At 44.1% G+C, this 69,742-nt stretch overlaps 1 protein-coding gene across 2 annotated transcripts; it reads left to right on the forward strand.

The window, feature by feature from the left end:
• The first annotated feature begins 5,662 nt into the window (after positions 1–5,662).
• Positions 5,663–48,209, forward strand: INPP5E (inositol polyphosphate-5-phosphatase E). 2 transcript variants are annotated; one of them, XM_029612486.1, is made up of 12 exons: positions 5,663–5,950; positions 12,626–12,804; positions 13,111–14,148; positions 22,005–22,128; positions 32,150–32,247; positions 32,450–32,574; positions 33,288–33,407; positions 41,193–41,300; positions 42,471–42,632; positions 42,972–43,087; positions 43,491–43,627; positions 45,884–48,209. In XM_029612486.1, the coding sequence occupies exons 3-12, from the start codon at positions 13,358–13,360 to the stop codon at positions 46,014–46,016; spliced, it is 1,914 nt and encodes a 637-aa protein (XP_029468346.1). In that variant the 5' UTR covers positions 5,663–5,950; positions 12,626–12,804; positions 13,111–13,357; the 3' UTR covers positions 46,017–48,209. The 2 variants fall into 2 exon arrangements, with proteins under 2 accessions (XP_029468346.1, XP_029468344.1); XM_029612484.1 differs by lacking the exon at positions 12,626–12,804.
• Positions 48,210–69,742: the final 21,533 nt, after the last annotated feature.

Consider the following 69,742-nt stretch of genomic DNA (forward strand, 5'->3'; position numbering starts at 1 on the left):
CAGCATCTTGGTTTCCATCCAGGACACTGCCTGGGCTCTAGTGGAATGGGCCTTGACTTGTAAAGGCGGCAGCTTGCCTGCTTCTACATAGGCCACCTTAATGATTTCTTTGATCCAGCAGGCTATGGTTGCTCGAGAGGCCGCTTCCCCTTACTTCTTCCCGCTGTGAAGGATGAATAGATGGTCCGTCTTTCGTACGGATTCCGACCTTTCCAGGTATCGGACTAGGAGTCTGCCGACGTTGAGGTGGCGCAGACTGCGAGAGACTCTTCCGAATTCTTATGCTCATCTGGTGATGGTAGCGAGATGGTTTGGTTGAGATGGAAGTGAGAAGCCACTTTGGGGAGGAAGGATGGGACCGTGCATAACTAGATGGTTCCCGGAGTGAGTCTGAGGAACGGCTCCCGGCAGGACAGTGCTTGTAGCTCGGAGATACGACGGGCTGAACAGACTGCCACCAGGAAGGCTGTTTCAATGTTAATAGTCTGAGAAACAGGCCGCGAAGAGGTCTGAAGGAGGCTCCTGCTAAGAGATCTAGGGCCAGATTGAGGTTCCATAGAGACACCGGCCACTTTAGGGGTGGTCGGATCTGCTTGACTCCTTTCAGGAAGCGGGAGACATCCGGGTGAGAGGCTAGGCTGCCGCCGTCACTCTTGGTTCCGTAGCATGACAAAGCGGCCACCTGTACCTTAATAGAGTTGAGAGACAATCCTTTCTGTAGGCCGTTCTGCAGGAATTCCAAAATCGCAGGAATTTTGACGCGGTCCTCGCACCAGGCTTCGAATACTCTCCAAATCCTTATGTATTAGGGATGTGGAGAACTTGCGTGCTCGGAGCAGGGTGTCAATTACTGCCCCCGAGTATCCGCTCTTCCTCAGGCAAGTCCTCTCAATGGCCAGGCCGTAAGAGAGAATCGAGCTGGATCCTCGTGGAGGATCAGCCCTTGTTGGAGCAGATCCCTGTGTGGCGGTAGCGGGTAGGAGCTCCCTGTCAGCAGCCTTCGCATGTCTGCGTACCACGGTCTTCTTGGCCAGTCCGGGGCCACTAGAAGTTCTGGTCCCTTGTGGTGTTCTATCTTGTGGATGATTGCGCCCAATAGGGGCCATGGTGGGAAGGCGTATAATAGAGTTTCCTGTGGCCAGGTCTGTACCAGGGCATCGATTCCCTGGGACTGAGGTTCCCGTCTGTGGCTGAAGAAGCTGGGCACTTGAGCGTTGGACCGGTTTGCAGGAGGTCCATGGTTGGTGTTCCCCAACGGTTTACTATCAATTGGAATGCTGTGGTCAACAGTCTCCATTCTCCTGGGTCTAGACTTTCTCTGCTGAGGTAATCCGCAATGAAGTTGTCTTTCCCGGCGATGTGGATGGCCGAGATCTCTTGAAGGTTCGCTTCTGCCCATGACATTAGGGGGTCTATTTCCAAAGACACCTGTTGGCTTCTGGTTCCTCCCTAATGGTTGATGTAGGCCACTGTTGTGGCGTTGTCCAACATGACTCTGACTGATTTGTCTCGGAGTCTGTGACCGAACCATAGGCAGGCTTTTCTGACTGCCCGGGCTTCTAGGCGATTGATGTTCCATTCCGACTCTTCTTTGTTCCATTGCCCCTGGGCGGTTAGCTCCTGGCAGTGTGCTCCCCATCCTCGTTGGCTGGCGTCCGTGGTGAGCAGGATCCAGGTTGGTGAGGATAGCCTCACTCCCTGGCTTAGATGGCCTTCTTGTAGTCACCATCGTAGTTGGGTCCGAACTTTGTCTGGGAACTGAAGACGTACGGTGTAGTTCTGGGACAGCAGATTCCATCGTAATAGTAGTGAGCGCTGTAGAGGTCTCATGTGAGCTCTTGCCCATGGCACTACTTCCAGTGTGGATGCCATGAGGCCGAGGACTTGGAGGTAGTCCCATGCCATGGGATGAAGCTCGCTCAACAGGGTTCACAACTGGGTCAACAGTTTTGATTTCCTTGTCTGTGTCAGGATGACCTTGTCTTGTTTGTTGTCAAACCGAACTCCTAGGTATTCTAGAGATTGGGAGGGCTGCAGACAGCTCTTGTTTGTGTTGACCACCCACCCGAGGCTCTCCAATAGAGTTTTGACTTTGTTGGTCGCCTGGTGAGTTTCCTCTGGGGATTTCGCCCTGATCAGCCAATCGTCTAGATAAGGGTGTTTGAGGATTCCTTCCTTCCTCAGTGTTACTGCCACTACCACCATGATTTTGGTGAATGTCCGGGGTGCTGTGGCTAACTCGAATGGTAGTGTCCAGAACTGGTAGTGGCGGTCCAGGACCGTGAAGCGTAGAAAACGCTGATGCTCTTGATGGATTGGAATGTGTAGGTAAGCTTCCGACAGATCCAGGGATGTAAGGAACTCTCCCGGTTGTATCGCCCTTATTACCGAGCGTAGGGTTTCCATGCGGAAGCGAGGAATCTTCAGGTGGCGGTTCACCGACTTGAGGTCCAGGATGGGCCGGAACGTTCTTCTTTCTTGGGAACGATAAAATAGATGGAATAATGTCCAGTATTTATTTGTTGTGCGGGCACCGGTGTTATAGCCTCTAAGGGTAGTAATCTGGTCAGTGTAGCTTACACTGCCATCCTCTTGGAAGGGTCGTGGCAGGGGGATTCCACAAACTTGTCCGGAGGGAGGTGGTGGAAATCCAGGTAATATCGTTCTCGAATGATGGCTAGGACCCACTTGTCCGAAGTTATCTCGACCCATCTTTGGTAGAATAGGGCAAGTCTGCCCCCTGTGGCTTCTTCCTTTGGACGGGTCGGCTGATTTTCATTGTGGGGTACGGCTGGGACCTGGGCCCGAGCCGGCTCCCCTTTTGTTGTGCTTGTTCCGAAAGAACTGGCTCCTGCCTGCGGGGCAAGTCGCTTGATATGTGCTTCTGTATGGGTTGAAGTGCTGTGATCTTCTGTCCCTGGAAGTTCAGGGGAAGGGTCGCTGGTTTCTCTTATTCCTGTCCTCGGGTAGCCGCAGCAGTGGGGATTCGCCCCATTTGTTGGCTAGCTTCTCTAGTTCGCTTCCGAACAGGAGGGTTCCCTTGAAGGGCATCCTTGTGAGCCTCGTTTGGACGATGCGTCAGCCAACCAGCTTCGGAGCCAGAGTTGTCTTCTGGCTGCCACGGCTGATGACACTCCTCTAGCTGCGGTGCGCACCAGATCAGAAGCAGCATCCATGAGGAATGATACTGCTGGTTCCAGGGCTTCCCCAGGAGTGTTGTTCCTGGTCTGTGATAGGCAGGTGCATGTCACCACGGCACAGCAGGCCGCGATCTGTAGAGACATAGCGGAGATGTCAAAAGACTGTTTGAGGATGGATTCCAGACGTCTGTCTTGAGCATCCTTGAGTGTTGCTCCTCCCTCAACTGGGATAGTAGTGTGCTTCGAGACCGCGCAGACCATGGCATCCACGGACATGCCAGGAGATCTTTGGCAGCTGGATCCAGCACGCCCCCCTTTCAACATAGTCTCCGGGGCTTCCCATTCCAGGTCAATTAGCTGCTGGATGGCTTGTAATAGTGAGAAATGACAGGAGCTCTGACGGAGTCCCTCTAGGAGGGGATTTGTCTTAGGTTCCCCCGAGGCACTTGTGCCCAGGATAGCGAGCTCTTTCAAGCTGTGTGTGACCAGGTCTGGAAGCTCGTCCTTGGTGAAGAAGCGCCTCATGGTTTGGTGGGGCTCGGTCCCTGGGGGGAGTTCCCCTTCCTCCAGGGGTTCTGAATCCTCATCTGAGTTGTCTGTGTCCCCGAAGGTGGAGCTTCTGGGCAGTGGAATCACTTCTCTGGGCATAGAGGGTCCCGGGATGTTGAGGTCCTCTGGCGGAGGTTGTGGCCGTATTATCGGAGGCCCAGGCTGCATGTGGACGAAGGTATGCAGGCCTTTGAAGAATTCCACCCAGGAGATAGATGCTGGGTGTAAATTAAGAGGCGCTGTGTCCCTGTGGAGCCCCGTTTGAGGGAGGCTCCCGCTGGGGGACCCTAGATCCTGCATACTGTTCGAGAAGCTGGAACCCGGTACTGGCTGGGGAGGGCCATGGGCTGGCTCCCCCAGGGTCTCCTCGCACTGTATACACAGGGCCGTGGCCTCCTCATGCTGTGCAGCTCTAATGTGGCATGCTGGGCAAAGTCCCTGAGCCTTGAGCTTCTTCTCCGGTGGTGCCATGGCTTGTGAGCGTAAAATACAGGGCCCAGGTGGCTTAGTTATGCGCTAGGGTGCTTCAAAGTTGTGCACGTAGGATTGGTGCGCGCTGTTGTGTGCACAGATTGAAGTTATGTGCCCGGCACAGTAAGCGTGTGGCTATGCGCGTCGCTTGTGCGCACGGTACTTGAGCGCGTGACGTGCGCACAAGATATTTGTGTGCATGGCTCACCTCTGTGCGCACGGGTCAGGGCGGCGGACAGGATGGCGAACAGGTCAAGATGGTGACGGCGACCACGCAGACAATATGGCAACCACCTCGGAGGGTCTCCACGAGGGAGGACCCTCGGATCTGACCGGGGTCTAGCCCTGCTAGGGCAGATCAACCTGGTGGCACTGGCACCGGCTGGCGACCTGTGCGACTCCTCGAGCTTCGGAGACTGGAGACTTTTAAATAGATTTCTACCTTACCTTGTCTCGGCGCTTCCCGATCTCGTTCTGGGCGGTTTCCGCCTGTGGGGGAAGAGGGAAATACCTTCACCACCGCGCTCGAAGTTGCACCCGCTGCCTCTCAGCCTCACCTGATGTCGGGGGCTAAGTCCATGCTGAGGGTCTGCTGCCAGACCGAGGCTTACCTCTGAGGGATCGTGGAAATCACCTTGGAAATTCTCAACTGGGGAAGGGACCCAAGGGGTGTCACTGCAGGAGAGCGGGGCTCCTCTGTAGAGGTAAAAAAAATTTTTGTTTTGGTTTTCTTTGGTAAATTACTCGAACGCTGTGCTAGAGTCCCGAACTGCTATGGAGACGGAAAATACTGAAGAGCTGCACTTCCTGCAGGGGTATATATATTAGGACTGACATCAGATTGAAATCTGATCCAACTCCAACTGCTATCAGGAGAACACTATACCCATTGGTCCTGAGTCCATCTGCTACACGCCAGGAAACTATAATTTGTGTTAGGAGCACAGTGAAATTTGAATGTTAAGGGTTTTTTTTAATTTAGAGACCTCATAACCCGAGGACCTATACTGTAGCTTACATAGCTTGTTCCTAAATCCGAAACTGTAGTCAGCTGTGGATGGGCCATATGGAGGTGCTTGCAAAGCCAGAATCATTGAACCTTAGGCCATGGCGCTCATTCCTCTTGCTCTTTGGAGCTCTGCAAGCTGCAGCAATAATCGCCTTCTGCTGATCCTGCAGCCTCTGATTGGCTTCTGCCCATGAATCATCACACCATGACTTCTGGCAAGGTTGCATACAACAAAGAAAAAAGGTGCCAGCAACAAAAAGGGTTCCTAGCACTTGTTCGCTCATTTGTTCAGCCCAACCCGCACAACAAGGAAAAAAAAGTTGGACGAGAAATAGCCCAATCTGGCAACAAACTCGGGAAGACTCCTGTGCAGACGATTTCCCCTCCCCCCCTGTATATCCGATAGGCTGAATACTCATTGACGAGGGTTCTTTCAACATGCTGTCTCCTCATTGGTTCCACTGGCATGTGACCCCCTTTAGCCAATCCCTGCAATCTTTGATTCAGGCTGTCTTGTTCTTCCTGGTTTCTCCTTGAGGAGTTCATCCTTTCAGCTGCTGTTGCTCTGTAAAATCATAGATCGCCCGGTCTCAGAAGTCAAAGTCCTGAGTTTAAACTGTGACAGCCTTTGTCAGTCACTTTGCTGCTGGCCACGCCAGACTCAAACAGTACCAGACAGATCTTCTTTTGTTTGTTTGTTTTTTTTTTTGTCTGGATCGCCGTTTCTCCAGTCCATACTTATTAACTGTCCTAGGGCTGTCTTGGACAGCCCCTACACGAGGTAAGTTCAGGGACCTGGAGCCCTGACACATTCTTCCAGTATGTCTTGATTTCAGTAGGTTAGAATAGTTCTCTTAGCCTACATGGATGTTGTGACAAAAACTTGTCTACTATGGATTAAATAAAAAATAAATTTACATTTGCCGTGCTTCACAACAGTATAGGAACCTTTTATAATATTGGTTAAGATAAAATGTGTTTTATCTTAGAATATGTAATGCCCCCTATCAATAAGTATAGTACTGAAACTTAGGTTTTCATGGGCTCAGTCTGACATGTTTCATCTATTCTGTGTTTGCTGCACATATATTACTGTAGTGGAAAATCTGTGATTACCCTGGAGAGCAAGCTTACAGGCTTTCATGAGTCTTTATCTCAAAAGCCCGTTTTATTTAATATTTTTTTGTGTTGTGAGAAATCGGACAAGTGCCCTTGAGCCTCTATGATATTTCTGTGCCCTTACAAAGAAGTCCTGAGTGTGAAAATAAAGGTAGTTTACAATACCACTATAAAGGAAGCAGGGCCAAAGCAAAGAACATCAAGCTGTATTGTCTGAATTATCAAAAAGGCTCCTCATCCAGTAAAAGTGTTGCCAGCAGTAATTTATAGGTATGATAGTTGATTCATTTTAACTGATTGTAAATATTACTACTCTTGGGAGTAACTGCATGGAGCAGCAGCAGCTACTACCCTTGAGAAGAACATGTGATATCCTTCACAGAGCCGTAGAATTAATTGGCATTTCAGAGACATGGTTGGAAGGAGGATAATCAATGAGACAGTGCTATACCAGGGTACAAATTATATCATAATGATAGAAAGGAGCAACTTGGTGGTGGGGGTGGGGAGCACTTTATGTCTGGGATGGCATAGAGTCCAACAGGATAAAGATCCTGCAAGAGATTAAATGCACAATTGAATCTTTATGGGTAGAAATCCCTTGTTTGTCGGAGAAGACTATAGTGATAGGAGTATACTACCGTCCACCTGGCCAAAATGATGAGACGGACAATGAAATGCAAAGAGAAATTAGGGAAGTTAAACAAATTGGTAGTGCAGTAATAACAGGAGATTTGAATTTCTCCAATATTGACTGGGTAAATGTAACATTAAGACATGCTAGAAAGATAAAGTTCCTGGAAGGAACAAATGACAGCTTTATGGAGCAGTTGGTTCAGGAACCAATGAGAGAGGGAGCTATTTTAGATCTAATTCTTATTGAAGTGTGGGATTTCGTGAGAGAGGTAATTGTGATAGGGCCGCTTGAGAATAGTGATCATAACATGATCAAATTTGAATTAATGACTGGAAGGGGTGGGGGGGGGGGGGCAGTAAGTAAATCCACAATTCTAGCACTAAACTTTCAAAAGGAAAACTTTGATAAAATAAGAAAAATAGTTAGAAAAAACTGAAATGTGCAGCTACAAAGGTTAAGAGTGTACAACAGGTGTGGACATTGTTAAAAATACTACCTTAGAAGTGTAGTCCAGATACATTCCACACATTAAGAAAGGTGGATGGAAGGCCAAACAATTGCCAGTATAGTTATATAAAAAAAAAAAAAGGCGAGGTGAAAGATGCTGTTTTATCCAAAAGATCTTCCTTTAAACATCAGAAGAAGGATCCATCTGAAAAAATAGGATAAAACATAAGCATTGGCAAATTAAATGTAGAACATTGATAAGTCAGGCTAAGAGAGAATTTGAAAAGAAGTTGTCCATAGAGGCAAAAACTCATACTAAAACTTTTAAAAATATATCTGAAGCAGAAAGCCTGGAGGGAGTCGGATGGACCTTTAGATGATCTAAGGATTAAAGGGGCACTTAGAGAAGATAAGGCCATCATGAAAAGACTAATTTAATTCTTTGCTTCAATGTTTACTGAGGAGAATGTTGGGGAGATACCTGTTCCTGAGACAGTTTTCAAGGGTGAGGATTCAGATGAACTGAACCAAATCACGATGAACCTGGAAGATGTAGTAAGCAGATTGACAAACTGAAGAGTAGCAAATCCCCTGGTCCAGATAATATACACTCCAGGGTTCTGAAAGAACTAAAAAATTAAATTTCAAACCTATTACAAGTGATGTGAAACTTATCATTAAAATAATCCGTTGTGCCTGGAAGCTGGCCAGTGTAATCCCGATTATTTAAAAGGGGCTGCAGAGGTGATCCGAGAAACTATAGACCGGAGAGCCTGACCTCCAATGCCAGGAAAAATCATTACTACTATAAAGCATAAAATCTCAGAACATATAGTAAACATTTAAAGGGACACAGCATGGATTTACCCAAGAGAAGTCCTGTCTCACAAATCTGCTACATTTTTTTGAAGGAGTGAATAAACATGGATAAAGGTGAGCTGGTTGATTTGGTGTATTTGGATTTTCAGAAGGTGTTTGTCAAAGTCCCTCATGAGAAGCTTCTAAGAAAACAAAAAGTCATGGGATAGGAGGCGAGGTCCTTTTGTGGATTGCAAACTGGTTAAAAGACAAGAAACAGAGTAGGATTGAATGAACTTTTTTCACAGTGGAAAAAGATAAAACAGTGGAGAACATCAGGGATCTGTACTTGGACCGGTACTTTTTAATATATTTATAAATGATCTGGAAAGGGGTAAGATGAATGAGGTGATCATATTTTCAGATGACACAAAATTTATTCAGAGTGTTTAAATCACAAGTGGGCATAGAACAGCTCCCCCATGAAGAAAGGCTAAAGAGATTTTAGGGCTGTTCAGCTTGGAGAAGAGACGACTGAAGGGGGATATGATAGAGGTCTACAAAGTCTTGAAAGGACTTGAACGGGTAAATGTGAATCAGTTATTTACTCTTTCGAATAATGCAAGGACGAGGGGGCACACCATGAAGTTAGCAAGTAGCATATTTAAAACAAGTTGGAGAAAATTCTTTTTCACGCAGTTCACGATTAAGTTCTGGAATTCATTGCCAGAGGATGTGACTAAGGCAGTTAGTGTAGCTGGGTTTAAAAATGGTTTGGATATGTTCCTTGATGAGAATTCCATAAACTGCTGTTAATCAATAAAGAATAGCTACTGCTTGTTACCGGCATTAGTAGCATGGGATCTATTTAATGTATGGGTATTTGCCAGGTACTTGTGATTTGGATTGACAATGTTGGAAACTGGATTCTAAGCTTAATGGACGCTTTGTCTGACCCAGTATGGCATATCTTTTATGTTCTTATGTATGTATTACCATAAGAGACTTGCAGGGCAGACTAGATGGGCATCTGGTCATTTTCTGCCATCATTATTATGTTACTATGTTATGTTAGGGCCTGAAGATTACGGGTGTCAACAGCAAATTATAAAAGTTAAAAGCAAAGCCTGCAGCAGAAGGCAGAGACCTGGAAAATGCCCAGATTGGAAATCAGGCCAGGTACAACAAAATGCCAAACAAAAAACTGACACGGAAGTGACTAGGCCAGTATGGGATACACTTGATTCTTCCAGCCAGCAGGGTGCACCATGGTGTGCTGGGCTAGGCTGGCACTGCGCTGTCTGCTTGTTTGTTCCCAGCAGGGAGGGTTACCAAGGAGAAGGCACCGGCAGGGCTAGATATAGACATGGAAGCTATCTGTGAGGAATGAGGCGTCCAGGCTCCATGAGGGCTGCTGTCCGCTCAGTGTCTCCAGAAACGATTGTCGTTAAGCATTGGCTGCAGAAGCAGGAACTGCCACATAGCCCCGAACATCCCCCCCCCCCCATTGGGGATCAGAGTTAATACCTCACCCCAGGTCAACCAAACAGGCTGATCCCTGTCCTGGTTTTGCCCCTTTGCCTGCATGGATTTGTAGTTCTGGTTTTCTAAGGGGACAGTCAATGAGAGAAAAAAACAACCCAGAATGGTCGAACTGAGGACGAGAGCATCTTTTTTTTTTTTTTTTTTTGGTTAAGCTGGGGTGAGATGAGGCCTCTACCCAGGGTGCCAGGCCATCTACTGAAGTTCAGATCTGGAGGGGGCCTTCCAGCATCCCCGGGGTCTGGATAGGGGCTGCTGTTCCTATGTCCGTGATGTTGCCCCAGTTCTTTTTCTTCAGTCTTTTGAAAGCTCTTGAGGCAGGGTTGCAGATTTGATGATAGAAACGTGGAACTCTTCTTTTTGAAACTAATCTGAAGAAAGCAGGTTCTAGGAGAAGTATTCTGGGATAATGGTAATTTGATTGCAAATGAGGGCATTTCGTGGAGGAAATATGTCTTTTTATAGACATAAAGGAATTGAATTAACACAAGCTTGACATTGTGAACAAAAGTGCCAGTGGTCAAGGCTAGGGGGCTGATGTAATAAGCCACGCTAAGCCATCTGTGTGATTTTACACTAGTTTGTGCATGGGTTTTAGCACCAAAAAAGCAAGCGGTTGGTTTAGCATGGGCCCTTGCAAATGGCATGTAAACGAAGCAATTAGTTATTACTGGGCAATGCAAAGATCCACGCTAGTGGGGAGACCTGTTTGTGCCTGTTTGTTCCCATGGGTTTTTTAGTGCCTGGGTCAGGGCAGGAGTAAAAGCTAAAGCACCTGTATAAGATACATAAAGCAGGCAAACTGTAAGTGATTCTGCTACATATTTGACTGCATCTACTTGAGAATAAGCCCTGCCAACTGTAAATAGTTCTGATTGCATGTGTGCCCAGTTTTCCTCATTTCTCCAAAAGCTTTGAATTGTACAGAGCCTGGCACATCAGTTTTTTGTTGTCCATTTTCCAGTATTCCTGAAGCTGAAACAATTTATTGCAGAATAGTAACTTGAGTTTGAAATGAGTGAGCTTTGGGATATATGCACTTATATATCTCATAAGCATTTTACAAGAATTTTTGTAATCAGTGTAAACAGCTAATAAAGGAACTCTGCAGCATTTTTCCATTAGCACCTATTTTAGCACTGTTTTTCCCGTGGCTTTCTGCATCGGGGCTTTAGCATGGGTTTTGGCCTCTCTCTCTCTCTCTCTCTCTCTCTCTCTCTCTCTCTCTCTCTCTCTCTCTCTCTCTCTCTCTCTCTCTCTCTCTCTCTCTCTCTCTCTCTCTCTCTCTCTCTATCTATCTATCTATCTATATATATATATATATATATATATATAATTTTTATTTTTTTTTTACTCAGTGCAGATATTCAGCACAGGTCTCATTGACATACCATTACATTATCACATCATTTGGGGCCCCTGGTTTTTAGTGCATGCGCTATAAAAAAAAAAAAAGAAAACTTGGATTTTTACATCAGCCCCTAGGATGCATGCAGTCAAAACTTTGACCATCGCTACTCCTGCTAATTCAGCCACTTTTTGTGTCTGTTGTTACCCTGTGTCCAATATATGCGCACATTTTTATAGTTTTGGATTAAGATTATTGGGATTCTGTCTGTACATTATATGGTGGTGTTTAGTAGTTTTTATCTTCCACTCTTTACTATAGAGTTTGTAAAGATGCTTATCTGAACATCTGGCTGTAAAAAAATAAAATAAATAACATTAGAAAAAGAGGGAAATGTTAGTGCTGAGGTAAAGATAAGTTACATTTAGGTTAAAGTAAGTGTAATATACCTGATAGTGCTGTATGGAGAAAGGGAGGGAAGGAGGAAACTTGTGGTGAATGTTTGAGTTCACATTCTTAAGGTAGATTTAAGATTATCCTGATTTTTATCTTTCATTAAAAAATGTAGCCATCAGTCCATGTTACAAATCCTGTTCTTCTCAGAGGAAGTGTTAGTCTTTAGTGTCTTTTAAATTAAGACATTTGAAAGACTTTCTGAACAACTGTCCTAGCCTGGGCAGAATGGCATGATAGTTACAAATTTAGGGCCAAATGTACTAAAGGCCTTTTCCCATGTTGTGTTTATGGGCATGTGTACAAGCTTAGCACATCTGGCCCAGGGAGTCTGTGCCCTGTCAGTGGACATGTCTAAATTGTAACGTGACGAGTTTCAAATGGCAGCTCCCTCGGGATTGCTAACAGATAATGTTCCAGTGAAATGGTCAGACACAGTACAATATTGCAAACCAAAGCAAGCTTGGGGCCTGTTTCACAAAGGCTTTTTATCCATTCTGTGTCTATGGGAAATCAGCTTCATAAATCAAGCCCTTAGATCTTTAATATTCTTCCCCCAAAATTTTTAGAGTACATAGTTCAATTATTTAATTTTTTAATCCCAACCATTATTGAATAGGACATTCCAATGTAAGTAACTTTTAAATACTATTGGATTGTAAAATTATATTAGTGTGGAATGAGTACATTTTTGTAAATATTTTTTTTAAATAATAGAGCAGGAGTTGACAAGCCTGTGTTCCACACATTCTGGGTTTTCCTGTGGTTCTCCCTTTGGATGGTACTTATAAGATCACATACAGAATCTGAAATTATATTGTTTAGTATTTCTGGTTCTGTGTTTAAATCCATTTGTCAGGTTGATGGTGCAGGGCTGAAATGGTGAAATTAAAACACTATGAACATGGCAACTACTTGAACAGCTACTTAGTAATATAGGCCTAAGCCAGGTAGACTTAAAATGTCATGGCAGTGCTGTGTGCCCACATAGGTTTGCTTACTGGCCGGTCCCACAGAGTGATTTGGGATTTGCAGATACACAGAGTGACCTTATTGATCCGATCTTGATGAACAGGGACCTAAGATTTTCTCCTACTTTATTTTCCTACAAGGGAAAACAAATCAGTCCTTTGGGCCTTTATGAGGGATATAAATTGCTGCGCAGCAATAAAAAAGAAAAAAAAATAACAGGTGCTCTCGGGAAATCCGTTCTGAATTAGGTACAGCCACAACAACAAAGAACCAGTGAACGCAGCACAGAGCTGGAACATGAGAGAGCCATGAGCAAAAGGTAAAGGTTAAAATTCAGAGACATTATTGCTGAATGTTAAAAGGAGAGATCTGGAGCTGAAGCTTATGTTGGAAAATATGTCTACTTGCTGTCATTGAATTGTTTAAAAGCTGTAAGTACAATGTGCATGGTTTAGCAGATGGCTCCAGGTCACTGAGAATAGTCCTAGTTTTAAATATCTGTCCCATATGATCAAAGGCAAGTTTTTTGATGAATTGCTTTCTTGGAAATTTAAGCAAAAAAAATAAGTATCCGTTTTATCAGACAGTAGCTGACTTCTGTTTTTTCTTTCTGAAAAAATGCCAGGTTTTATGTCTGTGGATCCAGCTATGAACCCATTTGCACTAATAATACCAGCTCACTACAGGTAACGCACATGATTTTCTCATGTTCCTGGCCCTTGCATCTTGACTCATGATACCTGCAAGTGAGGCAGAGTATTCCGAAAATGTCAGCAGGAGTAATAAGTGTTTAAATAATGCTCCTCCTGGATAAGTGATTAGCTTTACAGTGGCCAATCAGATGGACAGGTATCTCTTATTGTGAACCATCTATGAGAATGGACCACCGGAATGGTTTTTCCTGGCAGCCAAAGGCTGGCAGGGCTGCTGCTAAAGAAAGTAGAAAATTAAAAAAAGCTGAGAAGCCAGAGGTCTGTGAACCAGCAGAGTCAAAAATGGGAGCTCAAAAACAGAAGATCACACAGGAGGAGCCAACAGAACAGCCTTCACAGAATGACACATCACAGGTCCCTGCTGAGGAAAATAGGCAGAACACAAATACTCACAATGTTCCAAGACCGCCAAGCCAACCGAAGCCCCCCACGCAACCAAAACTGGAGCGAGCAGCATCGCTGGATGAGAAAACCTGGAGGCGAAAGTTTAAAACCAGCCAGGAAAGCTTACAGGACCTTAATGACACCGTTACAAGCGACTCCCTTCATGAATCGACTACCAGCCTTCCCACCTTGAACTGTGTGCGTTTGGATGAAGGCTCCGCAAGCTCAAATAGTAACAGCTTTTTAAAGAATAGTGCTGAGAACCCCAGTACCTCTGGCAAAATTACAAAGGGTAAACACAATTTGTCTCAAGTAATGCCTGCTGGGCCACTCCCCCTCATGGAGGTGAGCATTTCCTCTCATTCACTGAACACAGCTAATAAGATAGACTCAGACTGCGTGGATTACAGTAATTCCTCTTCTGATAGCAGCTTTATGAGGCAAAGCACCAGCCTGGATGCCAGCAGACAGCTCACTGGTATGGTCTTTGATAACAGATCCACAGACTCCATGAGGTCCAACTTCAGCTTGCTTACTCCCGTTCGTTGTCAGGATGTTCGTAACAGGTATGTGGTGTGTGAGGTCCCTGTTAGAAAGAGATGCTTGCTCTTGATCCAGAACGGATTGCGTTACTTTTTTCTTTCTTAAATATGCGTCACCGAGAGGTTTTAAATTTATAAAAAGAAAAAAATAATACATTTAAAAAAGCAAATAAATAAAGAATACATTTAGAAAAGCAGTTGCATGCACGGGGCAGATTCTTTGCAGGCTGCAGTCTCTCTTTTATTGGACCAATGTAAGAATTATCCAGAGATGATGGTGTATGTGAGTGTTTGAAATCACATCGATCCCTGCTTCAAATGTTGAGCATGTGGTCTTAGAGCTGATGTACAAGATCTTTGGATTATTCTTACATTGGTTCTCTAATGTCTGTGTCAGAGCTGGGCTGCATACTGGGGAATTTGCCATCTTTTTGTGAAATTTGAAAAACTTGAAAAATGTTTTTAATGCGAAATAGGTGAACTAGTATCCAGCACTGAGTCTCTCTTTTCGTTCTTGATTTGAGGTTGCTGCCGCAACCTTTTGTCTTTACATTTTGCTGTTCTCCAGTCTTCTTTGTGTTTCATAAGTACCACTTTGAGCTGAGACCGGCAAATCCAGCCTTACTCAGCTAATCTTTAACCCTCTGTGGACAGGTCTAGTTTGACTTGCTTATACGTAGCTTAAATACTAAATGGCTGCTGTTATGGTCCCAGTGAGGGGAACCCCCCCCCCCCCCAGCTCAAAACTGAACGTGGTTCCATTTTTAGAACTGCTTGACAATTACTGAAATTCGGACTGCTGGTGTCATTTCTCCTGACTCACAGTACCATTCCTTATCACCTGGTCCCTCAGTGTTCATTTCAGCTCCTGTACTAATACTGAAGCAATGGAGAACCCTTTTCCTCTCTTGCATCCCCAGCCATCCACAGTGCTAAACCAAATTGCACCTGGTTAGATTATCTGATTTCTTCAAGAGTTTCCTTGTTACGGTAGTTTCCTTCTGCCTAGAAACCAGAGCACTAGTGGAGGTGAGGGAGTTATGGAGTGTCAGAAAAAAGACGTTTGCCTATACAGGAGCAGAAGCGATTGCAAGATTAAGTGGTCTTAGAGTTCATCAACCTGCTGTCCCTGTGTCAGAGAAGGATACTAGCACGGGAGAGGCCATGTGCCCAGCCTGGGATGATAGACCTCTGTGTTTTGTTTTGGTTTTTTGTAGTTATGTGTAAGTGCCAATATCTTAAAGATTTTTTTTTAATAATTTGTACATTTTGCATAGCAAAGTAAATTAAAGTGAGAAGCAGTAAATGTAAATGTGTTAAACATTTTTTTTCTATTTTATTATATTAGTTTGGTACAAAATGTATGTTTAGTAAGCTAGAAATACTTCCTGTGGATTTATGAATAGGAGAAGCCTCTGAAGTACTTCAGGCTCGTAGAGTGGTAGCAGGAAAGGACTAGAAATGAGGCACATCCTACAGTATCTGAAATTAGAGCTTTTCAGCCTTGGTTCCTTGAGCCCCAGATTATGTAAACATAAAGTACTGAAAAATAACTTGACTTCTCCATAAACATGGACATTTTTCCTTCTTCCTTTTTGTATAATTAAAAAAAAAAAAGACTGGATGATATGTTCATTTTTACTATTAGTACAGAAATACCAAGTCCTAGCTCTTAAAATCTCCCAATCTTAAAATTCCCAGGTCTTTCACATCTGAAAAAGTGACTGACATGGTCCCCAAAAACTCACATGCTGCGGCATTTTTCTGGGTTGGCACAATAAAAGGTATCCCAGCCTACCAAAGATTCCCTTTGCCTCCCTATAAGACATCCTTCTGACTCTTATTCCTGTGAAGGGAAATTGCTTATTAAGTCCTACAGCTTCATTCTGTGGGTTTCGGTACATAACTGTACACAGGGTCTCGTGAGACAGGGAACAAGGTCCATGCAGTATAACAACAATTCTAAAACCATCCAGGCGGCAGGACCATGGCTGGAAATGTCAGGGTAGCAATCCTGCATTCTGAATGGCCAGAGCAGACCAAGGGCATGCACCGGGAAAAAATGTTCAGTTTGGTTTGGGGGTTTTTTTTTTCATTTTTATTTGATGTTTATTTTGCTTTCTTTCGTTTGTTTTAAATAAACATGTATTAGTAACAGACAGTGTGAAGAATCTCTGTGTCCTGGGGCCAGGGCCAGTTAGGTCCCCGAAGAATTGAACCACTGACTGAGCTGCATAAATTGTGAATATATACATTCAAGATTTGCTAAGCCTCTTTGGCTTCTCTGAAAAAACGAGCTAGTGAGTCTCTGCAGCCCTCAGGAAACCTATAGGTCACATTCCACTGACCTTCTTGAGCCCTTCTCCCCAAGGGTTGGAACACATGTGAAAGGAAAGGGTACACAGCATGGCAGGAAAAAATCAGACAAAGAACGAGATACTCAATAGAAACCACTTCACAAGACCAATATCTTTTTATTGGCGGTAACGGACAAGCTGTTCCGAGCACTGAGTCCCTGGTGTTCCTGACTGTTCTATGGCTGAGATTCATGGAACGATTTTAGAAAGTGAACAGATTTGGTTTTACATTGTAAATATGTGTATATATGTTCTATTGGTTTTGATTTACTGGCTCTATATATGTACTTTCTTATATTTTAGCAATCCATTTGCATTTTTCCCTTGTTTACATTATTTCTTATTCTTATGTGCATTGCAATTTTTATTAGTCCTAGATTATTATACATACTCAATTTGCTGGGACAATAAATGCAAAAATCAGCTATGCACAGTGTGAAGATATTTTCTGTTTGTAATTGTGGAAATTAAGAAAGAGCTACCTAGCAACCTTAGCCACTCCCATAAGAACATGCCATACTGGGTCAGACCAAGAGTCCATCAAGCCCAGCATCCTGTTTCCAACAGTGGCCAATCCAGGCCATAAGAACCTGGCAAGTACCCAAAAACTAAGTCTATTCCATGCTACTGTTGCTATTAATAGCAATGACTATTTTCTAAGTCAACTTAATTAACAGCAGGTAATGGACTTCTCCTCCCCAACCATTACACTACACCAAAGTGAAATTAAAAAAAAAATTACCCCTCCAGCACTGCTGAAATTTAAAAATTGAGCCCACCCACTCCAGAAGCCTCTTAACATCCATAGGGGTCTCCAAAGTTGAACTAGAACAGGTTCGATCCCCAGCTGCTCCTGCCTCATCTGGTCCTGTTTACAAAATGGATGCTGGTCAGCTTTGAGGCCCATGCCATTCTGTTGTAAGGGCGTTCAGCTCAAGCCCATACAATAAAATGGCACCAGGCGTAGGAACTTCTGGCACCATTTTGAAAATGGGACCAGACAATGCAGGAGCACCTAGGGATTGCAGCCCCCATGGATGACGTAAAAAGGCATCCGGTGAGGAGGAGAGGGAACCTAGCGAAAACCCAGCAGGAGAAGAAGTGGGGTTTCAGTGTTTAGATGTCAGCACCGCTGTTATGTTTGTACATTTCCAAAACAAAAAGAACTGGAAAAGCCCCCTTATTTTCAGCCATTTTGTTTATTTTGTTTTTCTTAATGAAACAAAGTTTGTGTTTTTGTTAAGTTTTTCATATCATTTAGAAAATGCATGCACATCCCTAAAGCAGACTATTAACTGCTCACATATGTTGATTACTGTGGCAATCTACTTTTCCTGTTCAATCCTGGATCAGTCCAGACTCCTAGGATTATGCCTTCCTTCCAGCAGAAGGAGACAGAGAAAGTTGCACTGACATATAACCCAGAGTGCCACCTGTAGTCCCTCAGTATTTCTCTGTCTCCAGCATATAGTAGGGGTGCAATTCTTGCAGTCTGGAGAAAAAAAAAAAGGGAGAGAGAGAGAACAAAGATGTTTTATTGTCCCTCCCGGGTGTTGAGGGGAATGAGCAGGGGGTCGGGGACCCTTTGTGTGTCTCGGCTTTTCACTGCCGGGGGGTGAATAGCTGGTGGGGCCAGTTCCCTCCCCCCACCAGGAGAACAGGTGGAATCTGGCAGCTCTTCGCATTGGGAAATGCTCTGTGTTTTTCCTTCCTCTGTTTGAATAAAGTTTAAAAAAAAAAAAAAAGACGGGGAAGAAGTGAAACAGAGTGACAAGGTTTTTAGCGGCCGGGAAGGCTGCGTTGGAACCTTGCAGGGCTGCTGGGAGGTGAGTTCCTTGGTGGCATTGCTGTTTGACCACGAGGCACGGCAGGGCTGCTTTTGCCATGAGGTCAGGCCCTGTTGCAGGTGGTGCAGCATTGCTGGTTTTGATGGCACATGGCAGTGTATAGCACTCGTGCGGCAATGCTTGCATGTGATTGTCCTGTGCTGGGTTGTGTTTCCATTGCCTCTTGGTTCATCCATATCTGGATGAGTGGCTCATTTGGGCAAAGTCGGAAGCCCTTGGGGCTCGTGTAGCTTAGGTCTTGGAGCAATTGGGGTCTCTGGGCTGGGTGGTGAATTTGACAAAGAGTCATCTCACTCCATCTCAGGTTCTGGAGTTCTTGGGAGTGTGTTTTGACACCAAGGTAGAGAAGGTTTTCCTTGTGGAGAGTCGTATTCTCAAGCTGCAGAAGCAGGTACGCAGGTTGTTGGATGCAGCGGTACCCAGAGTCTGGGTGTTGGGCTCTATGACCTAGACATTGGAGCTGGTCCCTTAGGCACATATGAGGCCCCTGCAGTGGTCCCTCCTTTCACATTGGATCCTTTGTTGGAGCTGTTTTACCTTCCACTGTTGCTTGAGGAACCTGCCAGGTCCAGTCTTTCATGGTGGCTTACTCAGAGCATCTAAGGCACAGAGTGAACTTGGAGGTTCAAGACTGGGTGGTAGCTACCACTGACGCCAGTCTCTGTGGCTGGGAGGCAGTATGCCAGAATCAGTCGGCCCAGGGGCAATGGCCCAAGGAAGAGAAGCCCTGATCTATCAATCGCTTGGAGACGAGGGCAGTGTGGTGCGCATTACTTGCTTTTCTGCCTCTGTTGAGCGGTCACATCTTGTCAGACAAAGCGACCATGGTGGCTTATATCAACCGACAAGGGGGAACCAGGAGTCGGGCTGTAGCCCAGGAAGCTCAGGAGTTGTTTCTCTGGGTGGAGCGGCATCTGGCAATGCTCACGGCATTTCACATTGCTGGAGTGGACAATGTACAAGCGGATTTTTTCAGTCAGCAGAAACTAGATCCAGGGGAGTGGGAGCTGTCGGGAGAGATGATGGCTCTGATATGTTTCCGGTGGGGTACTCCCCACCTGGACTTGATGGCATCGTGGAAAAACGCCAAGTCGCAGAAAAGAGCACAGAGCAGAAGGCATAGATGCTCTTGTTCTGCCTTGGCCCCAAGGAATCCTCTTTTATGTGTTCCCCCGTGGCTTCTGGTGGGAAAGCTGATACAACAAATAGAAAATCACCCTGTGGAAGTGATTCTGGTAATGCCAGAGTGGCCAAGGCGCCAGTGGTTCACGGATCTGGTCAATCTGACAGTCTACAGTCCACTGCGGCTCACTTATTTGCCGAACCTTCTTTGAAAGAGTCCGATATTTTCGGATCGGGCGGTTTGCTTTTGTCTCGCGGCTTGGCTTTTGAGAGGCAGCATTTGAGAGAAAAAGGATATCCAGGGGATGTCATTATTAACTTGTTGCAGGCTAGAAAGACTTCCACCTCTTTATCATATGTAAGGGTCTGGAAAGTCTTTGAGTCCTGATGCGCTGGTCAAGGAGTAATCTTGACTCAGGCCTCGATAGCTCACATCTTGACATTTTTACAGAAAGCTTTGGAAAAAGGCTTGGCCTTTAAGCTCGCAAGGTTCAGGTTGCGGCCTTGGGCTGTCTTCGAGGCAAGGTACATGGAGTGTCGTTGGCTGCTCACCTGGATGTGGTTCGCTTCTTTCATGGGGGGGGCAAAACATCTGCGTCCTCTGTTCCGGAGAATATGTCCCTCATAGAACCTCAATATGGTCCTTAGAGGGCTATGTGTGGCTCCTTTTGAACCTTTAAGAAGGGCAACTGTAAAGGATCTCACATTGAAGGTGATGTTTCTGGTAGCCATTTGTTCTGCCCATAGGATTTCAGAACGTCAAATGTGTCGTGCAGAGAGCTTTTCCTGAAGATCTTGGATTCCGGAATCTCTTTGAGGATGGTGCACTCTTGTCTCCCGAGGGTTGTGTCAGCTTTTCATTTGAACCAGACCATGGAACTTCCGGCCTTTCTGGATTTGGACGCGTCTTTTTTCCCTTGCTCATTTGTGGGATGTTTGCATTTTCGTTAGGATTGTTATGGGGATAATCTTGGTTTGGGTACAGGTCAATACTGAGGGATTGCAGGTGGCACGCCAGGTTATATACCAGTGCCAGTGAAACTTTCTGTCTCTCTCTGCTGGAAGGGAGGCATAATCCCAGGAGTCTGGACTGATCCATGGTATTCCAGGAACGAAAATTAGCAGATAATTAATTTTCCTTTCTGGTTTTGCTTGCAAGAAAAGTAAGTATTCAAACTTTGTTTTGTTGTGCTGTTGGACATTTTTTGTAACGGCAGCAATAACTTTCTGAATGGGTGTATTTTATCTGCTCGTGTCTTGGTAGATTAATACACCCTGAGTTTCTCCTTATGCCCCCATCTCTTTCTCTTGGGATACTGCATCTCAGGAAGCATGTGCTCCGCCAGGCACTGTTGCTCAGAAAAGACTAGAAATAGAAAGGTCAGACTGACTCTGTCTAGTCTGATTGGACCGTATGGCATTGAGTTCCTAGAAATGCCCTGCTGCCTCAAACATTCAGAATAGATCAGCTGGGGTAACGCCCGCTATTTTAGAGAGATCTCAGAAAACAATAAAACAAAAGCAACAATTGAGGCCTGATTTTCTGAGGGCTGAATTTTAAGAGTTGCTCGTGTTAAAAGGTCCATATAGATGAGTATATAGGAGGAGCACGAGCAGCTCTTATTTTAAAACTGAAAAAATGCATGCGTGCATATGTGTGTGAGCGCAACAGAATGCATGAAAAAAGGGGCGGATTAGGGGGTGGGGCATTCCGGGGCAGGGCCAACATTTACGCACGTAAATCCTGCTTTTAAAACTGGCGAATGACTTGCACATAGGGCTGTTACCTACATATATTTACTTCTGCTCTTTTTCAGGTTTAAATCTGGAAAAAACTCACTATATAGCCAAAATCTGACTGGTGAGGGGTCGGGGTAAACTGGGGGTAGTGCAAGTTGAAGACTCAGAGGGGTCTTGATGACCTAGAGATAGACTGGGCAAACTGATTACTTCCTTTGCTCACGCATGTTTTAAAAAGTGCTCACTTGCGCATGTAAAAGCCAAGCCCTAAGTTACATTTCCTTGCGTAACCACTTAAAATTAGGAGCACACATATGCACGCTAGGGGCGTTATTATATATTATACGCACTCACTTGCGTAGACGATTTAAAGTATGCACTTTTGTGGGCGCACGGACGCTCGTTTTAAAATTACTGGCCCTGCTTTTTTACTCCCACAGACACAGAATGGAGAAAAGCCTTAGTAAATCAGGCCCTTAGTTTAAATTAACAATATTTCCTACTGGAGAAGGCATTTCTTGGCAACAGATGCTTTTTCTGGGCTAAATGCCCACTGCTCTGTCATTAACTCCTTTAAGCAATACTCGGACTACCAGCAAATGCATTGGCTAATAGCGAATTTTAAGTTGAAATAAGTAAGGTCCAACTGCGATGATGGACTATGGGCAGCCCAATAATCCTGGGAGAATGTCGGGAGATGTAGGAGTTTTGGGACTTTTCTTGGTATAAATGATGATGCCAGGCATTGCTGGTTAGGATTTCTGGGGCCCAAGATCCGGTCTTTCTTTTTAATTTTTATGCTGTTTCTTTGCAGGAGTTATTTGGAAGGTAGTCTCTTGGCTAACGGTGCACTCTTAGGGGCAGATGAACTGGACCGCTACTTCCCAGACCGGAGAATTGCCATTTTTGTGGCCACATGGAATATGCAGGGCAAAAAGGTGACACCTTCCTTATTTTAAAAGCTGTAATTAATTGCTTGTCAGGCAGCCTAAGGCTGAGGTGTGGCTACATGGGGGCTTCCCTCCTTTAGCACCTTCAGTATTCTGGGATGTACGCCATTAGGACTCATGGCCTTGTTTATTTTCAGTTGTGCCAGTATATTTAATACTCCCGCCCCAGTAAATCACAATGTGCTCTCCTCCCACAAGGTGAACTGAGGAGCAAATGAAAGGTGAACTTAGAGAAAAGTTTTAAAACCAGGGGTAAAACATTTAAAAGTGCAAACATGTAAGAATACATTTTTAATTAGATGCCTAACTACAAATGAAAAGAAAACATTTTTTGAGGAAACATAGAAACATAGAAATGACGGCAGAAGAAGACCGAATGGCCCATCCAGTCTGCCCAGCAAGCCTCACACATTTTTTCTCTCATTCTTATCTGTTACTCTTAGCTCCTTGTTCTATTCCCCTTCCACCCCCACCATTAATGTAGAGAGCAGTGATGGAGCTGCATGCAAGTGAAATATCTAGCTTGATTAGTTAGGGGTAGTAGGGGCAGTAACCGCCGCGATAAGCAAGCTACACCCATGCTTATTTGTTTTACCTAGACTATGTTGTACAGCTCTTGTTGGTTTTTTTTTCTTCTCCCCTGCTGTAGAAGCAGAGAGCCATGCTGGATATGCATTGAAAGTGAAGTATCAGGCGCATTTGGTTGGGGTAGTAACCGCCGTAACAAGCCAGCTACTCCTCGCTTTGTGATTGCAAATCCTTTTTTTTCTTCACCCCTGTCGTTGAAGCTATGCAGGATATGCGTGAAGCATCAGTTTTTTGTTTTTGTTTTTGTTTTTTTTTTTTTTTCCCCTGCCGTTGAAGCAGAGAGCTATGCTGGAAATGCGTGATGTATCAGTCTTTCTCCCATGCCGATGCAGCAGAGAACCATGCTGGATATGCATGGAAAGTGAAGTATCAGGCACATTTGGTTTGGGGTAGTAACCGCCGTAACAAGCCAGCTACTCCCCGCGTTTTGAGTGCGAACCCTTTTTCTTCTCCTTTGCCGTTGTAGCAGAGAGCTCTGCTGGATGTGTGAAGTATCAGTTATTCTTCTCCCCTGTCATTGAAGCAGAGAGCTATGCTGTATATGCATTGAAAGTGAAGTATCAGGCATATTTGGTTTGGAGTGGGAGGTTTCATATGGTGTTATATATCACTACACCCGGTAGTGAATTCAATATTAACCAGCCTCCTCCTGCCTGATATTTTTATATATATAATCCAGTGTGTGTTCACCCCTTTTTTTTTTATTTTAATGTTTTCTGTGTCTTAAAAAACCCCTTAAATATTAGCTGTTACCAGTCCATGTCAAAGCATCTCATTTTTTGACTGCAATATTTATGTGTAACATGAACCATTAATCAGTATAAAAACGCCGTTATACTCTTTAATTTTCATATTGTCCATCAACTAAACTGAATATGAAATTTTCCCAACTTATCCGAGTATCAACGTTTCCCAACAAGGCCTTGTTTCAGATCCGTAGATCTTTCTTCAGGGGATTTTCATCTACTTCAAAATCGTCGGAATCGTTCGGCGCTTCACAATGGCTCTGCCTCTTAATCACGTCTTCATAATCGCCATTTTGTGAGACAGAGCATTGTGAAGCGCCGAATGATTCCGACGATTTTGAAATAGATGAAAATCCCCTGAAGAAAGATCTATGGATCTGAAACAAGGCCTTGTTGGGAAACGTTGATACTCAGATAAGTTGGGAAAATTTCATATTCAATTTAGTTGATGGACAATATTATAAAAATTAAAGAGTATAGCGGCGTTTTTATACTGATTAACGGTTCGTGTTACACATAAATATTGCAGTCAAAAAATGAGATGCTTTGACATGGACTGGTAACAGCTAATATTTTTTAAGGGGTTTTTTGGACACAAAACATTAAAAATTAAAAAAAAAAAAAAAAGAGCACTCTGGGAAACATTTTGGAGGTGTCTGGAAACTACACATTTACATTTAATTTCTCAAAAAAGACGTGATGTGGACATGTACTGACACCCTGCGTGTTCCTGCTAACAGCCCAGCTCTCCCCAGAGACTGAGCTGCCCCTCCCTGGCTGACGTCATCGGGTGCGGGGGTACTTTAAAGTAAGACTCTCACTCAGTTGGCATCGCGAGCCTAAGGGGGTCACCCCTTAGTGCTCCCCTTTATGCCTCCCCTGGGTGCCTCCTTTGTCTCATAGTACGGATTTTTAGACAATCCATTTCACTCCAGTGATCCCTTCATTTTTAGACCTGATTCTGCCTCTTTGGTGTTTATTCTTGTAAGTACTTTTAAACTTTTTCTAAAAATGGAGGAATTTCAAATCCCATGTAGAATTACCAACCATCGGAAGATTTCATCCGGTACGCAGAGACCAATACCGAGGAGTGAACGAACACTAATCCCAGTATGAATTACATCAAAAGCCAGTTTAATGGCCCTAACCGTGCTGTTGCTTTCTTTATTTAATGCACAATCAATTTTTAAAAAAATTCCCGTTTTATTGGATCATTTACAGGATTATAAACCTGATATATGTGGTAGTACAGAGTTCTGGCTTAAGTCTTCAAATTCTGTGTTAGTTAACCAACCACCTGGTTCTCTATATGATATTTTTTCTGTTCCCAGACCTACAAAGAAAAGAGTAGGTGGAGTAATGTTACTATCTTGTAAAAATTTGCAATTAACGCTACAAAATATTAGCATTTCCCCTCAATATGAGAGAGCATTTTTTAAAATCTAAATCTCTTCAGATTTATCTAGTCTACACTCCACCAGGTCTTCTAGAACTAAATTGTTTGCCTTTAATTAAACTATTCTCCAGCACTCTCGATCTAAATATACCCACCATAATTTTTGGTGATTTTAATTTACATATAGATGTTTTTCCTTTATCAGACCCATGTGAGATAGTATTATCGAGCTTAGAAGCACTAGATTTTAAACAAATTGTCAAAACAATTACCCATCAAGCTGGGCATTCTCCAGATTTGGTATTTATAAATGAGGCCTTTAATATAAAAATACCTCCCAATAGCCAGCCAGTACCCTGGTCAGACCACTATCTTATTACATCCACCCTGCTATTTAAGATACCGTCGGCAGAACAAGCCCCCTCAATAGTAGAAATTGAATTTAATAAGATCTTCTGTTTTACAAGATTTTTTTAGTGTTCTTCCAGAAGCCCTTTCAAAAATAGATATGTCCTCTACATTAGCTGCTGTTACTTCAACTGTAACTGATTCCCAAGAATTGTCAAAAAAGCTCTGCCCATTCTCAAGAAGCGGATAATCCCCCACGACATTCATAAAGCCCCTTGGTTTACGGCTCAATTAAAAACTCTTAAACAGGCCTTATGTCGCCTAGAAAAGGACCTGGTGCAAAACTCGTAACTCCTCTACTTTAACCCAATATAGAGTAGCCTTGCATAAATTCAGAATTGCCATAAATACAGCTAAACGTAATTTTTATGCTGAAAAAATTCACAAATTTCAGTTCAACCCAAAAATCCTATTTTCGGATGTCTCAGATTTTATAAAACCCAAAATTTCTTCTATATCATTGGACAATCTTCAAGATAAAACTTCCAGATTTGCTAACTATTCTTCCGATAAGATTTTATCTATTCTCAATAAACTATCACCCACAATTAAACAATCCATTTCACTTCCATTGAACTCTTCTATCAGTTGGTCAAATTTTGATTTAGTTTCTTGATTAGAAATTGTTAATTTTCTTAAGAAGGTGAATCCAGCAGCGCACCCCCAAGATGCGCTATTAAATCATTACAATGGGTACCAGATATTGTAGCTTGGCCTCTAGCCGACATTATCATTGTGTCCTTAGAAGAAGGCTGTTTTCCAGACACACTTAAATGTGCAGTGGTTAAACCCCTAATAAAAAAAAAAAAAATAAAAAAATTTAGATCAGGAAAATCTAGCTAATTACCGACCCATATCTACTATTCCCTTCCTAGCTAAACTTCTAGAAAAGGTTGTTAACAAACAACTGATGGATTATGTAGAAAATCAACTGTTCTATTCCTCACAATATGGGTTCTGTGAATCAGATAACACTGAAACTCTCTTAACATCTCTCTCAGATATTATGCTGATAGGTCTTGATTATGGAAATTCGTATCTTTTAATTCTTTTAGATATCTCGGTGGCCTTCGATACTATAAACCACGACTCTATGATCTGTAGACTTCAAGAAATTGTCTTAAAGAAGTGACTCTCAACTGGTTTAAATCCTATTTCTCTAATAGATCCTTTAGGGTGAAAATAGGTATAGCAGAATCCGAAAAGGTAATGCTTACCTCAGGAATACCTCAGGGTTCATCCCTTTCTCCTACGCTGTTTAATATATATATGGCCCCTTTGTGTAGGCCACTAGCTGGCCTAGGATTAGTACATTACATCTTTGCCGATGATGTTCAGATCCTCTTATCAATCAAAGATTCATTACATAATACACTGAAACTCTGGGAAATTTATTCCAATGCCATAAAGCTATACAAACAAAATCTTTACACAGCACTAGCACTTTATATGTATGTACGTCATGGTTTGTTTACTACACCTCTTAATTGAATGTATAATCTAACAGTCTTTATTGTAGTCACAGGTCAGATTAGACATCACTGAACATATAGCCATTATTATGAAACTATGTAACCGAGCTTATCAGGCACCTCCATTACTAATAATAGGAAAAGATGCATGTACAATTTAAGATATGTGCCCCTATGTAAACCGTTGTGATGGTAATATACTGAACGACGGTATAGAAAAGATTTTAATTAAATAAATAAATAAACACGTGTCACTTTCGTTAAATGATACTAAAACCGAGATTCTTTATATTTGTAACAAGATGACTGAAAGAATTTCTTTAGACATTAGTTCAAATCCATCCCCATCCAATATTAAGCAAGAAGTTAGGGATCTTGTTACTATACTAGATAGCGAACTCAATTTAAAGGCTTATTTATTTATTTATTTATTTATTTTTAATTTTTATATACCGGAATTCCTGTATACAATACAAATCAATCCGGTTTACAAGTAACGAAAAGGTTGCCCTGGTCTGGGAGGTTAGACCGGGGTTTTTTTTACATGGAACATTGAACAATAACAATCAGCCATTGAACCTTATTACAACTATTTAACCTTATTACAATGAACATTGAAAGTAATAATAATTATATTTAACAAATTTAACAATTAACAAAACTTTAACCGTGTAATGCAGTATGTGTGAGTTCATCTTTTTACAAGGAATTTTAGTAACGAGTATGGTCTGCAAAAAGCGGCTATATAAAGGTGAATAACGACTGTTAAATAGACATGAGAATGAGTAAGTGCGGGTATGGAATTGAGTGTCAATGTGTTAGTGACACCCTGCAATGGTTGGATTTGAGAGACAGGAGGAGGTGCCTAGTTACACTCTGGGAATTGGAACGCTTGCCTGAATAGCCAGGTTTTTAACCTTTTTTTAAACTCTGGTAGATTGGGTTCGAGTCGAAGGTCTGGTGGGAGCGCATTCCATTGGTGTGGTCCCGCAGTGGAGAGTGCTCTTTTTCTTAGTGTTGATTTGGCCGGAGCTGCGACTAATGTGCCTTTGTAGGCGCTTCTGATGGGTCTGGCAGATGAGTGTGGACGAAGTTGGGTTTGTAGAGATATAGGTGCGTCGTTAAAAACCTATATCTCTAAAAAAAAAAGTTGCTTATAAAAACAAAACAAAAAAAAAAAAAGTTGCTTATATAAAAAAAAAAAAAAAAAAGTTGCTTATAAAAAAAAAAGTTGCTTATAAAAAAAAAAAGGTGCTTATAAAAACCACAATAAAGGAGGGTTTTTATAAATTGCAAATTCTGAAGAAATTAAAACCTTTGTTACATAGTAACGATTTTCGAGCAGTCCTCCAAGCCCTTTTACTATCTAAGTTGGACTATTGCAACGCTCTCCTACTGGGACTTCCATTGTCGGCTGTTCGCCCCCTGCAACTCTTGCAGAATGCTGCCGCACGCTTGCTGACAAATTCTAAGAAATTCGATCACATCACTCCCATCTTGATGGACCTCCATTGGCTACCTATTTACTTCCGTATTCAGTACAAATGCCTGACTCTTATTCATAAAACCATCTATGGCAACAACACAGAATGGTTAAACGCATCTCCTCGTATCCGTATACCCTCCCGTAACCTACGATCCTTAGGCAAGGCTTTACTCCCGGTTCCTTCACTTAAATCTGCTCACCTAAATGCAGTGAGGGAAAGAGCTCTCTCTTTAGCGGGACCAAAACTCTGGAACTTGCTACCAGTAAATATTCGATTAGAGGCTAGAATACAACCATTTAAGAAACCACTAAAAACATGACCGTTTGAACAGGCTTTTAATACGGCAGAATAACATCCTTTTAGTGACTCCCCCTGAAATTTAGTTAGATAAAGAAGGTTTTGATTTTATAATTTTAAATATCTTAATGAGGTTATCAGTAGATTAGGTAGGTTTGATCAGTATTGTATTTTATTATTTTGTAATGTGGCAGTATAGAAAGAGTATGAGATTTAAGTGATTTTATAGGGTTTTATTTGCTGTTTTAATTTTAAGGTTTTTTTGAGACAAAGCATTAATGCCTTGTCTCCAAGTTTGCAATGTAAACCGACGTGAAGTTCACATAATATGTTCAGTATATAAAAATTCCTAAATAAATAAATTGTTTCCATACAGGGGAAAAATGTGTTCACTTTCATGCAGCTCAAACTCCACTTAACTGATTTAGGCAGGTTAACTCTTCTTACCTGCATAAAAGGTGCCTAAGTCTTTGACATTTTACCCCATATGAAATAAAATATATTAGACAAAATGGAGATTAATCACAGAAGTAGCAGAGCCGAGATTTTGAGCAGTCTGGTTAGCCTTGCTACTGTAAGATTAGTGCAGTCTATAAAAGAATAAAAGCTTGACGGTAAGAAAATCGCAAGGCAATGTAGTATGTACTGCAGGCAGGGCCTCTGGATGATCACATTAGTAACTGAAGGTGCTTTGGAGATCTTGGCTCTGCAACAGTAATTTTTTCCTGTGGCTGCTCTCGTCTGACTACCATTATCTCCCCTGAGAATGATCCACAACAGACTTCATTTATTTCTGGTTGCATGTGTGACGTTCTTTCCATCTTTTCGTTAGGTCCTCTGTTTACAGAATAAACCAACACGTGAGGACACATTGATGTAGTCAAAACCATACACATTGAATTGACTCCAGAATTAAAAGGGAAACTGCCTTTTCCAATTTAGCATCGAACATTAGCAGGGTAATTTTCAAAGGAAAATGTAACGTACTATTGTAGCAATTTTCAAAAGCCCATTTACCCGTGTTAAATGCACTTAACGTGGGTAAAACCTTATGACAATTCAATAGATTATACTGCAGCAATTTCATTTGAAAATGACCCTGTAAAAGAATCATTCAGACCAAAGTCCCATTGTTTTGAGATGTTAAGAGAGTTTGGGCACAAGTGACTCTGCTCCCACAATATACAGCACAATTTGCCATTGATGTCACTTGGTTTGCCGTTTCAAACTCTGTTGTCTTCAGTCTTGCAAGATTTTGTTTCTGTTCTGGCAATTTGTTGTCTTGTAGCAGTTTTCCAATCATCTTTAAAACTATAAAATGATCTTACAGTCTTGGTAGGAGGAGGAGGGTGGGGAAGGTAAGACCTCAGCGGCCTGGTGAGAATGAGTGTGTGATTGTTAAAGTGGGACTGTGAAGGTAGGTGTTGGTTTGTTAAAAGGCCAAGGTGGGTACTCCATGACTTGCATTGTTCCTATCCTGGCAGAGGAAATCACCTTCATATTGGTGCATTATAAAAACTTAAGAAGTTGCCATGCTGGGTCAGACCAAGGGTCCATCAAGCCCAGCATCCTGTTTCCAACAGAGGCCAAACCAGGCCACAAGAACCTGGCAATTACCCAAACACTAAGAAGATCCCATGCCATTGATGCAATTAATTGCAGTGGCTTCTCCCTAAGTAAACTTGATTAATAGCCGTTAATGGACTTCTCCAAGAACTTATCCAAACCTTTTTTGAACCCAGCTACACTAACTGCACTAACCACATCCTCTGGCACCAAATTCCAGAGCTTTATTGTGCGCTGAGTGAAAAATAATTTTCTCCGATTAGTCTTAAATGTGCTACTTACTAACTTCATGGAGTGCCCCCTAGTCCTTCTATTATTCGAAAGTGTAGCAGTGGAAGATGACATCTCCTGAAACAATCACTTGACATTCAGCTGGCCTGGGGGCTTGGAGGCAGTGATGTCCACTGTCATGCAGGCGGACTTGGGTTCAGTTCCCGATTCGGATGTTTTTTGCACCCCAGGCTGGCCAAGCTATTACTCGGCGGTGAGACATAGCAGCCAGAGTTGGGATCCAGGTTAACCAAGTTTTGGAGGGAGCTATGGTTTCTGGTCCCTGGCTGAGGACAGTCACCATGATGGCTGCACGCAGCCAGGAAGGGAATGTTACATTTATATGCACAACTACTTTGAAAATGACCTCCTAAGGGTTTTGTTCACAGTAAGGGATTCTAGTGAAACAAAACCTATGAGCATGACATAAGAATAATGGTCCACACCCCCCAGAATGATTCTTTCTTTTTGGTCCTCATTTTCCTCCTGCTCCTTTGGGCTTCCAGCTCAATCAGTACTGGCCTCTGTTGGGCTATAGGTGCCACGTGCCTTCATTTACAACTAACCAGAGTTCCTCCCCCCAATTGTACATACTATCGTAGCAGTTTTCAAAAGTTATTTATGTGAGTAAAGTGCACTTACACAAGTAAATCCTGTGGACAATTCAAAGGCATATATCTTAGCAATTTTCAAAAGCCCACTTACTCGAGTAAAGTGCTTTTACATGTCTAAAACCCAATTTTTGAAACCAGGCCCTTAGTGTATACAGCAGGGGATTCAGAAGCCCCAGTCTGAATATTTCACAGGCATGTGATAAGGAAGCCTGATACTGCATGTCTATTTATATAAATTTCTATTGCATTCAATGCAGCACATGCTGCCCTAAGCAGACCACAAAATAAAAATAAAAACTAAGTGCATGCAATAAGCACACATGAAGACGACACTCGGCAGAAGCTACCAAACCATCACGTCTCCTTAATCATATCCCTCATGGATGGCAGAGTTTTCTTTTGCCCTCTTCCTGCTTTTGGACACTTGTTCTTCTCACAGACTTCGTGATATTCAAGGTTCTTTTGTGCCATTTCTCTTGTGTCTCTCCCATATCCACGCAGGATTTCACTTGTCCTTAAGCAACTACAAGTTTGTCTCTGATGGACTGTTTTCCTTCTGTTGTGCGCCTTTTAAATAAAGAGGGCAATTTTCAGAGTGATCTTCCCAGATAAATAACAATTTCCCAAGGTCGATTATCCTACTTGAATTTTGTCCCCTTCACTGCGGCTAAAAGTGCGTGCTGGATGCCACAGCACCTATAGTTGTAGCCGGGTTAAAAAGAGCATTCCCAGAGTTGTCTTTAGGTGGCATGGAAATAGCAGGTGCAAATGCACGTGGGCATATCTAACTAACATGCACACCCTGTAGGCAGGCTTCAAAGGGAAGTTACCCAGGTAGCTGCCTTCTGAACATTGTGTACACTTGCAGTAATGCAGGCTATTCACAACTGTCTCGAAGAGCTTAAGAAAAAAAAACAAGGTTTGGCTCTGCTTTTGATGTTGGTTTCCTGTCTGCTTTTTAAGACCATCAGTGATTCTGTAACTTGTTCTCTGGGCAGAGGAATATCTTGTGTTTTGCATTATCCACCACCTGTTGATTGTTACCTTTTTGTTTGGTTGGCTATTCACAGCAATCCACAAGAAAACAAAACTCCTCCAAGGAACTGAAGCCAGTTTGTTCCCCCTAATTTCTTGCCTCCCCCTTTTTTCCTTTCCTTTTTTGTAGGAGCTCCCTGATAATCTGGTGGATTTCTTGCTGCCTGCTGATGATGATTTTGTGCACGATATGTATGTTGTTGGGATTCAGGAAGGCTGTCCGGACAGGTAGAGAGAACTTTTTAACTGCTCTTTAACTTGTTAACTGCAGGCTAATTAAGCATTTTTATTTTCTACTAATGTCAAGTGAAAGCCATACTTAAACTTTGTCTTGTTAAGAAAGAGCAAGTCATAAGCTTGTTTCATGACTTTGCCGCTCCCATGTTTTTAAATAAATAAATGTTGTGCTGTCTCTGTCTCTTGCCTGTAGGCGAGAGTGGGAGACTCGTCTGCAGGAGACACTTGGGCCCCATTATGTGCTGCTGCATTCCGCCTCACACGGCGTACTCTACTTGTCTGTGTTCATCAGAAGAGACCTCATCTGGTTCTGCTCAGGTGCGCGCTTCTGCGAGTGGAGCTGAGGGGGAAGCAGGCCATGTATATACCTGCGGTTCCCAAGCGCAGGACCTTGGGATCCTTGAACCAGAGTTGTTTTTAGGTGGGAGGAAGGAAAACGGACCATGTACATTTGATTTTCAGATGGACCCTGCTTGGCCACTCATGTGCAAATGCACATGGGCATATCTAACTAACATGCACACCTGTAGGCAGGCTTCAAAGGGAACCAGGTCCGGTGTTTAGGATAGACACAATGAATATTCATGAGTTACATTTACATAGATTGGGCTTAGAACCATGTTAGTCTGAATATTTTGAAAACTAGCCCTGGTCAAAAAAGCGAGAACCGAGTTTGGATAAGCTTGATACCAGTAAGATCTGATGATGCTAGTAGGAGGCAGTGGTGTGTGCAAATAACTAGAAAGTACACATAGGATGGTGCTATTTTACCATGACGCACCACTCAGGACACCTGTCTGCAAAATAAGGCGGGAGCTGAGGCTGGCTGGGCTACATTTAGTGCAAATGATTTCTTTGTTTTCAAATCAGATTATTCAGACCTTCACTGTCATTCTGTAATGAGCAGAAATGCAGTTATTTAAGTAAGTAATGGTGACCAAGCGAATGTGTTATGCGCATGGTTAGTTCTGTGAGGCTGCTTTCTGTATTAAGATGTTCTCTCTCTCACCTTCTCCTCCTTTATTTTATAGAAGTGGAATACGCCACAGTGACCACACGTATCCTCTCTCAAATCAAGACAAAAGGAGCCCTGGGTGTTTGTTTCATGTTCTTTGGCACTTCTATTCTCTTCATTACCTCCCATTTCACATGTGAGTCTCAAGATCAGTCCCAATAAAAAGTCTTGCTCACAGCTTGTCTGTTGTCCTTTATTTCTATAACATAGTGAATCACAGCAATTAAAGACCACATTCCCTGTACGTACCCAGATCAGTCCAACTGTGGGTTATGCCTCCCAGCAGATGGAGACAGAAAAACTTGAAGGCACCCTCACTTAACCTGGTGTGCCTCCTGTATCCCTTCAGTATTTCTCTGTCTCCAGCAGATGGAGATGGGGCAAACCCTGTAGTCTTGCCCAGATTCTAGGGTTGAGGCTATTTCCCTTTAAAAAAAAAAAAAAAAAAAGAGCAAGCAAGCTTTATAGCTTTGAATCAAGCAGGCAGAAAAAAAACAAAAAATACCCCAGAACAAACAGGAGTAACCTTTCAGTCCTCACAGAGGGTTGGTAGATCCTGTGGGGTCATCCCCCCTGGTTGCAGGTTTGGGAGCTGGGGTTGGTTACCCCATGGGGCTCCAGCCAGGTAGGAAGCCGGGAGAGAGATTACCGATGGTCCAGTCCCTCTCTTATCCCATGGAAATCTCCCAATTTAAAAAAACCCAAAGAAGAGACGAGAAGCCTGTTTAGTTTATTTTTTGGTCGGCTGCAGACTGACAGCTCCGCTGCAATTTTGCCGTGTTTTCGGGCTCCCTGCCGTTCCCTTTCATCGCGATTTCACTGTTTTTTCAGCGCACACGATGCCGCGGCCATCTTTGTGTTGCCTGCGTTTTTACTAATGAGGATGTTGGGGAGATACCAGTTCCGGAGATGGTTTTCAGGGGTGATGAGTCAGATGAACTGAACGAAATCACTGTGAACATGGAAGATGTAGTAGGCCAGATTCACAAACTAAAGAGTAGCAAATCACCTGGACCGGATGGTATGCATCCTAGGGTACTGAAGGAACTCAAAAATGAAATTTCTGATCTAATAGTTAAAATTTGTAACCTATCATTAAAATTATCCATTGTACCTGAAGACTGGAGGGTGGCCAGTGTAACCCCAATATTTAAAAAAGGCTCCAGTGAGCCTGACTTCAGTGCCAGGAAAAATAGTGGAAACTATTCTCAAGATCAAAATCATAGAGCATATAGAAAGACATGATTTAATGGAACACAGTCAACATGGATTTACCCAAGGGAAGTCTTGCCTAACAAATCTGCTTCATTTTTTTTGAAGGGGTTAATAAACATGGATAAAGGTGAACCGGTAGATGTAGTGTATTTGGATTTTCAGAAGGCGTTTGACAAAGTCCCTCATGAGAGACTTCTACGAAAACTAAAATGTCATGGGATAGGAGGCGATGTCCTTTCGTGGATTACAAACTGGTTAAAAGACAGGAAACAGAGAGTAGGATTAAATGGTCAGTTTTCTCAGTGGAAAAGGGTAAACAGTGGAGTGCCTCAGGGATCTGTACTTGAACCGGTGCTTTTCAATATATATATATATATAAATGATCTGGAAAAGAATACGACGAGGGAGGTTATCAAATTTGCAGATGATACAAAATTATTCAGAGTTGTTAAATCACAAGCAGACTGTGATACATTACAGGAGGACCTTGCAAGACTGGAAGATTGGGCATCCGAATGGCAGATGAAATTTAATGTGGACAAGCGCAAGGGAAAAATAACCCTTGCTTTAGTTACACGATGTTAGGTTCCATATTAGGAGCTACCACCCAGGAAAAAGATCTAGGCATCATAGTGGATAATACTTTAAAATCGTCGGCTCAGTGTGCTGCAGCAGTCAAAAAGCAAACAATGTCAGGAATTATTAGGAAGGGAATGGTTAATAGAACAGAAAATTTCATAATGCCTCTATATCGCTCCATGGTGAGACCGCACCTTGAATACTGTGTACAATTCTGGTCGCCGCATCTCAAAAAAGATATAGTAGCGATGGAGAAGGTACAGAGAAGGGCAACCAAAATGATAAAGGGGATGGACCAGCTCCCCTATGAGGAAAGGCTGAAGAGGTTAGGGCTGTTCAGCTTGGAGAAGAGATGGCTGAGGGGGGATAAGATAGAGGTCTTTAAGATCATAAGAGGTCTTGAACAAGTAGATGTGACTCGGTTATTTACACTTACGAATAATAGAAGGACTAGGGAGCATTCCATGAAGCTAGCAAGTAGCACATTTAAGACTAATCGGAGAAAATTCTTTTTCACTCAACGCACAATAAAGCTCTGGAATTTGTTGCCAGAGGATGTGGTTAGTGCAATTAATGTAGCTGGGTTCAAAAAAGGTTTGGATAAGTTCTTGGAGGAGAAGTCCATTAACAGCTATTAATCAAATTTACTTAGGGAATAGCCACTGCTATTAATTGCATCAGTAGCATGGGATCTTCTTAGTGTTTGGGTAATTGCCAGGTTCTTGTGGCCTGGTTTGGCCTCTGTTGGAAACAGGATGCTGGGCTTGATGGACCCTTGGTCTGATCCAGCATGGCAATTTGTTCTTATGTCCTCCTCGAGGCTCTCCCGGTCAGGCATTTGCTCCCACTGCCTTCCTGGAGGGGAAGCCCCAAGGTGCACTTAAAAGATCTGCACCTCGGGAGCTGCCATTCCCTCTCAGCGCGGGAACGGCAGCCATTTTGAATACTTTTGCTGAGGTTCAGGCAAGTGCTATGGGGGCAGGGGCAGGGGAGCTTCCTTCAACATTATCACCAGTCCCTGCCAGTCCTGATGATCCCTCAGATCCGGACCAGGACTTTTTTCATGAGGATCCCGATTCCCCAGGTGGGGATGAGGTCAGTCCTAATCTTTTTTCTTTGGATTTTGTCCTCCTCATACATAAAGCTTTTTTGGCTTCTCTGTCTCCACAGAGTGGTGCTTTGCCTTTGAGACTTCCGCAGGGACCATCCCCCAAGTTTGCCAAGCGTCAGGAGCTGCCTGTGTCTCTCCAGGTTGCAAAGTTGAAGGGCTTCATGGCTTTAAGTGGTTCAGCCCCTCCGAAGGTTCTGGGCAGTGGGGCTGCGGCCACAGTGGCTTCTTCTCTCCCTCCTGCAGGTGGGGGATCTGAAGAGGAGCAGGGGAAGCAGGCTCCCCTGGATGGAGTTGACCCTATAGTGATCCGTCTGTTTCATAGAGAGGAGTTGGAACCTCTCATTCCCACAGTCCTTTCAGAGCTAGGAGTAGAGCTCCCTCCTCAGGCTCCACAGCAGGATTCTGTGGACCTGGTCCTGGCGGGGTTGCGAGCGCCGACCTGAGTTTTTCCCTTCCACCCCATGCTTCAGCAGCTGATGAACCGGGAGTGGGACGCTCCGGATGCTGGCTTGCAGGTTGTCGGGCTATGGATAAGCTTTATCCTTTGCTTGAGGAGTCGCTGGAGCTCCTGTGGTCCCCCAAGGTAGATGCTTCGGTATCAGCTGTTATGAAGAGGACCACAATTCCGGTCGCAGGATCAGCGGCTCTCAAGGATCTCCAGGATCGGAAGCTGGAAGTCCTTCTTAAGCGCATCTTTGAGGTTTCGGCCCTTGGTATTCGAGCGGCAGTGTGTATTAGTTACATACTGCGGGCCAACCTGCGCTGGGTCCAACAATTGCTGATGTCCAGGGATCTTCCTCCGGGAGAGTCTGAACAAGCAGAACTCTTGGAAGCTGCAGTGGCATATGGCGCTGATGCACTGTATGACCTCCGCACTTCCTCTTGCACCATGTCATCCGCAGTATCGGCAAGGCATCTCCTGTGGCTGCGTAATTGGTCAGCGGATGTGTCATCCAAGGCTCAGCTTGGGGCTCTGCCGTTTAAAGGGGGTTTTCTCTTCGGTGACGATTTGGAGCAGTTGATAAAGTCCCTGGGTGAAAACAAGATTCACAAGTTGCCAGAGGACAGACCGAAATCTTCCAGAGGTTTTCCATTATCCTGCTCATGCTTTCGGGGGCAGCATAGGTTTCGGCAAAGTCCGCAGCAGCCGGCAGGGCAGCGGCAACCTATGGCCAGGCCCCAAACCTGGAGCACTTCCTTTCGAGGCCGCGGACACTCCCGGGAGGGAGGATCTTCCTCCTCACTCGCCTCCAAGACGACTCAATGAGATAAGGCCGGCCCATCCCTCGATCCCTCGGGTTGGGGTCCCTTATCCCAGTTCCACAAGGCATGGGACAGAATTACTTCCGATCAGTGGGTGCTAAGCATTATAGAACATGGCTACGCTTTGGAATTTGCTCGGCCTCTCAAAGACTTCTTCCTAATATCCCGATGTGGTGCATGGGCCAAGAGGCAGACTTATTCGTCAGACCCTCGACCATTTACTCTCTCTCAGGGCGGTGAAGCCGGTCCCTCCGGAGCAGTGGAAGATGCGGAGATACTCTATCTACTTTGTAGTCCCAAAGAAGGAGGGATCCTTCCAGCCTATTTTGGACCTCAAGAAGTAAGCAAGGCTCTCAAGGTGCCGCACTTCCGCATGGAAACTCTGCGCTCAGTGATCGCGGCGGTCCGCAATGGCGAGTTTCTAGCTTCTCTGGACCTCATGGAGGCGTACTTGCACATACCCATTCCCGAAGATCAGCAAAGGTTTCTTCGCTTCATGGTCCTAGGAATGCATTTCCAGTTCTGCGCCCTACCATTCGGTCTCGCTACCGCCCCCCCCACACGTTCACCAAGGTCATGGTGATGGTAGCTGCGACTCTGCAGCGACAAGGCCTTCTCATTAATCCCTCCCTGGATGACTGGCTCATCAGAGCAAAGTCAATGGATCGCTGTGTAGAAGTTATTAGCAAGGTGGTCAGTCTCCTAGAATCGCTCGGCTGGGTGATCAATCAGGCCAAGAGCAACTATGTCCCTTTGCAGATGATGGACTTCCTAGGAGCCTGGTTCGAAGTTCCGAGCTGGATAGTGGTGACCATGGATGCTAGTCTCTCCGGTTGGGGAGTTGTCTGCCAGTCTCATTCAGTTCAGGGCAGCTGGTACCCAGAGGAATCCAGCTGGTCGATCAATCGTTTGGAAACCAAAACGGTTCGACTGGCTTTGCAACACTTTCTCCCATGTCTACACAATCAGGCAGTCTGCGTTCTGTCCGACAATGCGACAATGGTGGCCTACATCAACCTTCATGGAGGCACCAAAAGTCAAGCCATAGCAGAGGAGGCGGAACAGCTCATGGCTTGAGCGGAAGAAAATCTTGCGCTGCTAGTGGCATCTCACATCACCGGGAAGGACAACATACAAGCGGACTTCCTAAGTCAGAAGCCCATAGATCCAGGAGAGTGGGAGCTTTCGGACCAAGCAATGGATCTAATTTCTCGCAGGTGGGGGACTCCCCACATGGATTTGATGGTGACGCGGGACAATGCCAAGACTCTTCGCTTCTTCAGTCGCAGAAGAGATCATGGCGCAGAGGGGGTCGATGCGCTGGTACTTCCCTGGCCAACCTCAGTTCTCCTGTACGAGTTCCCTCCTTGGCCACTGGTGGGCAAGGTTCTTCACAGGATAGAATTTCACCTGGGGAGCTTGATTCTAGTGGCTCCAGAATGGCCCCAATGTCCGTGGTTCGCGGATCTAATCAATCTGGCAGTGGATGGGCTACTATGACTTGGAAATCTTCCACATCTTCTTCGTCAAGGTCCTATATTTTTCGACCAGGCAGCTTGCTTTTGTCTAGCGGCCTGGCTTTTGAAAGGAGGAGATTGAGGAAGAAAGAGTATTCGGAGGAGGCTATCACTACGCTGCTGCAAGCCAGAAAAACGTCTACCTTTCTCTCATATGTCCGGGTGTGGAGAGTTTTTGAGACGTGGTGTCGTGAGTGAGAGATTGTTCCCAGACACACTTCTATTGCTCAGATGTTAAGTTTTTTGCAAAATGGCTTAGCCAAGGGCTTGTCTTTTAATTCCCTCCAGGTACACGTAACGGCCCTAGGCACTCTGGTTGGCAGCTCGGTAGTGTCTCATCCAGATGTGGTGCGTTTCCTCAGAGGAGCATGGCACTTGAAGCCCCCCATCCATCCTGTATGTCTGTCGTGGAGTCTTAATTTGGTACATCGCGTCTTGTGCGATCGGCTATTTGAACCCATTAAAAAGGCAATGGTAAAAGGACCTCACGTTGAAAACGGTGTTTTTGGTGGCTATCTGCTCAGCTTGCAGAGTTTCTGAATTACAGGCTCTCTCTTGCAGGGAACCCTTTTTGAGAATTTCTGATTCATTAGTTTCTTTTCGAACAGTCCCGTCCTTTTTGCCAAAGGTGGTCTCATCTTTTCATTTGTCAGTCAGTTGAGCTTCCGGCTTTTCCTAATTTATCGGATGACGTCCCGCACGCAAGAGAGTTTCGTCGTTTAGATGTCCGATCTCTGTTACACTATTTGGAAGTCACGGATTCTTTCAGACTGTCAGATCATTTATTTGTCCTTTGGAGCAGTCCCAGGAGAGGTCAGAAAGCTTCTAAGCCAATGATTGCATGCTGGTTGAAAGAGGCCAATTTATCCGCGTACTTTTGTAAAGGTCGACCCATTCCTGAGGGTCTGAAAGCCCATTCTATTTGCTCTCAAGCGGCTTCTTGGGCTGAATGTCAGTTGGTGTTGCCACAAGAAATTTGTAGAGCTACTACTTGGAAGATGCTCCACACATTTGCTCGCCACTACCACTTGGACGTTCAGGCTCCAGAAAGCTGCAATTTTGGCAGTGGTGTACTTCATGCGGGACTCGGTTTAGGGAAGCTTTGGTACATCCCACAGTCTGGACTGATCCGAGTACCTACAGGGAAAAGAAAATTGGTTCTTACCTGCTAATTTTCGTTCCTGTAGTACCACGGATCAGTCCGGACACCTGCCCTAGGATTAGGAGTGGGTAGATTGGGTGTGGGTATTTCAATAGTCCACGCGTGCATATTCAGGTTTTTATTGCAGCATACTAAGAAAGAGAACGATACAGGTTGCTTTTCATGTTATACGTTTATTATTGCAGTTCTGTTATTGCTTAATTCGTTGCTATTACGGTTAACTATTATTCTGCTTCGATAATCTATATACTAAAGGGATGCAGGAGGCACACCAGGTTAAGTGAGGTTGCCCTTCAAGTTTTTCTGTCTCCATCTGCTGGAAGGGAGGCATAACCCATAATGTGGACTGATCCCTGGTACGATAGGAATGAAAAGTAGCAGGTAAGAACCAATTTTCTTATGGACCATCTAGTCTGCCCAGCAAGTAAGTTTATTTATTTTTTTAAGGGGATAGCATCTGCCGCTCTATGCAGGCAACCCCCAAGCCTTCTGTTAAGGGTAGTAGCAATTGGGATTCAGTGCCAGCTGCTACTACCCTTAACAGAAGTGGACTAATACGACCACCGCATGACTTTACTCATCATGTATATCAATGAAATCATGTTTGGAAAGATCGTTGCTGGGTTTTTTTTCTTACATATAATTAGTGCTTGATGTTTCCTGGAATAGAAATCTTCTTGTCACATTGAATAGAAAGAGGTTTTCAGTACAGCTTTGTCTCCAGCATGTTTAGATGGGTGCCAGGATTGCGGTAGTCCCTAAAAGTTTGTTTTAAAATTCTCATTAGTTTTTAATGGAAATACAATTTTCAAAACAAAAATCTATTTTTTGCATGCAAACAATGCACTTCCTCTTGGAACAGCACAAAGTAATGTGGTTGCTATGTTAGTGCTCCTAGATAAGTGACACAGGAGTGCTGAACCTTCGGCCTCTAGGACTGCACAGCTCAGGAGCTTGGCAGAGAGACAGATACTCTTCCCCTGCTGTTGTTTACAACAATGTGCCAAGTAACATAGTACAAAAGAGCTTGGTGTGTGGGTTCCTGCCTTGACAGTCTCCCTTTTCTTTGATCAGCTGGAGATGAAAAGGTGTATGAGAGGATACTAGACTACAATAAAATCATCGAATCACTTCAGCTTCCCAGGACGCTCCCAGATACCAACCCGTATCACTCCAGCCCTTGTGAGTAGTAGGAGTTGGTGTGTGGTTTTTCTTGGGTGTCATTTTCTCCAGCTCACTGGCAGGCCTTTACTGCTCTTTAGTTTCGGGTTTCATTGCTTAAATGTAAGTGTTCCTTTGCACTGTGTAGTGTTTTTAATTGGAGAAAACAAAAATAAAAAGGAAAGTAAATATCACTAATAAGCATTCAAACAGCAAACATTTGAACAAAACTGTGTGAATGGATTTGAATATTTTATCAAATTAGCACACTGCATTCATTAATCCACTGCTCTGTTTGACAGCATCACCTTCATTGATGCTTCTGTTGTCTCCCCCTTCAGCCTGTCTTCTGCTGTCTCTGCAAATCCTTTGCGTTCTCTTTCTTCTCTTCGCCTGCATCCTCCTTGCTCATTTGTTTTCTTTTCCCTTCATCTGGTTGCACTTTCTGTATTCAACTGTCATCTTTTCTCTGCTTCATCTTGGTTCTCGTTTACTGTTTTTGAGGACAAGTTTCCAAAACATCTACGTACTTTCATTGGTTGTGTGAAACTGCCTTCCCTTAATCCAGCTAAAAGAACACAAACTGTTCCACAGTGTGCCTACTTTTAGCCATATTTACAGGAGGTGACAAATAGAAAATGAACTGAACACAGAATGCAATGAAAATAAAGTTTAAGAACCAGTTTTTGGCCAAAGTAGACCCTAAGGAAATGAATTCAATTTATAAATGTCCAGAAAAGTCACCACTGTTATGGTTTCTGGAGCATGACAGAGTGACCAACACACAAACAGCAAATTCTAACCTCCTTTGATTGTGAGCTGTCGTGCAGGCAAATGGCAGTGTATAAGGAAGACACAGTGAATTACACAGTTATATCTTTTTCTGGAAGAAAAGTTGATAAACAATTATTAGCCAAGCAGACTTGGGAAACCTGCCTATAAGGGATAGATCTAGGCTGTGTAGGAGCTGCGGGGTACTTTTAACCAGAACTGGCCACTGTTGGAAACAGGATGCTGGGCTGAATGGACCTTTTGGTCTGACCCAGCATAGCACATTTTATATTCTTGTAAGCAACCTGGTAGCCAAGCCAGGACTGGAACCCTGCAGTTCCTAACCATACATCCTACCTTTTGCTGTCCTTTGATTGCACAGAAATGCAAATTTGCTAATGCTTCCCTTTGGACTTGTAGCGGATGTCACCACTCGATTTGATGAAGTTTTTTGGTTTGGCGATTTCAATTTCCGACTAAGTAAGGATCGTCTGGGAGTGAACAGCATCCTAGAACTTGATTCAGATACCAACGTACCTCGGCTGCTGCAGTACGATCAACTCAGTAAAGAAATGAATGATGGTAAGAAACTTTATGCTCCTCAAGTCCTGGTTCTGTTGACTGAGCTTGAAATTTTACGGAGTGTGCCAGCTGTCGCCTGAGACTGTTGGCGTGTCCCAGTGCAGATCCTGAGGTAACCCTTTTCATTTGTCCACATAGTCAAAAACTAAAACAAAAAATCTGCAATATTCTTATTTCAGCCGCCCTCCTTTTTTTCATATTTGTCTTCTGCATTTTTATCTTCATTGGGATATCATCCCACTTTGAACCGACCCCCAGGCTGCTGTTGCCTGACTTTGAAGGGGAATATTGGTCTGTAAAAAGTAGAACATTTTTCCTATGTTGCCATCTTCTCTGCAGGATCAATTTTCAAAGGGTTCCAAGAAGCTGCTATCCATTTCCTTCCCACATACAAGTTTGACATCGGTTGTGATACGTATGACTCCACCTCCAAGCAGAGAACGCCTTCTTATACTGTAAGACTTGCTTGGAATGATATTTTCCAGAGCAGCCCCGTTTACTGTATTGGAATAAGCTGGTTGTGCAAATGTAGCTGTTACAACAAAATTTAAAAAATGCTACAGCTTATCCTTACTGTGCATCCATAGGACACGTGTAAAGCATTTTGCAAATGTCTAGAAAGCTCTGCCACTAATGTCTGAGCAGCCATGCAAAAAGGTTTATAGCATTTCTACCATTTGTTATGTAAGTGAACATTACTCTCTGCATACAGCACTATTTGATTAAGCAAGGTGAATAAATTCTTAATGGAAGTTATTCCTTCATCACAGTGCCACATACCACTCTAGAACTTTTTTTTTTTTGCTTGAACACATGTAAGGAATACTTACATTCTTTTCTATTTTCTTCTTTCCCAAGGATCGTGTTATATACAGATGTCGTCACAAAGATGACATCCAGGTAGTGAAGTATGCTTCTTGCTCAGTGCTGAAGACCTCTGACCATAGGCCAGTGTTTGGGATATTCCAGGTGAAAGTCCGGCCTGGAAGAGACAAGTAAGTAGCCGCTGTATTTCATGCCACCTCCTGCCCTCGGCTGGGGTATAGTGCTATACCCAACCAAAACAAGAGAATAGTTTGGACTAACAAGTTGCTTTCTGTGTAGTTTGGGGATTTCTTGCGGGTGTGCTAACCCTTGCAGCAGGATGAGACAGCCAGTGGACTGAGCAGGTTTGCTGGAGCGTCATCAGGGAAGAAACAAGTTTCCTTGGCAGATGCTTAAATATGCAGAAAATTGTCTTACTACATTCACCAGCAGCCATGACCTGTGGAGTGCTACTGCTCAGGGAGCATTTATTTATTTATTTAGATGTTTTTATATACCGCCGTTCCATATCAAGATCACAATAAGAACATGCCATACTGGGTCAGACCAAGGGTCCATCAAGCCCAGCATCCTGTTTCCAACAGTGGCCACTCCAGGCCATAAGAATCTGGCAAGTACCCAAAAACTAAGTCTATTCCATGTTACCGTTGCTAGTAATAGCGGTGGTTATTATCTAAGTCAACTTAATTAATAGCAGGTAATGGACTTCTCGTCCAAGAACTTATCCAATCATTTTTTAAACACAGCTATACTAACTGCACTAACCACATCCTCTGGCAACAAATTCCAGAGTTTAATTATGCGTTGAGTGAAAAAGAACTTTCTCCGATTAGTTTTAAATGTGCCACATGCTAACTTCATGGAGTGCCCCCTAGTCTTTCTATTATCCGAAAGAGTAAATAACCGATTCACATCTACACGTTCTAGACCTCTCATGATTTTAAACACCTCTATCATATCCCCCCTCAGCCGTCTCTTCTCCAAGCTGAAAAGTCCTAACCTCTTTAGTCTTTCCTTATAGGGAAGCTGTTCCATTCCCCTTATCATTTTGGTAGCCCTTCTCTGTACCTTCTCCATCGCAATCGTTTACAAAATTAACATTCATAATTTTAGAACAAACTTAATAAATATAGAGTGAAATGCTCCAATACAAATTAATCTGCTTACTAAAAAAAAAATATAACGAATGATATAGGAAAATATTATAATAGCAATCAGCATGTTGTAAGTCATGTTTCATTTTATCTGCCTTACATTCTTCCAGTCCAAAGAGCTTTCATCATTCTTAGTATTGAAATTCCCTTGCTCTCGTTACATTTTGTTACAAATTAAACCCTCGTTCTTCTTGATACTATAGTTCTCTTACCCTCTGTTGATTTTAAGTATGATTTTATGCATTTTTAAGCAGCTGTATTTTTAGCTCACCTTTCTATCTGGTATCAAACTTAACATCTCGGGTAGTGAGTTCCAAAGCTTTGGACCCGCTATAGTAAACACACGGTCTCTTAATTGGGTTAGATGTGCGCTCTGTATTGTTGGAACAATCAGTAGTCCTCTAGTTTGGGATCTTAGTGCTCGCTGAGGTGTGTGTAGTTTGTAATTTTACGCCAATCAGACTAGAATCTCTGGAATGAATTATTTTGAATATTAGCATTAATACTTTGTAATATATTTGGGATTGTGGGTGTAATGTGATCAAATTTTTTAGTTCCTAATAAGAGTCTGAAGTATTTTTTAATAATTGTAAAGGTTTTAAAAGACAGTGGGAAGACCCAGTAATAGAGTTACAGTAGTCAGTTTGAGAAAATAAGTTTGCAATACTGTACAAAAGTCCTTGAAAGTTGTTAATATAAGCAACTTGGCGTAACCTATATTGACTAATTTATTGGTGTGCTTTTTCATAGAGCATAATAAGACCAGTAGACTCGACAGGAAGGTGTTGTCATGTGACATTCTGTTCCACCTCTGACTCCTTTTGCAGCAGTCGCTTCTGCCCAGTATTCTGCTGGTCTCTAGTGGGGAAGGACCACCATAGCAACAGATTTTGTAGAGTGCTCAAAAGGCAGAAAAAAAACCCCCAAAACACTTGCACAGTAGATTTGAAGGTTCGGTAACAGTGCTGCCTTGAAACCCTATCAAACAAATAGTGCTTCCAGCTGTGTAGAAAAGACATCCTGCCTGCAGACTGTGTGTGGGACTCTCTGGCCACCATCTTAGAGCTAGGTTTTGCAAACTACCGCCAGCAATGGCATTTCTAGGTGAGGTGGGCGGACCCCGAAGTAGGGTGCCCAGGAAAGAAGCCTCAGTAGAACATTCAGTGATGACCTTGAAGCCAGGAAAGATTTTCCAAGCTACACCATGCATGAGTGTTACTTGTACAATATTTTCTTTTTCACTTTTTTTTTTTTTTTTTTTTTTTTTTTTAGCATTCCTTTAGCTGCAGGGCAATTTGACAGAGAAGTATATTTACTAGGAATAAAGAGACGAATATCAAGGGAGCTACAGAAGCGCCAGCTACAAAAAGACCAAAAATCCAGCCTGGTCTGTACGGTTTCCTGATCCTGGAAGCTCAGCAAAGTATTGAGTTGACTGTGTAATGAGATGTGAAATTCCAAGTGGAGCAAACACCTGCACTAGACTACAGCGGCCAAAACATATCTCCTGCGGACTGAAACCAGACGCAAATAAGCTTTGGGGATGCTGATATAGTATTCAGGCCCTTTTTAAGGAGGGTCTATGGGCGAATGGTGTTTCTCCAAAGTTGTGTTTTTTGTTTTTTTGCCTGTAGTTGATTCAATCTAGTAATAGCAAAATCCTTGAGAAAATCTGTGGATTTCAGAACTGATTTCTGTCTTCAGAACGGTTTGTTACAGAAGGTACATTGAAAGCAACTAGTAAAAGTATATTTTGCGTTTTCCCATAACTTACTGTTGGTACCCTAAAATAAGCCTCTGATCAAAGTTGCAGCAAACATGTGAACTTATAGGGGTTGATTTTAAAAGCAGCGTGTGCACATGCACATGAATGTGCCGACTTTATAACATGCGTGTGCCGGCGCACGCATGTTATGAAAACTGATGGCCACGTGCGCATGTGTGGGTGGCCCACAATGCGGGAGAGGGGGGGAATTTTCCAATAATGCGCGGTGATGAGATTGGCCTTTTTTTTCCCAGTTCCTTACCCTCCCCTACCTAATCTTCCTCCCTGCCCCCTAAACCTAACCATCCCCAAATTTTTTATTTTGGTACTTACCGCTCTGGTATAGAAGTAATCTCCATGTGCTGGCCAGCTGCTGGTACGTTCTTCTCCATCACAGCGTCAAATGGTGCTGGCCTGGTCCACTCCTTTGGCGAGGCCTGGCACTTCGGCACGTACCGGGGTTTATGAGCGTGGCCGGGCCCGTTGTAAAATGCGTGCAGCACGCACCAGGCCCAGCCTCACGCATAGCCCATTTCAAATTTACTTGATATTGTATAGAGGAGGGTTCTCTATGACTTAGCAGGTCCTATCCATTCACGTTATTGGTTTAAAACTATTTTCTTCTATGTTTTAATAACAGCATTCGGATTTAAAATGCTTTCTTAAGAAGCAGACCTCAGAACATGATTCCTTTCTATGTTAGAGGTGAAAGAACTATTGTGAGCTTTGTATTTTTTTTTTCCCACTGGAGGGCCAGTTTGCAAAGTTTATTTTTATACAACAGTGGTTTTTAATGTATACATATGTAAAGCAGCAATATCTTCATGACCTTAAATGTTCAAATGTACCTGCTTCTGGGAAGTTGTTTTTAAATTTAAAATGTATATGTAATGTAATCATTCACTGTACTGTATGAACAAATTTTGTGACTTTCTTGTCATGCATGCTCAGTTCAACAGTCAACATAAATTTTCATAAGGAAGGCTGAGCTAGTTTGGGAGAGGATAATAGTGCTGCATTAGTGCTTTGTGCATGATCATCCCAGGGAACACGTGCCCCAGGATGGATGCTCCTGTTATCAATAAAGAAAAAGAAAAAAATCACCTGATTTGCCTTGGCTAACCCATCTTCATTGAAATAGCTGAGCAGCATGACAATAAAATCATGATGAAAGTCTCTTTCTGTCGTCTGAATTTTAAAGAGGGCAATTTTGTAACAATGTGCTGGTAAATATGCTTATAAGTTTCACCATTTTTCAAAGCGGACTTGTGTGTATAAGTGCACTTTGAAAAGTATCCCAGCAACACTACACCCACACACAATTTCATCTGTTATTTGGCACCACAGTTTTGCCAAGAAAAAGTACATGCACAAGTCCCCTCCGCATCCAGACTCCACGCCCTGCAATGCCTCTCCTTTATGTGTATAAACGTACGTACGTATTGGTCACGCAGTTTCTAAAGGGCCGTGTGTGCAAATAAAGCACTACTCTACCCCCAGAAGTCCCTTTGAAGATTGCCCTCAAAGTGGCTTAGTTTCCTAGATAGACAGTTGGAAACTTCAGATTTTAAAACTCTCTTGAATGTTTCTGGAACTCGACCCTATCTTCAGATTACTTCTGTCTCCTGGCTTCCAAGTCCTACTATAAGACTGTGCCCACTACGGGCCTCCTACCACACTGGGTACCCAATTTATGGGGAAAAATGTTACTGCACTGGCCTCAGAGCCATGCAGCTTTCTGCTAATGTGCACTGCTACTTCTGTACTAGAGCCTTTCACCTTGTCATTTTTATTTATTAAGTACAAATAATATATATTTTTAACTTATATTTATATTGTGATCTCAACCTGTCTCTTCTTTTGTTCTGTCCGTTATGAGTAAACAGATTTTTTTTCAGAAACTGTTCATTCTGAAATTAAAACAAGTGCAAGGAAAGACTATTGTAAGTAGTTCAAGGAAGCACTGATGCTGAAGGATCACTAATGTTTGATTATTCAAATGTCTTTAAGTAGGTCTCATATCTTCTGAGACTGAAGTGCAGACTACTTCCTCAGGCATTGGTGTTTACTGAAGAGCTTTGCCAAGAACACAGAATAAAAGGATTTGTTCCTGCAGCATTATTAAGCCATACAGAATGGCACGTTTTATATATACACAATTATCCAGTTGGTTTGGCATGTTGCTCTCTCTGAGCAGACTCATTTCTATGTAGCCTTGTAGCTTATTGCAGAGACACTTCAGCTTCTAAAGCAAAAACTTTTAGCTGGCACTGTTTACAAATCATGGCACGGAGAGGAACTTTAAAATGGCCAGCACGTCCCGGTGAAAGCCAGTTGGTGTCAGGTCCGTGTCAGTAAGAGAATGCATTGCTGGAACAAGCCAGACAGGTCCAGGTTTGTAAGGCTCAGCAAGCCACTTCTGAAAATTACTTCCCACCCCTCATTTAGTTTTCTGGAAAGGGCATTAGCAGCACAAGGACTACTACAATGTCTTCTGTGTCTATCCCACTGTATTAAGTAGATAAGTAAAACAAATCTTACTGCCTTTAGCAACAACAAATACCGTTTTAAAGTAGGGCCAAAAGGCCCAGCTTACTCAGGGTAACTATCACACAAGCTTAATATCCCAAAAGCAATTAAAGCAGGAAACATTATGTTGAAAACCTATTTGGGCCAGTATTGTAGAAATATCTAAGTTTTGTATATTTGAAACATGTAATTCTGTGTGTATTTTCTTTTGTGGAGCTCAGCAGAGCTGAACTGAGCATACATTCTTTTCAGCTTTTTGTTTTCTCAGTTGGCAATCTATTTGTAATTGCAGGTTTCTGGAAGGAGCCTGGGTGCATGGCTCCTGGCCCAGAATTGTCAGGAGGGGATATAAAAGTAAGGAGATAAAAACCCCTGGTTACTTGTGAATGCAACTAGATCTCAGCCCTGGTTCCAACTGAGCTGGAAGTATAAAGGAAAGGAGGAGAAGGAAACTGCTGGTTGGAAACAAAAGCCAGCAACACAACAAGCCCACCTTTGCTGAGAAAAGGGTCATTTCATAATTCTAGAACAAAACAAATGATATTTTCACTGAAGCTGATGTTCCCTGTACATACCAGGATCATTCCACACGATGGGTTATGTTCCCTATCCAGCAGATGGAGTCAGAACAGATTTCTAGGAGGAGGTGCTACATTACCTCACTACCCACGTCACCATCCCCAGTATCTTTCTGACTCCAGCAGATGCGGGTGGGGGACTTAAGTTCTCCACAACTTTGTCTTAGTTATTACTGTTTTTTTCTCTCATTTTCTTTTAAGGGATCAAGTAAAAGGTTATATATTTATTGTGTTACTAATTTCTTTAATTGGAAAGTCAAAAAAAAATAAATACATTTTTTTTTCTTTCACAAAACTTACGGTTTGAGTGACGGTTTGTTACCTCACCGGGGCTTGTTTACAAGCCTTTTTCTCTTTCTTTCTTTCTTTCTTTTCTCTCGTTTTGTGTTCGGCTGGGGTAAGTGTTTTCTTTTTTATTAAATTCTAGGTTACTTCAGCGTATTCTTCGTCGAAATTTCGACCGCGGGTGCATGCTGGTGGTCCAGCCTCTCCCCATACGTCCCCCTCCTCCCTCCACAACGCTCTCTATTCGACCCGCGGTCCCGCGAAGTTCATTCCCCGGGGCCGCCGGCTGCCGGGAAGGAGATTCCCCGGCAGTCCTTCGGGTCGACAGGGGGGAGTTTTTCTTCACTTCTCACAGCTTTTCTCAGCGCGAGGCAAATCTTGCCGCGCTTGTTCGCCCCTCCCTCTCTCCCCTCAGCGTTTTTTTTCAATGCCGCGCTCGGCAGCTTGTGTGGCCTGCGGCCGGCAGGGAGTTAAAATCACCAGGGAGGGGCGTTGTTCGGACTGCCTCCCCGACGGGGAGACATGTCCTACTGAGGGGGACGCCGAGAGAACTTCTGACCGCGACTCAAGAAAACGACAGGCCCCGTTCCCGATCAGCACAGAAACGGCGGCCATTTTAATGTCAGACTCCGAAGCGGGGTTATCAGAGGAGGATTCTCCGATTATTCCACCACCTCCTTCGAGGAGTCAGCGGAACTTAGCAGATTCTGGACACCGGGAGGGTGAGGCCTCGGGGGCCCCTTCCGGAGGTTTCTCTGCTTTTTCTCCGGAGTTTATTGTTTTAATGCACAAAGCTTTTCTTCATTTCAGGGATGCTTCTTCGGACATTCCTGGTTCCTCTCCTCCGAAGTTGGCTCGTTTAGGGGGTTCCCCCTCTCAAGGAACTTCTTCTCCTTCTGCTGTTCCATCTCAACCTTCCAAGGATCCTCCAGCTCCGGTTGGGTGTCCAGGGGGTGACCCTTCGTTAGATCCTTCAGGCGATGACCCCACTCTGCTTTCCCATCTTGAGGGAGATGATCCAAGGATCCTACGCATTTTTCAATCGGAAGAATTAGAGGACTTGATCCCTCATATTCTGACGGAAATGGACATCGACCCTCCACCAGAGCCTGTTGGACCACAACCAAACGTTAGGAAGGGTGACCCTCTCCTTGCTGGTCTAAGACCTTTGGCCAAGGCTTTTCCAACTCATCCTTCTTTTCTCCAACTCATTTCCCGTGAGTGGGATACTCCTGAGGCCACCCTCAGAGTTAGTAGAGCTATGGAGAAGCTCTATCCACTCCCACAGGATTTTCTGGACATCCTCAAAGTTCCTGCCGTGGACTCGGCAGTATCAGCAGTGACCAAACACACTACCATACCGGTCACGGGAGGTACGGCTCTGAAAGACACTCAGGATAGAAAATTGGAAGTCTTTCTCAAAAGGATTTTTGAAGTTTCCGCACTAGGTATGCGAGCGTCCATTTGCAGTGCTCTTGCTCAGAGAGCAGGTCTGCGCTGGGTACAGCAGTTGCTTACCTCACAGGAGTTACCAGATGCTGAGGCCCTACAGGCGGATCGGCTGGAGGCCGTGATGGCATATGGGGCTGATGCCTTTTATGACCTTCTCAGAGTCCTCGCCCGTTCTATGGTAGCGGCAGTCTCAGCTCGACGCCTACTTTGGCTGCGAAACTGGTCTGCGGACGCATCCTCTAAAACGCGCCTAGGATCCCTTCCTTTCAAGGGTAAGTTTCTTTTTGGGGAAGATTTGGATCAGATCATTAAATCTTTGAATGAGAATTCAGTTCATAAGCTTCCAGAAGATCGTCCACGATCCTCAAGGTTTTCCTACTCTTCTTCCAGATCTTGATACAGGAATCAGCGGAGGACACAAAACACTCGTCAACAAGCTCCTCGGAATCCTTCCTCTCGTTCAGTCTCCTGGAACCGGCCCTTTCGAGGGCGCCGTCCCGGCAGGGAGGGTCAGGGACGGGGTTCCTCTAATTCCTCCTCCTTCAAGGCAAATCAATGATGCCAGTCGGACCCACGACCCGGTTCCCCGGCTGGGGGGCCGGATCTCTCTCTTTTACAGCGAGTGGGTCCAAATTACATCGGACCAGTGGGTCCTGGATATTCTAAAGAACGGCTACGCATTGGATTTTGTCCATCCTCCCAGAGACAGGTTCCTTTTCTCTCCTTGCGGATCCAGTTGCAAGCAAGAAGCTGTCGCTTCCACTCTCGACCGACTTTCCAGACTGGGAGCGATATCACCTGTTCCTCCCTACGATTGGGGTCGAGGTCATTACTCCATCTATTTTGTTGTCCCAAAGAAGGAGGGTACTTTTCGTCCCATCTTGGACCTCAAGATGGTGAACAGGTCTCTTCGAGTTCCCCGTTTTCGCATGGAGACTCTTCGATCAGTTCTAGCAGCGGTACATCGAGGATAATTTCTAGCTTCCTTGGATCTCACCGAGGCCTACTTGCATATTCCTATTCTCAAGGATCATCACCGCTACCTAAGATTCAAGATCTTAGGTCAACATTTTCAGTTCCGAGCCTTACCTTTCGGTCTCGCGACGGCTCCACGGGTCTTTACGAAAATCATGGTAGTGGTGGCAGCTGCCTTGCGCAGGCAGGGCGTTCTGGTACACCCTTACCTAGACGATTGGCTCATACGTGCGAAGTCATGGGACCAGGGTTGCCGGATGGTCAGAATAGTGCTCCGCATGCTCCAGTCTCTCGGGTGGATTGTCAACTATGCCAAGAGTCACCTAGTTCCTTCCCAGTCCCTGGAATTTCTGGGGGCACATTTCGACACGAAACAGGGCATGGTATTCCTCAAGAAAGAAAGGGCTCAGTCCCTTCGCGATCAGGTTCTCAGATTCTTGGATCTTCGAGAACCCACAGCATGGGATTATCTTCAGCTCTTGGGCACGATGGCCTCCACTATCGATCTTGTCCCATGGGCCTTTGCCCACCTCCGTCCTCTTCAGAGGTCTCTGCTCTCCAGATGGAAGCCGGCTTCACGAGATTACCAGATGGTACTCCCAATTTCGATGGCTACCGTCAACAGTCTTCACTGGTGGCTAGAATACCGAAACCTAGCTCAGGGAGTCTCTCTGGACATACCGGAGTGGATAGTGGTCACCACGGATGCCAGTCTATCAGGATGGGGAGCGGTCTGTCAGGAGAGCTCCCCACAAGGTCGATGGACAGTGGAACAAGCCCGCTGGCCCATCAACCGACTGGAGACCAGAGCGGTACGTCTGGCGTTAAAGGGGTTCCTTTCTCGGTTGCGTCACAGAGCGGTCAGGGTTCTTTCCGACAATGCGACTACAGTGTCCTACATCAACAGACAGGGAGGCACACGAAGTCTTCAAGTATCCTTGGAAGCGGACAAATTAATGCACTGGGCGGAAAGACATCTGTCGCGTCTGGCAGCCTCTCACATTGCGGGAGTAGACAATATACAGGCGGACTTCCTAAGTCGTCGACGCCTGGATCCCGGAGAATGGGAACTCTCGGGGGAGGCGATGGATTTGATAATCTCCCGATGGGGTCCTCCCCACCTGGATCTCATGGCCACAGCAAGCAATGCAAAGACTCCACGTTTCTTCAGTCGCAGAAGAGAACACGGCGCGGAAGGAATCGATGCTCTAGTTCTGCCTTGGCCGCGGAACATTCTACTTTATGTCTTCCCTCCGTGGCCTCTTGTAGGAAAAGTGGTTCGAAGAATCGAGAATCACCACGGTCCAGTGGTCCTCGTGGCACCGGAGTGGCCTCGCCGACCGTGGTTTGCGGATCTTCTTCTCCTGACCACGGAAGGCCCTTTACGTCTCAGCCACATTCCACGACTACTACGGCAGGGGCCCATATTTTTGGAGCAGGCCGATTGCTTCTGTCTAGCGGCCTGGCTTTTGAGAGGCGCAAACTGAGGCATAGAGGCTACCAGGAAGAGGTCATTTCGACTCTATTGCTTGCTCGTAAAAGATCTACTTCAGTTACTTATGTAAGAGTTTGGAAGGTATTCGAAAATTGGTGCGGGTCTCACGACATTCAGCCTACCAATGCGTCCGTATCGCAAATTCTCTCCTTCCTTCAGGAAGGACTAGATCTCGGTCTCGCTTATAACTCTCTACGAGTACAGGTCGCGGCTCTGGGCGCCCTCTTATATAGTGGTGAGGGATCGCGTCTCTCCTCTCATCCGGATGTGGGTCGTTTCCTTAGAGGAGTGCGTCACTTGAAACCTCCGTTACGTCCTCCTTGTCCTTCCTGGAATCTGAACTTAGTTCTACGAGCACTTAGCGGTTCACCTTTTGAACCCTTAAGATTTTCCTCTCTTAAGGATCTGACTTTTAAAACTATTTTCTTGGTAGCAATCTGTTCAGCGCGACGCATTTCAGAACTACAGGCGCTATCCTGTCGAGAACCGTATCTCCGTTTTTCTGATGACGGAGTATCTCTCCGCACGGTTCCATCTTTTCTTCCTAAAGTGGTTTCGGCCTTCCACCTTAATCAGTCAGTTGAGTTGCCTTCCTTCAAATCAAACGAACCCAGGGATTTGCGTTTTCTGGATGTAAAGCGATGCCTGTTGCGTTACTTAGAAGTTACTAATGAGTTCCGTCTTTCCGACCATCTCTTCGTTCTCTGGTCGGGTCCCAGGAAGGGTCACATGGCATCCAAAACGTCTATCGCTCGCTGGCTGAAAGGGACGATTGCTTCGGCTTATATTGGTTCTGGTAAGCAACCTCCTTTAGGGGTTAAGGCACATTCTGTTCGTGCTCAGGCGGCGTCCTGGGCAGAGTCTAGCTCTGTTTCAGTCCAGGAGATTTGCAGAGCGGCGACGTGGAAGTCTCTCCATACTTTCGCAAGACATTATCGTCTGGATGTTTCCGCACCACCAGACGGTTCTTTTGGGGATCGAGTCATTCGAGCAGGGCTATCCACGGCCCGCCCATAGGAGGGAAGCTTGGGTACATCCCATCGTCTGGAATGATCCTGGTATGTACAGGGAAAAGAAAATTATTCCTTACCTGCTAATTTTCATTCCTGTAATACCATGGATCATTCCAGACACCCTCCCGTTATTAATTAGGGTGGGCTATCTCTGCTCTACTGTGCTCGTCTCATTTTTCTGCTTGTTTTAGCACTCAAAGTTGTTTTGTTCAATATTTATATGTTAGCAAGTTTTTCTGTGGAGGTTATTATTCTGGTTATTTAACATTTAATTAAAAAAAAAAAAAAAATTTTTTTTTTGTTGTTTGTTTCAATACAGTTACTTGATCCCTCTCTTCCTCTTGGGCTTGGCTTTGCTAGGCTAGATACTGGGGATGGTGACGTGGGTAGTGAGGTAATGTAGCACCTCCTCCTAGAAATCTGTTCTGACTCCATCTGCTGGATAGGGAACATAACCCATCGTCTGGAATGATCCATGGTATTACAGGAATGAAAATTAGCAGGTAAGGAATAATTTTCTTCTCTAAAATATGATCTAATGTTCTGATCTATTTATTCCTGTCAGAACAGTAGGAACCAACGCTTTTAATGTGTTTAAATGTCAAAAACAATATATGAAAAGAGGACAAAATAAACTTTTAACACTTTCATTGCCCTTATACTAACATTTAATATGAACACAGCAGCAGACAAATAATAGGTTATTCCCTGTACGTACCAGGATCAGTCCAGACTGCTGGGTTATGCCTCCCCTCCAGCAGATGGAGTCAGAGAAAAGCTGAAAAGCACCCCCTAAATATACTGGTGTGCCACCTGCGATCCCTCAGTATTTTCTCTGACTCCAGCAGATTGAGAGGCATAACCTGCGGTCCTGTTCTTGTTAGCTGTATCCCCTGCCGGCGGAATCCTTGGAACTTCTCAAGACCCCCTCGGTGGATTCGGCGGTCACGGCTGTGGTTAAGCACACTACCATCCCCGTCACGGGGGGGGGGAGATAGCGTTGAAGGATCTCCAAGATCGGAAGTTGGAGATCTTATTGAAGCGCATCTTTGAGGTTGCGGCAGTAGGGGTCCGGGCGGCGGCTTGTAGCAGTCTCGTGCAGAGGGCCAATCTGCATTGGGTCCAGCAACTGCTTACAGCACAGGAGCTTCCACCGGGCGAAGCGGAACAGGCTAACTGCGTGGAGGCTGCGGTCGCCTATACAGCGGATGCTTTATATGATTTGCTGCGGACCTCGGCTCGCATTATGTCTTCTGCAGTTTCCGCCAGACGGCTGCTTTGGCTCCGTCGCTGGTCGGCTGATGCCTCCTCTAAGGCACGTTTAGGTTCTTTTCCCTTCAAGGGTAAGTTGTTGTTTAGAGACGAGCTGGATCAGCTCATTAAGGACCTGGGAGACAAAGTTTATAAGTTGCCGGAGAATAAGCCCCATCAGTCTCGATCCTTCGGGAATTCCAGAGCTCGCTTTCGGGGTCAGCGATGGTTCCGTATGGGGAGGGGTGGCGTGGCCTGGGCGGAACGTCATTTATCCCGCATAGTGGCCACCCATATTGCAGGCGTGGACAACGGTCAGGCGGATTACCTCAGTCGGCAACACCTAGACCCAGGGGAGTGGGAGCTGTCGGCCGAGGCGATGTATCTCATAACCCAGCGTTGGGGGGTTCCGCACTTGGACTTGATGGTGACTCGGCAAAGGTGGTGCGTTTCTTCAGCCGAAGGCGAGAGCACGGTTCGGAAGGCGTGGATGCACTGGTGCTTCCATGGCCTCTTCACATCCTCCTATATATGTTTCCTCTGTGGCCCCTAGTGGGAAAAGAGCCACGAGAATCACTAGCCCCCCATCAGGGGCTAGTGATTCTCGTGGCTCCGGAGTGGCCGCAGCATCCGTGGTTCGCGGATCTCGTCAATCTGGCGGTGGACGGGCCATTGCGGCTAGGTCATCTTCCGAATCTCCTTCGACAGGGTCCGGTATTTTTCGATCTGGCGGATCGCTTTTGTCTGGCGTCTGAGGAAGAGAGGTTATCCGGGCGCGTAGATCTTCGACTATGCTTACTTATGCTAGAGTATGGAAGGTTTTTGACTCATGGTGTGGTGACTTAAAGATCTCGCCACGACGGTCTTCTGTGGGACATATCCTTACGTTTTTGCAGGAGGGTTTGAAGAAGGGTTTGGCCTACAGTTCGCTTAGAGTTCAGGTAACGGCTCTGGGTTGCTCGAGAGGTAAGGTTGAAGGTTTCTCTCTTGCGAATCACCCGAATGTTGCTCGTTTTTTGCGTGGAGTTAGGAACTTGCATCCTCCTGTGAGGGTTCCCTGTCCTTCCTGGAACTTGAACTTGGTACTCCGTGGTCTATGCGCGGCCCCTTTTGAGCCTATTAAGAGGACCTCGTTGAAGGATTTAACTCTCAAGACGGTATTCCTAGTGGTCATTTCGTCAGCGTGTCGTGTTTCAGAACTGCAGGCTCTTTCATGCAGGGAACAGTTCTTGCGTATTTCAGAGTTGGGAGTCTCCTTACGCACAGTACCTTCCTTCTTGCTAAAGGTGGTTTCGGCCTTTCATGTTAATCAGACTGTGGAATTGCCTTCTTTTTCAGAGGAGGAGCTCCAGTCTACTCAAGGTCGGGACTTAAGGCGTTTGGATGTCAGTCGTGTACTCCTGAGGTATTTGGAGGTGACTAATGAGTTTCGGAGATTGGATCACCTGTTTGTGTTGTGGAATGGCCCCAAAAAGGGCCTTCAGGCATCCAAGACAACTATCGCTCGGTGGTTGAAGACCGCAATCGCATCCACATACATTGGTTGCGGTAAGGCTGTTCCTGATGGGCTGAAGGCTCACTCTCTACGTTCTCAGGCGACTTCTTGGGCTGAAAGCCAGTTTGTTTCTTGCCAGGAGATTTGCAGGCTGGCCACCTGGAAATCCTTTCATACTTTTGCGAGGCATTATCGCTTGGATGTTCGTGGTCCGTCGACTGAGTCCTTTGGGAGCAGCGTAATTCGAGCGGGACTCTCGGGGTCCCACCCCATTTAAGGCGGCTTGGGTACATCCCAGCAGTCTGGACTGATCCTGGTACGTACAGGGAAAGGAAAATTAGTTTCTTACCTGATAATTTTCGTTCCTGTAGTACCAAGAATCAGTCCAGACGCCCGCCCACGTCTGTTTTCTGAGAGTCCGCTCGTGTTGTCTACTGGTTAGTTCTGTGGCAGTGATCTACCCTTACAGGTTATACTTACAAGCGTTTAGGCAGTTTAAGTTGTTTTGAGTTGGGTTCTAATCTACTGTATAGGGTGACAGGGTTGTTTTCTGTCTTTCAGAGATGTTACTACTTGATCTGGTCAGTGGTTTAAAAAAAAAAAAAGGGTTGTTGGCGGAAGTGTTTGTTTAGTTCTTTCTGCTTTGATATCACATATATTGAGGGATCGCAGGTGGCACACCAGTATATCTAGTGGGTGCTTTTCTCTGACTCCATCTGCTGGATGGGAGGCATAACCCAGCAGTCTGGACTGATCCTTGGTACTACAGGAACGAAAATTATCAGGTAAGAAACTAATTTTCCGTTGCAGTACCAAGCCCCGTCTCTTGTCTCGCAATGGGCTACAGATAATGTCAAACAATGGCACCTCAGATTCATTCATTTGCTGGTTCAATAAATAAACTTTCCATGTGCATATTTATTTATTAAAACATTTATTTTCTGCCTATAACAAAAAAGAATTGTGCTAAGTGGATTCCATAAATTTACATTAAACACCGATACAGTTTTCATACTATTACGTTACAGATCAAAATAAAATATCTTGTCTTAAATGCAAGCATTCAAACTAAATACCTGGCTAACAAAAAAAAAAAAAAAAAAAAGATTGCTTTTACTTGTTTATGGAAATGAGCAATAGCTTCAACAACATTGCAAATTAACTGCTAGTGATTTCCTTAAAACTGGACCTACAGTAGAAAAAGCCTTCTGCCTAGTCTGTGACAGATGAACAGTTTTAAAACTAGGTACAGTTAAAAGATTTTTATCAGAAGACCTTAAATCACAGACTGGACTACAGTATTCAAAAAGGCCTCTTAAGATAGGAAGGATATCCAAACTAAGTTTTAAAATGAAAGTATGGATTTTAAACTTTATCCGTTGAGTTATGAGTAACCAATGCAACTCTCTTAATATTGGGGTAATGTGCTACCATCTTTGGGTCCCACTTATATGGCGAGCTGCCGAATTCTAAAGGATTTGCAATGCGCGCAGGTGTTTTTCAGGTAATCCAATATAAAGAGAGTTGCAATAATCAATAGTGGTTAGTATACAGGACTGCACAATGATTCTAAAGTCTCTAGGGTCTAAAATATATTTCAAGCGTCTTAAAAGATGTAATTTAAAATAATCTGCCTGAAGTGCCTCCTGTAATTGTGCCTAAATGACAACTGGGAATCAAATTAAACACCCAAATTCCATACTACATTTTAAAATGGAATTTCGATTCCAAGGATTGATAGAAGAGAAAAATATTTCTGTTCTAAAAAAAAAATTCTCATCTCTAGAAAAATATGACTTCAAATAACAAGAAAAACATGTATCAAATGAATGTTAAAAACTTATCTTTGTAATCCCAATCAATGTAAAGGAAAAAATTCTTGAAGGATCTCGGCTCATTTGCACTATGAAACATTACCGAGGCTGTGTTCAAGTACATCAAAGCCCAACCCGCCCATGTTTCAGCGAAAATATCGCCTGCCTCGGGTTCAAACAATCTAGCAAAATATATAAAACATGAAAATGCATTAAACATTAAAATGTTCCCCTTGTACACAACGAAGTCCCCAAATACATTCATGCCTCCATGGCTTTTTTTTATTTATGCATTTTACAATTTAAACACCAAGAAAATATCTTGTGTAGAAAGCATTTAACCATAGTCAAATATATTTTATTTATTTATTCATTTATTTTATTTAACAGTTTTTCTATATCGACATTAAAATGCACATCATATCGGTTTACATTATAACAATGAAGAAGGGATGGGGAAACAGGACAACCAATAAATAGAAAGTGTAAGTAAGGCAGAGGCAAGATTAACAGTGTAGAAGAAATAAGAGATAAAACTAATGGAGCAAGAATATTTACAAAATGCAGCGAAAGCATAAAATTACATAATTACAGTATTCAACAAAAAAATTCTTTGGATCAATGAAGGTTACATCTGTAGAGCGCGGGTGGGCAGGAGGCGGTAAGAGGTTTAGTCTGGGAAGGCCTGGTGAAAAAGCCATGTTTTAAGCATTGTTTCGGAATTTTAGGGGGCATGGCTCAAGGCGGAGATGAGGGGGTAGGGTATTCCAGTGGGTGGGGCCAGCGATCGAAAATATTGTGAAAAACAATCATGTTACTCCCCTAAACATTACACATATATAGAACATAGATATTATTCCCCTACTCATTTATGCTTTTAAAGTCCTCTTTGTAAAGGGGGGGGGGGGGGGGGTACTTACACAACCTAAAGCAATAACCAATATCCTTCAATTGAATGACAAGACCTTATTTGGGATATACATTTTCTAACGGATCCAGCCATAAACTCTTAGTACTTTTAGCCTTCCTACAGGGGAGATGATGTTATAATCTCAGAAGAGTACTTTTTTATAAAATTCTCTAATTGGTCAGGGTGGAAAAACATGTATGAAATATTTCTATACTTTATACAACACTTGCATGGGTACTTAAGTATGTACATAGCCCCCAATTTTAAAACCTGTGGTCTTAAATTCAGAAAGAGTTTCCTTCTAAGCTGTGTGGCTCGCGCCAAATCAGGGAATATTCCAACTTTTAAGCCCAGAAATGTTTCAGTTCTATTTCGAAGATATGTCCTTAAGATCCAGTTCTTATCGGATTCAAGAAGAAACGTCACTATCAATGTAGCTGGTTTCACTTGAGCAGTTTGTGTCGTTTCTATTAAGTTTGTTATATCCAGTTTTGAAGTATCTGGAATTGCAGATGTTATTGGAGTCAATACTTGATATTCATTTTCGCCTTCTTTTTCCTAAAGAATGGCTATATAATATATTTTAGATGTTGGGGGGGGGGAACCACCGCTTCAGGGACCTTTAATATCTGTAAGAGATATTGTCTCCACATATCACGTGGGGTCACCAGAGGATCTTTAGGAAAGTTAAACGTATATTTCTACCCTCTAATTTGATTTTCCATATTTTCCATACGATTCTCCAATATTGTGTTTTCTTTAATAATGCAGCTTTGAAGATTTCTCATTTCTTTAATATCAATTTCAACCTTAGCAGATTTAATTACTTGTGTTTTCATTTCTTCCTCAACTTTTCCAACTCTTTCCATAGTGTTATTTATCAGTACAGCCAAAGGGTTAAACTGATTAAAAAGATTATCATTTACAGTCTGCACAGCTTCCCATATTTTTCTAAGGAAAAGACTTCAGGTTTAGTTATTTCCTTTTTTTTAGGCAATTGAAAAAGTACTTCCCTTACTGTTGGAGGCTGTTCCATACTGCTTACAGCATCTCCTAGGCTGGTTTCTTCCCCCGTGTGCAGTGTTAGATGGTTCTCTCCTCCGCCTTCCTCGTCTACCAACGAGCCTCCAGCGATCTCGCTCTCACTCCTCCGGGGAAAACCATTCCCGTCATCCTCTTGCAAGGCCGCAGGATTTCCTGGGGGCATCCGAACAACCGTGGAAAAGGTCGTTTGAAGCTCTTGAGGGGAAGCGGTTTCATCTTCCACCCGCTCCCCCTGCTGCGAGCCAACATCCGGTTTCTATTCCCGAATGACGTGTCAGTCCATCGGGCCCTGGACACGACCCTCCATGGTTTCTCCATTACTTTCTCTCTCCTTAATTCTCCTTTTTCTTGCTGTATGTGGCATTGTACTTGCAAATATACTCAAATTTTCTCGGAGCCCGTGTCACACACGTCCGGTCCTGTCCTGCCTCCATGGCTTTTTAAATGGTGCTCCTTATATATAAGGAGCAACGTTGGATTTACTTCCTTAACACTGTTTACCCGTTTGGCTTGAATAAGGAAAATGAGTGGTTTGATGTTGATGGCACTTTTCCAGGGGTATGAATTTTGTTGCTTTGATTAGCTGAAGTTTGTCTATACTGTTAATTTGTTGTTTGGTTTGATTGGTTGATCATATGCATTGCCTTACTGATGCTGTTGGATGCTGAAATGAGGTTTTGATTGGTGGATGCAGGAGGTTTTTGTTTGGTGATGTGTGTTTGGATGAATGTAATAGTGTGATTGGATGAGTAGATGGCTTTGTACTCAGACGGTCATTGGTCGGTGGAGCTATCAGTTTGAATGCTGTGCTTTGATTGGTTAGTATGTCCCTTTAAATTTACAATGGAGTTTGTGTTTGAGCTGTACACTATTTAAAAAGCTGTTGCGTATCGCGTTACTCACCCCCAATGCAAGGCCTTGCTACTCTCCTCCATACAGCAGAACACTGCCATGACTGCTGTTCCCCACAGCCCTCCTTAAGTGCATATGCGCCTGACGGCTTAACATTTAAAGGCCACAGCACCAAATGATGACATCACCAGCTCGGGCCCTATAAGGGCCTCCCAGACATCCTTTCCTTGCCTCAGCAATAGGCCTTCCTATGACTTGTAGTGCATGTTGCTTCCTGCTTTGCTGCCCTGCGTCGTCTGTCCAGCCTGAACTTGCCTTGCCAGCCCAGCCTGTTCCTCTTCCTGTCCCGCCTTTCGCCTGCTTATCCCTCGGACTGATATCTGGTTTTGACCCTTGCTTGGACCTCCGGTTTTGCCTGTCTGCTGCCCACCTCAGTCCTTGCCTGGTCCTGGACTCTGCTACTTTGCTAACAACCAGAGACCCTCATCTAAGTCCTGCTGGCCCCAGCACCCAAAGGCTCAACACGAGGGGAACGAGGGCTGGTAAAGATGAAGCCTCTACCTGGTCTCTGCCTCATCAGGGTCTGCCTCCTAGTGGTCAGAACTTACAGGGCTCCTCCCTGCAGGTAGAGTCAGTCTCATCCCAGCCTAAGAGTCCACAGCCACAACAAAAGCTATGGAGGTATGTTTGTGTGTGGGGACTGTATTGTGTACAAGAGGAACTTTTTAATGTTTGTTTTGTGTTGAATGTATTTTCATGCTTTATATATTTTTCTAAATTATTTGAACTCCTGAGGCAGGCAATTTTTTCGCCAAAACATGGGCCAATGTTGGGTTAGGTTTTGAGGTAATGAATACAGCATTGATGGTGTTTCATAGCACAATCAAGCTGAGTGCCTTCAAGAATTTTTTCCTTTACACTGGTTAGGATTACCAAGATAAGTTTTTAACATTCATTTGAAAAGATAAATGCCATTTAATATGTACACGGAGAAAGTGTATTGAATTAGCAAATAATGAATCTGAGGTGCAGTAGTCTGACACCAGCTGTAGCCCATTGTGAGGCAAGACATGGGTTATTGCAATACCAAGCACCATTATTTGTCTGATGCTGTGTTCATATTAATGTTAGTAACAGAGCAATGAAAGTGTTATTAGTTTATTTTGTCCTTTTCTTATATATTGTTTGACATTGTTAGAAGAGATACTGTTTTTTTATTATACAGTTCACCTGTTTAAATGTCAGTCATACGATATAGGCCAAGAAAACTATGGCCATAGAAGTAAGTTTGAACTATGGCCATAGAAGTAAGTTTGAAATAATATAGATTAAGGTATGATGTGTACCTTCTGTATTTCTATATAATGTCCAACATTTTTAATTACAATTTTTCAGTGTTGATTTTGTTATAAGTGCTACTCCCCCCCCCTCCCCCCCAATCATGGCTGTAGAAAGACTAAGGAGAAATTTGTTCTTACCTGATAAATTTGTTCTTTGAATCTAGCCAGACCAGTCCACCTGCATAGATTATGCCCCCCAATCAGCAGACAGAGACTAACAGGCTTGCTGTCATTCCTTATAGGCTCCTCTGCTGACCTCAGTCTGCCAGTATATCCTGTAAGAAGCTAAGAAAACTCATCAACTCTCTTCTCTCCTCAATCAAGGGGCTTCAAGGAAGAATATTAATTGACTAAAAATAACTGCACAACAAAAATTCTATAACAAACAGATCTAAAATTTTTAACTTACCGCTGAGCAAGGTTAACTATCAATATTACTTCTTCCTGAAATATGCACCAGCAGATAATCCAAATGAGCAGGGTCCTGGAATGGTCTGCTGAATGTAAAGAGAAAATTATCAGGTAAGAACAAATTTCTCCTTCCTCTTCATCCAGCCAGACCTGTCCAGATGCATGGGATGTTCCAAATTTACTTCTCAAATGGGCAGGATACAGCCAAAACCAGTCTCAAAAAGTATGAGCCAAAAGATGCCTCTTCTATTGCCCAAACAACCAGACAATAAAGCTTTGAGAAGGAATGTAATGACGACCAGGTCATTGCTTTACAAATTTCAGCCAGTGACACCAAGCTAAGCATCACCTATGAAGCGACCTGTGCTGTAGTGGAGTGTGCCCCTTATCTAGTAGGCTGCTCCAATGCACCAAAGTAGCCTTAGAGGCTGTAGAAGCTTCTTTATATCCTCCATATAGTACAGCATACAGATGATTGGACTTTCTGAAACTATCTGTGACCCTTGAGTATCACAAGAGAATTTGCCTCATGTCCAAACAGTGATGTTGAGCATACTCCTCCCTGCATGATTCCCTATGGAAGGAAGGAAAACACACCACCTAAGATGAAATCACATTCGGAAGAAAAGAAAGGAACTATGTGAATGTTCACCATATCATGAATACCAATAAGGGCTCCATGCATGAAAGCACTTGTAATTTAGAAAAACATTTTGCTGAAAAAATGGCTACTAAGGAAACTGCCTTAAATGTGAGATGTTTAATCAAAGGCTGTTGGCCTACATCCACATATTTTATAATATGTGCGTCTGTCGTATGCACATGTTATGAAATGCGATGGTTGAACGATGCATGGCTACATAAATGCATATATGCTGCCACGCACAGTTGTTTGAAAGTTATCCTCTGTTTGTTTACACTGGAGAAAAACTAAAAGACAAGAAAAGAAACATGAAAAGGAGGCGATTCAAGAAGAGACCAAGTGACCCTGCTGTTTGAAGAGCGGACAGAAGACGACTGAGCTGGCTCGTTTGGCATTGCTGGCATAAAGATAACTGTGCATATTCAGGAAAAGTCTATAAATCTTAAGTTAGGAGAGAGCAATGCTTGGCACTGTTAGATGATATCATTCAATCATGTAGCTGTCTTGTCCCACAGAGCGTGGCTGGCTGCAAGCCTTTTTTTTTTAAATAAACTTTGCTACCTCCCTGTTGTTCTCCTCCAGCATCAGAGTGAGAATGCTGTTAGTAGCTCCTGCTACCAGAGCCATTAAGGAAATCAAAGGCATGTGGGACTACCCTGTGTTTGAACCCATCAGTGGCAAGAAACTCAAACCCCTAACTAACATCATCATTCATCAAAATGCATATGGCATTAACACAACGCGAAAATGATGATAATACATGGCGTGAATGTAAATTTGTATTGGGGGTGGGCTTTAGTTAAATTAGGGGCAATATCCGCACCGAGCGATAGCATAAAGCAGGCAAACTCCACACCGAACACAATCTGCGCATCAGTAGCCGTAAATACTTGGCCCCTTCAAGAACTGTAACCACATCTGGATGCGATGCCAAAGTCCCCCCTTGTCAGCTCAGACCAGACCGTGGGATGTACCAAACCTTCCCTACAAGGGTGGCCACCGAGACAGTCTTGCTCGAAGCACCTGCTGACTCAAGGAACCAAATTCTGGCACCTGTACATCAAGGCGGTAATGTCGAGCAAAGGTACACATATATCCACAATGCTTTTTGAGGAGAATACTGAAGAGCTGCACTTCCTGCAGGGGTCTATGTACTAGGGGCTGACGTCAGATTGAAATCTGATCCGTCTCCAACTGCTAGCAGGAGTACACTATACCCATTAGTCCTGAGTCCATCTGCACGCTAGGAAAGCTTGATTGCCCCTATTTGGACCACTCCACAGAACAAAAAGATGATCTGAAACTCTGAAGTCATTGGTAACCTGAAGGTAACTATACACTTTGACTAAAAGATGGACAATACACCCGAGAGAGGTGAGGAGAGCAAGGACCCGGTCAACTGCCAGCCTGCAGAGGGTCTCTGACTTGGCCCTCACGAGCCATCGTCCAGGTAAGGATGGACTAGGACTTCTTCTCGCCGGAGAGCGGCGCGGCCGCACCTACCGACCATGACCTTGGTAAAAGTGTGAGGGGCAGTGGCTAGACCGAAGGGCAGAGCCTGGAACTGAAAATACTGGCCCAGGATGTTGAATTGGAAATACTTCTGATGCTTGCGTATGTGTAAGTAAGCCTCAAGTCGAGAGAGGCCAGATATTCGCCGGAGCAAGCAGCCGCTATTACCGCCCTCAGGGTCTCCATTCGAAAATGTGGTACCTTGAGGGCCTGGTTGACTCTTTTGAGGTCCAAGATTGGACAGAAGGAACTGTCCTTTTTTGGCACCACGAAGTAGATGGAATACTGGCCGGCGCCTTGTTCCTCCACCGGGACTGGGACTATGGCTTCCAGCTCTTGGAGCCTGGCAAGAGTCTGGCACATGGCAGCCTGCTTCCGGTGTCCGCAAGGAGAGACTAGGTACAGATCCGGCAGGTCTCGAGCAAACTCCAATGTGTAACCTCTCTCTATTATTTCGAGAACCCACTGGTCCGACATGATTTTGGCCCATTCCTCTAAGAACAATGAGAGATGACCACCTAAGTTTGGAATGGAGGAATGGACCGGTCGGATCTCATTGGGAGGCAGGCTTTGCGGTAGAGTGTTGTGGATTACCATCTCAGAAGGCACCACGTCCCCGAAAGGAGACCAGGACTGTGAGCTGGAGGAATTTCCTCTAGAGAAGGCACCACGCGCCCGATTATTATACCTTCGCTGACCCCGGAAGCGGGAACAGGTAGGGAAAAAGGACTTCGAGGGTTTCGGGCCGTCCTCCGGCAGCTTATGGACCTTGTTCTCCCCCAAGGACTTAGTAAGATGTACCAGGTCCTCGCCAAAGAGCAACTTACCCTTGAAAGGAAGTGTGCCCAACTGAGACTTGGAGGAAGAATCCGCCGACCAATTGCGCAGCCAAAGGAGATGTCTGGCCGACACTGATGAACCATCGCCTTGGCCTGTACGTGGAGTAAGTCGTAAAGAGCATCCGCCCCCGTACGCCACAGTGCCTTCCAACCGTTCAGCCTGCTCCACCTCTGCAGACGGGAGGTCCTGGGTGCTGAGCAATTGTTGAACCCACCTAAGGCTTGCCCGCTGCATGAGACTGCTGCATATCGTCGCCCGGACTTTTAAGGCCAAAACTTCAAAGATATTCTTGAGATAGAATTTGAGCTTACGGTCCTGTATGTCTTTCAAAGCCGTGGCTCCCACCACCGGAATAGTGGTGTGCTTGGTGACCGCAGACACAGAAGAATCCACCTTGGGAATTTTAAGCATCTCCAGGCAATCCTTGGAGCTTGTCCATAGCTCTCCCCACTTGCAGGCCAGTCTCGGGAGCTTTCCATTCCCGGAGGAGCAGCAGCTTGTGCATAGGATGGAAGGGGAAAGTGCATGGAGGAGCCCTGAGTCCCGCCAGGACCAGGTCCACATGAGCCGGCATTGCGGCCATCATCGTATCCTCCAGAGGAATCTCAATTCCCAGCTTCTGAAGTATGATGGGAATGAGCGGCTCCAGCTCTTCCCTCTGAAACAAGCGGAGCACTTGGGAGTCATTCCCCTCCAGAGGGGGGCAGGCCCCGCCAAATCCGCATCCTGATCTGGTGCCACAGGTGGGGCTGGAGGATCCGAGGGTGGAGGAACCCCCGGTACCACTCGAAACTGAACTGGACCCATGCGCATCCGGCGCCGTTGGGAGCGAGCGGAGAGGGCATCTGTGAAATTTTAGTGGGGGGGGACCTGGAGGAGGTTCCTGTTTCTCTTGTAAACTAGCTAAATATTTATTATTATTTATTTATTATTTTTATATACCGACATTCGATCTCATTCGGGATATCACATTCGGTTTTACATTCAGGTACTGTAGGTATTTCTCTATCCCCAGAGGCTTACAATCTAAATTTTTGTACCTGAGGCAATGAAGGTAAAAGTGACTTGCCCAAGGTCACAAGGAGCGACAGGACTCTAACCACTAGGCTATTCCTCCTCCCTCAATAAGATTTGTGCATTAATAGCACAAATTCTGAAGAAAAACGTGGTCAGGGTATCCGGGGTGGGGTGGGGGTGGCGGTCAGGGGCCTCGTTCTGAGCCCACATGGGCTCAAATCGGGGTGGAGACATTGAAAATCAGGCTCCTGTGTCTCCTGCAGCTCTGAATCGGGAGCTGCAGAGATCCCCAAGATGGCCACCGTTCCCGCGGTTTGCCGACTCAGGAACTGCCTGGCCATGCAGTGAGAGGAACCTCCCCCGGGTCTTCGGCTTGATCGCTGCCGAAGACCTGAGGGCCCTCCCCGTCCGGCAGGCATCCCGAGCAAAGGCCTTCGCGGGAAAGCCGCAAAGCAGGCTCCCTGAAGGCCAGGTACTGATTAGAACGCGGCATGACTGCAGAGAAAAAAAGCCACTAAAAGAGCTAAAAATAGCTGAGCTGTCCAGTGCTGAGGACCGGGTGCAGGAGAATGAACCCTGCTCGCTCCCTAGTTAAATAACAAAAGCTGCCGAGTGATCAGTCAGCCCTTCGGGTGAAGTGCCCCAATCCTTTTTTTTTTTAAACTTTAGAAATGCAGGGGAATGAGCTTCCCTGCTGGCACAGCCGGGGAATGGAGCTGCTGGCATCTGCTGGAGACAGACAAATACTGAAGGGCTGCAGGGTAGGCTCTGTCCTGATATAGGATACCCTTTCAGTTTTGGTCTGTCTCCATCTGCTGGTCAGGAGGCTCAACCTATGGTCTGGCCTGATCCGGGTATGAACAGAAACTTTGCCTTTATGTTCTATATACACCTGCTGTAATAACTCTGGAATCATTGATCGCTGTTACTAATCTGGAAGTTGCTCTTTCTTCTAGAGTTGATTCAGTTTTAGGATCATTGGGAAATTTGACTGTCCAAGTAAATGAGCATTCTTAAAATATTTAGGAATAAGCAGAACAACTGGTTGCTGTTGGAGAAAAGTGTTCATTTGTATATGAAATTAATATGGTCTTGATTAAGGATAATCAGCTTTTGCATAGGAAGGTTGAAATTGTAGGTACTTATGTAAAGAGATTTAATTTGAGGTTTTTTAATTTTCCTGGATATCCAATGGTTCCTCCTGTGGAAATGTTTACATCTTACTTAGATTTTTTTAAGGTTTCTAAGGAGATAGTCCCATTTATTACCAAGGTTTACTACTTATCAGATGCTAAAGTAGATATCTTACATTCTAAAATAGGGGATGTCAATGTTAGACAACACTTTTCATCTTACAGGGTTTCTTGAGGAATCCAATTCTGTTAAGGATAGAGCTACCCTTTTAGTAGTTTATGCATGTGAATCTGACAAACAGTGAGCTAAGACTTTTTTTTTTTCCATATAAGAGTCCTTTTTCTTGAGCATACAATCTCAATATTCCCAGATGAATTAGGGAGATGCACTCTTGATTAAAAAGCATAAAGTGTTGGCCCTTGGTGCCACCTTTTTACTGAAATGTCCTTGCAAATGTATTATTAGGTTTCGATCCTATTCAGTTAGAGAGTTTCCTACAGAATGTCTGTTCCAGTATGAGTGCTGTTACATGAATCCTAATATGGCCTTAGTAATATACAGTAATAGATGGCCAAGTATTTTTCTTGTTATGTATTTTTAATTCTCTCTCCTCTTTAATATAGTACGAGTAACAGTAAATTGTTTTCCTTGTTTTTGCATTATAATTTTCTCAAACTACTGTTATTTTCTTGAATCAAGAGTCTCGAATATATTGAAAGTGGAAAAACCCCCCCCCAAAAAAAAACCCTAAACCATTTAGAGACACTACCCCAAGT

This window comes from Rhinatrema bivittatum, chromosome 8 (assembly GCF_901001135.1).
Source record: "Rhinatrema bivittatum chromosome 8, aRhiBiv1.1, whole genome shotgun sequence".
In the NCBI taxonomy this organism is placed as follows: domain Eukaryota; kingdom Metazoa; phylum Chordata; class Amphibia; order Gymnophiona; family Rhinatrematidae; genus Rhinatrema; species Rhinatrema bivittatum.

Coding starts and splice junctions, on each gene's coding strand:
- INPP5E (XM_029612486.1), top strand. CDS start 13,358: ATGAGAATGGACCACCGGAATGGTTTTTCCTGGCAGCCAAAGGCTGGC. Junction 14,149..22,004: donor TGTCAGGATGTTCGTAACAG/GTATGTGGTGTG, acceptor GTTTCTTTGCAG/GAGTTATTTGGAAGGTAGTC. Junction 43,088..43,490: donor AGAGAACGCCTTCTTATACT/GTAAGACTTGCT, acceptor TTCTTTCCCAAG/GATCGTGTTATATACAGATG.